General features: G+C 49.2%; 1 long non-coding RNA gene across 1 annotated transcript; it reads right to left on the bottom strand.

The window, feature by feature from the left end:
- Positions 1-18,730: 18,730 nt before the first annotated feature.
- LOC140386052 (uncharacterized) lies at positions 18,731-59,093 on the bottom strand. The gene is made up of 3 exons (XR_011933563.1): positions 58,893-59,093; positions 47,933-48,039; positions 18,731-18,835 (listed from the first exon to the last, which is right to left on the bottom strand). It is a non-coding gene; the product is annotated as an uncharacterized lncRNA (long non-coding RNA).
- Between the last annotated feature and the right edge of the window lie 12,996 nt (positions 59,094-72,089).

Below are 72,089 nucleotides of genomic sequence, written 5' to 3'. Positions count from 1 at the left end.
GACTTGGCGGATGTTTCGGAGATGAGACATAAAAGTTGTTATCTGTTCTGAAATAACAACTGCAGAAGGCACAAAGTAGACAAGCCCATGTGGAATATGCAAACAACAAGATATTTCAAAGGAGCCCCCTGTCAAGCAGGAGCGGGGAAGAACTGAAGAGGACAATGCTGTACTGAGACAAGCGTTGGAGGGCGTGATTTTTTTTTGGGAGGATTTTCCTGCCCTGTTCGCTGCGGAAACAAATCCCGTTATGGCCGCTAACTCCCACGAGAGGCCATAACGGGAGATTTACAGTGGGGAGATCGCAGAGTGAGATTTTCCATCAACGATGTAATCAGAGTCCAGTGAAGGCGTGAACCTGATTACCTTCAATCGAAATAAACAGCCTAACACCTTACCTCCTGGGTTCGCCGTATGTTCCCCGGGAATCACTACTGCTCTGCAGCAGTCAAGATGACCATCCTGGGGAAGTGGAGGTCAGTGCAGCTCGCGAGTGGTCAGCGACATGGCGACACTGTCCCCCTGCAACCTGGCACTGCCAAGATGACACTGCCAAGATGTTGGGCCAAGTGGGCAGGACCACAATGGGGATCCTCAATGGGGGGGGGGGGGGGGGAGGGCATGATGGGGGAGGGACAATTGCCGGCAATGAGTAATGGGGGCAGGGAGGGGTAATTGCTGCTGTTGATGGATGGGTGGGAATTGGGACCCGATGTTCATTGCGGGGGAAGGGGGACCTGTCTCTTAACTTTGAGATCGGGGCACTCTATGGAACCAGGCTTGCTCGTGTCTTAAGGCCCCGCCACTCAATAATGGTGTTGCAAACACTGCTTTGTTTTGACAGTCAGAAGATCTGGAGGGAAAACCTGGTTGTTTCTCTGGGGAAGAACACACCAGAACCTGACACTGTGCCATTTTGGGAGGAATATTCCGCCCTCTGTCTCTATCTGGAAGTACTGCGCCCATTTTGTAAAGTAACCTGATGAGAAAATTGTCCCATTGGGCAGACGCAGCATGGGTTCATAAAGGGCAGGTCGGACCTGTGCCTAACTAATTTAGTGGAATGTTTTGAGGACATTACCAGTGCGGTAGATAACGGGGAGCCAATGGATGTGGTATATCTGGATTTCCAGAAAGCCTTTGACAAGGTGCCACACAAAAGGTTGCTCCATAAGATAAAGATGCATGGTATTAAGGGTAAAGTAGTAGCATGGATAGAGGATTGGTTAATTAATAGAAAACAAAGAGTGGGGATTAATGGGCGTTTCTCTGGTTGGCAATCAGTAGCTAGTGGTGTCCCTCAGGGATCAGTGTTGGGTCCACAATTGTTCACAATTTACATAGATGATTTGGAGTTGGGGACCAAGGGCAATGTGTCCAAGTTTGCAGACGACACTAAGATGAGTGGTAAAGCAAAAAGTGCAGAGGATACTGGAAGTCTGCAGAGGGATTTGGATAGGCTAAGTGAATGGGCTAGGGTCTGGCAGATGGAATACAATGTTGACAAATGTGAGGTTACCCATTTTGGTAGGAATAACAGCAAAAGGGATTATTATTTAAATGATAAAATACTAAAACATGCTGCTGTGCAGAGAGACCTGGGTGTGCTAGTGCATGAGTCGCAAAAGTTGGTTTACAGGTGCAACAGGTGATTAAGAAGGGAAATGGAATTTTGTCCTTCAGTGCTAGTGGGATGGAGTTTAAGACTAGGGAGGTTATGCTGCAATTGTATAAGGTGTTAGTGAGGCCACACCTGGAGTATTGTGTTCAGTTCTGGTCTCCTTTCTTGAGAAAGGACGTACTGGCACTGGAGGGTGTGCAGAGGAGATTCACGAGGCTAATCCCAGTGCTGAAGGGATTGGATTGCAAGGAGAGGTTGAGTAGACTGGGACGGTACTCATTGGAATTTAGAAGGATGAGGGGGGATCTTATAGAAACAAATAAAATTATGAAGGGAGTGGATAGGATAGATGTGGGCAGGTTGTTTCCACTGGCAGGTGAAAGCAGAACTAGGGGGCATAGCCTCAAAATAAGGGGAAGTAGATTTAGGACTGAGTTTAGGAGGAACTTCTTCACCCAAAGGGTTGTGAATCTATGGAATTCCTTGCCCAGTGAAGCAGTAGCGCCTCTTTCATTAAATGTTTTTAAGATAAAGATAGATAGTTTTTTGAAGAATAAAGGGATTAAGGGTTATGGTGTTCGGGCCGGAAAGTGGAGCTGAGTCCACAAAAGGTCAGCCATGATCTCATTGAATGGCGGAGCAGGCTCGAGGGGCCAGATGGCCTACTCCTGCTCCTAGTTCTTATGTTCTTCTGTGAACCGAGAACTTTTGAAACATGGAAATCTGTTCTGTGTGACTACAAACAGGAGAACAGCTAAGTAAAGGGCCAAAGATTGAATCACCACGTCAAGAACAATTAAAGAACTGCTCCATTTTGTTTTGTTTCATGGCCAGTAAAATCCTCTTATTCTGACATCTGTCCCTGTGTGTGTGTGTGTGTGTGTGTGTGTGTGTGTGTGTGTTGTGACCATATGAATGGTGTGCCATTTGTCTTAACATTTAGCTCGGAGATAGTTCCCGGGAACCAACATGCAAACACACCAAGGTTTGTTGGCTGTGCCTCTCTCATGAAGAGTATGCCGCTCACCACTGGGTTAAATCTCATCATGGATGTAATCAGGATGGTGGCTGGAAAGTGGCAGGGTCCCACTCTCCACCTCCTGTCTGATTAAATGCCCCCCATCACCAAACCCACAATGAGGAGGCACAAGATTCTGCCCATGCTTTCCCAAGGTTTCCCCCAGCTCATGCCAGCCTTTCTACACTAATTCTATCCATAGGATCAGCCCTTTGCTCCTTCAATCTCAATTCCTACAAAACAGATCAGCCAACTTCCCTTCCGGGCTCCCATTTTGGTTGATATTATAAATAATTCTCTCTCCATCGCTCCAGACATTCTTCCCAGACCTTTCAAAGCTAACACAGTCACAGGCTGCCATCTTCAAACAACACTCAGTGTTATAACCTCTGTCCTCATGAACTATCAGCCAACTTCAACCTCCTTTCTTTTCCCAAAATCCACAAATGTGTTTTGTATCTCAGATCTGTGGACCAGCTCTGCCACAACACCATTTTGAATTCTTCCAATCAGGTTTTTGCCTCTTCCATAGCAACAGCAAAAGCCCTCGCCAACAAAGCTACTGTGATCATGATACATCACTCCTTCATAAACTCTCTGCAGATTTGATATAGTTCATCACACAACCCTTCAATGTGCAACTTCATGGCTCCACCATTATTTGCTTTTACTCTTATCCATGTCAGAATCAGATTAAATACCGCAATGACTTCTCTTCCTTTCCTAGGACTGTCATCTTCAGAGGCCCAGGTATTCATTCTACTCCCCTTCCACATTGAGGTTGCCCCTTGGTGAAATACAACATTATCTTTAGCCTCACCACATTCCCTGTGTTCTCACTAGTTCCATTCTTTTTTAAAATAAATTTAGAATAGCCAATTATTTTTCTTTTCCAATTAAGGGGCAATTTAGAGTGGCCATTCCACCTACCCTGCACATCTTTGGGTTGTGGGGGTGAAACCCACGCAGACATGGGGAGAATGTGCAAACTCCACACAGACAGTGACCCAGGGTCGGGATTCGAACCCTGGTCCTCAGCGCCGCAGACCCAGTGCTAACCACTGCTCCACATGCCGCCCCCTCGCTAGATCCATTCTCACCCTAGCCACTGTTTTCACCTGAAGCAAATTGTTTAGTTCCTGAATTGAGTGCGAGCGGCTTATTTCCAACATTGCAAAGTTCCCCTAATTCTATTTACATTGGCAATTTGCTTAACCTATCTAACACTGAAACCCTCATTCATGCGTTTAAAAAAAATCTCTAGACTTGTTGATTCTAATGTTTTCCTGCTGAACATCTTATCCACCAACATTCACAAATCCAGCTCTATAAACTCTGCTCTCCATACATATTCAATACCAAGTGACCAACCGCATCACACCCACCATCACTGATCCAGTACCTCTGATTTTACATTCTCCCCTTGTGGTCCTCTGCATTTGAAACTTTCTTTTTTGCTATAATCTGCATCCCTGCTCCATATCCTCTGTTGGTCAGATTCCAGATGCTTGTGGATTCCACCTCCTTGTGTCCCCATTTGTAGCTGTACCTTCATCCACCTAGATTTCAATCCCTGGAACTTACGCCAAAAATACCTCCTGCTCTCCTCCTTTAAACTTAGTTGCTTTACTCATTCCTTTTCTTCATCTTTAGTTTAGGGTCCTTTTTTTCCCCTGACTTTATGATACACTTGTTTTTGCATGATTTTCCATAAAATGTAAATTGCTGTTGTTAATTGAATGGAAGAAATACGGATTAGGAGAAAGGAGAAAGTAAAGAATCATCCAAGAGAGACAGAGAGAGAGAAGTGTTGCCAATAATAATGTTGGTGAACCACAAGACTTCCCTTATGTCGATCAAATGACCACACAACCAGTTAGTTAGTTCAAAAGATGGTTTAATTACATACACAAGAGTTATCTCGACATGTAAACACAATATCTACTATGAGTTAAACTACACTTATCAGCTACAATAACCTACACTTAACTTCAGGGCGACCGGCACTGTGCAAATGGATAAGGCCTTTATCTGGATTTCACTTGGCTGGTTCGAAGAAAGTGGCTCTGTCTCTGCTGGGCTCATCCGTCAGGTAGCGATCATTGGTCTTGAACTTGGCTGGCTGTTCTTGCTACGATTGGGTTGGCACAGGCCAGATCCAAAAGAGACCAGGACACATAGCTGTGCTCTCTTATATCCCTCTGGGATTTAGCGCTCTTTGGGGCGGTCCTTAACCTTGGACCCAATAGTTCGACAGGGCTCTGATCACTGTCTACGATTTTGGCCAATAAAGTGCGGGTGCCTTGGTAGCTGGGCGGGTCCTTAGCGGTCATTGACCTTGGCAGTTGGGCTTTCTGAGTAAGGGGAGTGGCGCCGATTGCTTGATTGGAGTTCTATTGGCCTGGGATAATGGGCCATTAAAATGTAAACGAGCGTGGTTTTGATCCGGTCTCATTACTTGTGTTTCAGATACACATAGGCTCTATATCTGTCTGAGTCCTGGGTTGGCCATAATTCCCATGGTCTGTTGCAGGTGGCCACCTTAGATGGCTACAGAAGCAAAAGGGTGATTAATGCTACCTTTACCGTACATGTAGAGTTGGAGGTAGAGTTGCCAAACCTCCAAGATTGACATTCGAAACAAAAAAAAAACCACACATCCAATAACCTTCTTGGCTCCAGGCATTATTAAAGAGTTACTGCCGGCAAAGACATCAAATGACATATTGCCACCAAATGTGGGTGGATGTATTTAATGTCTGCCTTCGCTTCTGTTGGACAATGATAGATGTGACAGCAGATATTGGGGAGCCAGTCCATTTGCAGGAAAATATTGAGTTATGTACATCTGTGAATTAAGTGCAAACAGCAAAGTGGTTTAAGATACGGATTGGGATAGATTGCAGGTTAGATTCAAATCAGTCTGCGCTGCATTTCAGGCGGTGACAGTGTATTGGAGTCACGGTGATTGGAACTCTTGTCCACACTCACCTTTGGTAGCACAACCTACATCTAGAATCTACAGGAGTTATGGGTTTAGCAGATTAACTAGTATAATAGTTTGTTTGGAGGTTGGGAGGAATGTTAAATGTAATTCTAATGATTGAACAAAGCAATTCTCCTCCTGGGACAGCCTCTCCCAGAGAGTCATGTCTCCTTGAACTCTATCCCTGCATATAGACAATGTCAATTCAAAATTACAGGCAAAGACTTTAAAATATTTTTGTTTAAAAAAAACATTCTTATAGATATCACACATCTCCACGTATCGACGTTGTGTTATCTTGTCAATACTAATGAGTAACAGGTAACATAGTTCATGAAATTCTTTAACAGTGCTGCAATTAAATTATTATTTGGGTGGAGCTCAGGAAAATTGGATGGGAGGAATTGCACCTCTTTAACAGAGTCTGGCTAATTTATCTTTATGTGCTCTGTTCAAGACAATTGTTTGATAAGCAAATTGCAAAAAGGGAAAATATGCTCCAAATTATTTCCTGATGTTTTTCCCTGCGCACTAATTTCCCCAAATGTGCGAAAGTGTTTACCAATAAGAGAATCATTAAAACTAACACATGGAGGAGAAGATTGTGGTTTGTGATAATTATTTGGGGCAGCACGGTAGCCTTGTGGATAGCACAATTGCTTCATAGCTCCAGGGTCCCAGGTTCGATTCTGGCTTGGGTCACTGTCTGTGTGGAGTCTGCACATCCTCCCAGTGTGTGCGTGGGTTTCCTCCGGGTGCTCCGGTTTCCTCCCACAGTCCAAAGATGTGTGGGTTAGGTGGATTGGCCATGATAAATTGCCCTTAGTGTCCAAAATTGCCCTTAGTGTTGGGTGGGGTTACTGGGTTATGGGGATAGGGTGGAGGTGTTGACCTTGGGTAGGGTGCTCTTTCCAAGAGCCGGTGCAGACTCGATGGGCTGAATGGCCTCCTTCTGCACTGTAAATTCTATGATAATCTATGATTTCTCCATCAAATAGAGGTTACTTTGTGTGAAAAATAGTTGTTGTTGAACGGAGGTAAATTTAATATTAATCGGCAGAAGCATTCAGTAAGTGAGTGGCCAACCAATGGAGCAGGTTCCTTCAGGAACTGGTGGAAGAAAATAGACCTGATTAATTGAAATGCAAATTATTTAGGTTTTGTTAGAATCATAGAATCGCCACGTTCGGCCCATCGAGTCTGCACTGACCATCCAAAAGAGCACCCCAACCCCGGCCCAACCCCCAACCCCACTTAGGGACAATTTGGCATTTCCAATCCACCTAACCTGCACATCTTTGGACTGTGGGAGGAAACTGGAGCACCCGGAGGAAACCCATGCAGAGACAGGGAGAAAGGGCAAACTCCACACAGACAGTTGCCCTAGGACGGAATTGGACCTGGGACCCTGGAGCTGTGATGCAGCAGTGCTAACCACTGTGCCGCCCATTTAAGAATACAATATTAAGGCCTGCAATATATTAATAATTGAGACATGACTTATGATAAATGTAATAGACTTGGGAGGAGCAGGTGATCTTCGATCAATGGTTCCAAAAGCTTTCAGTGCCTTGGGATTTTGTCTGGTTCCGTTGTAGACTAACTGACACAGATTTATTGTTACGATTAGCCAATGACTCCAGTTTTTGTTGTATCATGTGATTACAAAGATGGTAAAAGGCAAACCAGATGGGCGTGAGTTTTTTTGTTTTGTCTATGGTTTCTACCTTGCTCTGTTGTTGAACCACATTCTGGGGGAATAGGTTAGGTTATGGTAAATCTGTTCATTGCCCCATTGCTTTGCCACGGAATATGAGACCTCAAAGATATTGAGATATTCGGCTCAATCTTTAACTGGAGGCTGATTTCCCACCGCCATGAGTGCTGAAAACAGGAGCAGACTTGGCTGTGGTGGGAAATGGGACCCTGGGACAACATTTTGTGAGTGGCAGTAAATTGAGGATAGTGACCCCCCCCCCCCACCTTCCCCCAACCAACCTTCCTCCCACATCCGTCAGAGTTGCCGGCCCAATCAGATAGAGAGCAGCTCAGGGGCAGCGGCAGCTATAGGTGGTCACGGCTGAGGATGAGGCACCCTTGAAAACTATTAAATGTGCTTGGGGAAGTTGGGGTCAGACAAACACACCCCAGAAATTGGGGAAGAGGGGGTTATGGAGTGGGGTGGTGGAGTTCATGTGCATCTGCGACTGGAGAGTAGTGAGTTGCTGTGCTGTCCATTTCCACGAGGGATTCCCCCATAGGCCATCAAGGAGGGACCCCCCTCACTCACCCCCCTCACTCACCCCCTCCCCCCTCCCCCCTCCCCCCTCCCTCCCCTCCCCTCCCTGTGCCCCGGGGAGCCTGGTAGGAGACCATAAGTGGTTCCTACGGTTTATTACTCAATTAGCTGCTCAGCGGGTGGCCCTGACACTGACAATATACCATGGCAGCAATAAGGAATCAGGCTTCCCTCCGAAAGTGCTCCCTCTTCCATGTTTCCAAAGCCCTCACCCACTCCCCCTCTCACCTCTCAGTCTGTCTCTAATGGACTGGGAAAACTTAGTCCATTTTCTCAAAAGCAACAGGGGCTTGTTTTAGTGACCCTGTTTCATTTAATATACTGAGCACTATCAACTGAAGCCATCTGTTCACATACTCTGAATGCAATCATCTATTGTCGAATGAAAGGCTTCCATTCAGCAAAAGTATAAGTGGGATTTCATTCCAGCAACATCAGCAGGAAGGTGTTTAGTAATTACTCTGGCTCCAACCTGAAGCCGTTTATTCTTGTAAATCCTAGTTCAGACACCCTAAATGCCAGATATGTAGTGAGCTTCAAACTTTCTGTGTTCTTTGTGTCCTGTTGACTTTGTGCTTTCTTTTTACCAGGTGACAGTGGCTATAACCTGAAGCATAAACAAGAAAATTAAAATGTTAAGGAAGTATCACTGGTATGTTAATAAAGGGCACAACAAAGATCCTGAAATGAGATTTGGTTCTTCAGATGTTTCAGTAGTTTGGCTGTAACAGTGTTAATGAGATTTCAGAATTCTTTATTGCCTCTGTTGGTTTCGAGGTTCTACTATATCCTTGTGATAAGAAAGAAAGACTTGCATTTATATGGTGCCCTTCATGACCAAGAGTTTCCAAAGTGTTCAGCAATAAAGTACTTTTGAAAACTTTTAGATTTGGAATAAAAAGGTGGGGGAATGTTCATTTGGAGGTAAGAAAAACAATTATGATACCATTATGCATAACCCTCCTGTCATGTGAGAGTGCCTTTAAGACATGGATGTTTAAGCAATGTACCTTTAAGAAAATAGTGATGTCAGAGAGTGGGTGGAGCGGAAGTCAGATCAGCCATTTTGCAGTTTAGTTTTGCAGTTTGAAAAGAGCTTGGCAGCATCTGTGTTTGCAGTGAGCTGGATCTCTGCCATGAAAGACTATCTCTGGATCATTTGGGTGATTTAAACTCATAATAGTAAAGCCTTTAACCTGATGTGATTCTGTTTAAAGGTGTTAAGTCTCTTGAAAGTTTGAAGGAACATTTTGAGGAATTATTTACTGTTGCAATATTTTCGGCGTTATCTTTGAAGTAAGGGGTGTTAAGAGATCCAATGTTTATTTAAGATGTTAAGTTGAGTTCATGGAATGAACAGTGTTTTGTGTTTAAAAACTCACGTGTCCATAATTGTAATCCCACTCCTAGGTAACAAGCCGTATGCTAGGAAAAGCAACAGATACATTAAAGGGAGAGGTTGGTTGAACTCCATGATACATTTTGGGGTTCTGAAATCGCCTCGCCCATAACACCTCCTCTTAAACGTTACCTCTCTGCAGGACCAGAGAATGTTAGGATAAATGATTAAACATGGTTAATTAACCATATGGAAAGCAGACAATAACCTTCCATGATGTGGGAATGGGCTGAGCCAGGAAAGGGTCCATAGAATACAAGAGAACACGGAACATGGAAATAGGAACAGGACTAGATATTTCTGTTCTTTGAGCCTGCTCTTGAATACTGTTATGGGAGAGGTGTTTTCAGAACCCCAAAATGTATCATGGAGTTCACCCAACTCCCACCTTTAATGGATTGTTGCTTTTGAAGTACACGGCTTGTTCCCCAGATGTGGTATTAGAATTATGGACACATGGGTTTTTAAACAAAACAACGTTTATTCCATGAACTCAACTTAACCTTTTAAATACACATTGGATCTCTTAACACCCCTTACTTCAAAGATAACCCCAAAAATACTACAACACTAACTAATCTTTAAAACTGTTCTTTTAAACATCCAAAAGACTTCACCTTCAAAACAGACATGAGGTTACATTCAATATCTTTATAGTCTTTGGATTTGCAGACTTCAATAGACCAGTTCTGTGTTTTTCTTTTTGCAACTCTCAGCAAAACACACAGACACTTCCAGCTTTCTCCTCAAATTGAAACTAAAAGCAGAAGTGAGCTCAGCTCAGCCCACCCTCTGACATCACTTCAGTAATTTGATCAGCTCCATTTCTTAAAGGTACATTGTTTAAACATCCATTTCTTAAAGGTACTCTCACATGACAATACGATACAATCAGGGTTGATCTTCAATCTCGATCCCATCTTCATACTATTCGTATACTGGGCGTCATTCTCCGACCCCCCAGAGGGTCGGAGAATGGCCGTTGGCCGCCGTGAATCCCGCCCCCGCCGAAGTCTCCGAAGGGAGAAAAGTCGGCGGGGCGTTAATGGCGCCGCTGCCGCGGAGAATGTCACGGGTCTGCGCAAGGCAGCCGATTTTCGGCCTGCCGATATTCTCCCTTCCGGATGGGCCGAAGTCCCGTCGACGTGATGACCGTTCACGTCAACGTGAATCAAACCTCCTTTTCATCGGCGTGACCCGGTGCTCCAGGCTCACGCCGACCAGCGTGGAGGTGAGTGACGGCCTGGGGGGCTGGCTCTGGGCAGGAAATGGCGTGGCCGCAGACGGATTGCGTGAGGAGAGGTGTGTCTCGGCTTGTGTGTGTGTGTGTGTGCGGCGGTGGGGGGGGGGGGTGGTTAGAGTAGGCTGGGCTCCGGGGGAGTGCCGGGAGGGGGTCCGTGCAGGGGTGGAGGTTGGGGGGGGGGTCCGTGCCGGGGTGGAGGTTGGGGGTTGGGGGCGGGGTCCGTGCTGGGGTGGAGGTTGGGGAGGGGGTCCGTGCCGGGGTGGAGGTTGTGGGGGGAGGGGGTCCGTGCCGGGGTGGAGGTTGTGGGGGGAGGGGGTCCGTGCCGGGGTGGAGGTTGGGGGGGGGGGGGAGGTCCGTGCTGGGGTGGAGGTTGGGGGGGGCCGTGCCGGGGTGGAGGTTGGGGGGGGGCCGTGCCGGGGTGGAGGTTTGGGGTTGGGGGGGTCCGTGCCGGGGTGGAGGTTGGGGGGGGGGGGCTCCGTGCTGGGGTGGCGGTTGGGGAGGGGGTCCGTGCCGGGGTGGAGGTTGGGGGGGGGTCCGTGCCGGGGTAGAGGTTGGGGGGGGGGCTCCGTGCTGGGGTGGAGGTTGGGGAGGGGGTCCGTGCCGGGGTGGAGGTTGGGGGGGGGGGGTCCGTGCCGGGGTGGAGGTTGGGGGGGGTCCGTGCCGGGGTGGAGGTCGGGGGGGGGGGGGCTCCGTGCCGGGGTGGAGGTTGGGGGTGGGTCCGTGCCGGGGTGGAGGTTGGGGGGGGGGCTCCGTGCTGGTGTGGAGGTTGGGGAGGGGGTCCGTGCCGGGGTGGAGGTTGGGGAGGGGGTCCGTGCCGGGGTGGAGGTTGGGGGGGGGCGTTCCGTGCCGGGGCGGAGGTTGGGGGTTGGGGGGGGTCCGTGCTGGGGTGGAGGTTGGGGGGGGGCTCCGTGCCTGGGTGGAGGTTGGGGGTTGGGGGGGGTCCGTGCTGGGGTGGAGGTTGGGGGAAGGGGTCCGTGCCGGGGTGGAGGTTGGGGGCGGTCCGTGCTAGGGTGGAGGTTGGGGGGGGGGGGTCCGTGCCGGGGTGGAGGTTGGGGGGGGTCCGTGCTGGGGTGGAGGTTGGGGAGGGGGTCCGTGCTGGGGTGGAGGTTGGGGGGGGGGTCCGTGCCGAGGAGGGTGATGGGAGGGCAAGTGAGTTGGTCCACCTGGCCAGGTGCCAGCCTCCAACAGTTGGACCCATGCGGTCCATGCCACCTGGCTGGGGGGAGGAGGGGATATGGGCAATGATGACATGTCGTCGTTCCCCTCCCCCCCACCAGGCCGTCATGTTTTCAGATCATCCAGCGATGTTGGCCGCCGTGGTGGCAGCCGCTCATGTCTATGTTGCCCTGGATGAGGAGGAGGAGGAGGAGGAGGAGGAGCGTGCCAGAGAGGCGGCGCAGGCTGCCGCAGAGGGGCAGGCGGCAGCCGCCCAGGCTGGAGGAACACCTAACCGACAGGACGAGGAGGGGAGGAGGACGTCGCGGCCCCATGGCAACGGAGGCACCCGAGGGCGCCCAGTGTGTACCGGCCCCGGCAGTCATACCAGGACCTCACGGACCGGGAATGCAGGAGGAGACTCCGGATGAGCCGGGAAACCGTGGCACACATCTGCCACCTGCTGGCACACCTGTCACCGCGTGGCACTGGCGGGGGACACCCTCTCCCCGTGTCCGTCAAGGTTACGGTGGCCCTGAACTTTTATGCAACGGGGTCATTCCAGGCACCGAGTGGGGACCTGTCCGGCATATCGCAGACATCGGTGCACCGGTGCATCCGGGCAGTGACCGATGCCCTTTATGCCATGGCGCACCGCTACATCCGCTTCCCCGTGGACCGGGCCAGCCAAGATGCCCGGGCCGTGGGCTTCTCTGCCGTGGCTGGGTTCCCCATGGTCCAGGGCGCGATCGATGGGATGCACGTCGCCGTGCGGCCACCTGCAGATAACAGGGCCGTGTTCACTAATAGGAAGGGGACCTATTCGATGAACGTACAGGTGGTCTGCGACCACCGCATGATGATCCTGCACGTCTGCGCCCGTCACCCAGGCAGTGTACACGACTCATTTGTGTTGTCGCGGTCATCCATCCCCGGCATGTACGAGGGACGCCATCCCCGGCTGAGGGGCTGGTTGCTGGGCGACAGGGGCTACCCATTGCGATCGTGGCTGATGACGCCTATACGGAGGCCACGCAATGAGGCGGAGAACCGCTACAATGATGCCCATGTAGCGACAAGGGGAGTGATCGAGAGGTGCTTTGGCGTGCTGAAGATGCGTTTCAGGTGTCTGGACCTCTCTGGGGGCGCCCTCCAGTATCGGTCAGATAGGGTCGGCCGCATCATTGTGGTGTGCTGCGTCCTGCACAACATAGCCCAGCAGAGGGGCGATGTGCCGCAGGCAGAGGAGGGCGGAGTGGAGAAGCAGCAGGAAGAGGCACAGTCCTCCCCAGATGAGGGTGATGGGGGCAATGGTCAGGGCAGACGGGGTAGACACAGGCGGGTGGCTGTCCACCGTTACCGGCTGGCCCAGCGGGCACGGGACAGACTGATAGACGCCCGCTTCACTGACTAGATGGGCGTGGGAATCGGGTAGTATGGCCACAGACCGCACACCATGGCAACAGCCGACCACCCACACCCCCCACCCATCCACCCACCCAGCACCCTCACCCCCCTCCCCAACCCCACACACCCCACCCGCATGCACACCACCCCCCCCCATTGCCGATCCACCGGCGGCACAATGGGCCGGGCTCACCCAGTTGCGGGTGGATGCGTGTCTATCGCAGGCCATGGAGGATGATGACAACCCGCCCTGCGATGAGCTCCTGGCTCTACATCGTTGGACTATGTCTGACCCATGGCCACAGTACCACCATCCACCCGGACCATCTCTGCATGCAGCTGTGACACTGCAGCGCACGGTCCCGTCCTCTGCCCGGGGGATGTTGATGGCGGCCCAGGGGGAAGGGGGCAGACTCACCTGGGGCTGAGGTAAGACCACCCCTCACACACACACTTGCGCTCAACGTACATGACACGCCCGCACACTTTGGACAGAGCGCAAAGGCAGCTTCGGTAGGTGTAACATTGACTTTAATAACCAAAGGAGTTCATGCACGTGCCCTAGCCCCTAAAACTCATCTGTGCCCTGCACCCGTGCCAACTTACTCAGTGTCTAATTGTTTGGCCTTATGGGCCCTTTGACTACGTCTACGTGGTTCCCCAGACGGTACAGCAGAACTGGAGGTGGACTCCTGTGATTCCTGCCCTCTGACACTGGATCCCTTTGGCCGCCGTTTCCTGGGGCGTCCTGGCCTAGATGGGCCAGGCTGCGGCCCGGGCGACTGGGATGGCGAGCTGCCAGCCTGTCCTGCCCGTTGCCCACCCGATGCACCTGGGACGGAAGGGGGGAGTCCGAGGTGTCGCGGTGTACCGGGACCTCCCCTACAGAGGGAGCCGGGACGGACCACACCACCTCCTCCTCCCTCGGGGTGCCCGATGGCCCCCAGGCCTCTACATGGGTGGGGGATGCGAACGGACTGGCCATCCGACGCCCCCCCGACATCTGGCGCTGCCAGTCCTGGAGGCCCGTGCTGGTATCGACAGGGGTCTGCAGGTTTGCAGCCATGGAGCCCAGGGTGTTGGCAAACCCTGTCTGTGACAGTGCGACGCCGGCTCGCACATGGCCACTGGGGCCGATGCCCTCAGCGATGGCCTGCTGAGACTGGGCCATGGCCTGCAGAGACTGGGCCATGGCCTGCTGAGACTGGGCCATGGCCTGCTGAGACTGGGCCATGGCGTTGAGCGCCTCTGCCATCTGGCGCTGGCACTGGCTCATGGCCTCCTGTGAGAGGGCAGCCATTTCCTGGGCCACAGACGCCGCCTGCACGGAAGGCCCCAGGCCTCGCAAACCGTTCCCCATGTCTGACACCGTCGCAACCATTGCCTCCACCGCGGACGCCACCCGTGCGGTGTCAGCCTGGGTGGCACGCATGACCGGGACTACTCCCAGCTCCTGGACGCGGGTGGACTCCTCCACCTGCGACCGCAGCCGCCGCAAGCCGCCCGTCACCCTCTTCGCTCGTCTCCGGGTCGGTGGTTGCATCGGATCTATGTGTGGGTGTGGTAACTGCAGGAACCCGGGATCCATCTGGGCGGCAGATGTTCGCTTGGCCTAGGCTGCCCTCCGACCGCCCGGTCCCTCTGCTGCTCCTACCTCCACCTGCTGTACCGGGACGGCTGTGTTGTGCGCACATGTGAGTGTACCAGACGCCTCATCACTAAAGTGCCCAACCGTGGTGAGTGTTTCTGCGATGGTGGAGGGTGTTGGTGACAGCAGTGGCGTTGTGTCGTGCTCTTCGTCCCACTCTGAGTCCATGGCACTTTGGGGTGGGGGTTGGTCTCCACCCATCCACTCTGAGTCACTGTCCGGTATTTCGTCTTCCTGGGCAGTGCTGTCCCGGGTAGTGCTGTCCCGGGTAGTGGTGTCCTGGGTAGTGGTGTCCTGGCTCGGATGTGACGGGGGCCTGTGGCTGCCCCCCTCATCGCTGGGTGGTCGCTCCTGCATGTGACGGGGGTGTCGTCTCCCTGTTGCTCCAGGTCTCTCCGTCTCCCGTGGTGTGCGAGGGGCATCCTGCGGGCGTCGCATGCTGGAGGGTCCGGGTCTCTCCGTCTCCCGTGGTCTCCGAGGGGCATCCTGCGGGCGTCGCATGCTGGAGGGTCCGGGTCTCTCCGTCTCCCATGGTCTCCGAGGGGCATCCTGCGGGCGTCGCATGCTGGAGGGTGCGGTCTCTCCGTCTCCTGTGGTCTCCGAGGGGCATCCTGCGGGCGGTGTGCATCTGCGGGGATGGGTGCCTGGACGTTTCGTCCTGCGATACACAATGAAGCATGCATGGTTAGACATCAGGCAGTGATCAGGTGATACGGGGGAGGGGGATATAGGGGAGGGGGGATATGGGGACGGGCTGTCGGTGGCTCACTTGCTGGTGGGCCCCCGACCTCTGCATCAGCAACCTCCCGGTCCTCAGGTCCGCCAGCCAGTTCCAGGGCCCTTTCCTCATGTACGGTCAGTGGCCTCTCATCAGCGGGCCCTCCTCCAGTCCTCACATGCTCCCTATTGTTGTGTGCGCGCTTCTCCTGTGGGGGTAGGGGGGGGGGGGTGGTGGCAGGGGTAAAAGGCAACAGTGTTAGGCAGGTATATGAATGCACGCCATCGGTTGCGCGTGCATTGCAGAGGTTACGGTTAGGGCTGGATTCACTTGGGGATATGGGGGAGGGGGGGATATGGGGGAGGGGGGATATGGGGGAAGGGGGGGATATGGGGGATATGGGGGAAGGGGGGGATATGGGGGAAGGGGGGGATATGGGGGAAGGGGGGGATATGGGGGAAGGGGGGGATCTGGGGGAAGGGGGGGATCATGGGGGAAGGGGGGGATCATGGGGGAAGGGGGGATCATGGGGGAAGGGGGGATCATGGGGGAAGGGGGGGACATGGGGGAAGGGGGGGACATGGGGGAGGGGGGGACATGGGACATGGGGAGGGGGGACATGAGACATGGGGGAGGGGGGACATGGGGGAGGGGGGACATGGGACATGGGGAGGGGGGACATGGGGAGGGGGGACATGGGGAGGTGGGACATGGGGGAGGTGGGACATGGGGGAGGTGGGACATGGGGGAGGTGGGACATGGGGGAGGGGGGACATGGGGGAGGGGGGACATGGGGGAGGGGGGACATGGGGGAGGGGGGACATGGGGGAGGGGGGACATGGGGGAGGGGGGACATGGGGAGGGGGTACATGGGGGAGGGGGGACATGGGGGAGCGGGGACATGGGGGAGCGGGGACATGGGGGAGCGGGGACATGGGGGAGCGGGGACATGGGGGAGCGGGGATATGGGGGAGGGGGGGATATGGGGGAGAGGGGGATATGGGGGAGGGGGGATATGGGGGGGATAGGATATGGGGGAGGGGGGATATGGGGGAGGGGGGATATGGGGGAGGGGAGGATATGGGGGAGGGGGGATATGGGGAGGGGAGGATATGGGGGAGGGGAGGATATGGGGGAGGGGGGATATGGGGGAGGGGGGATATGGGGGAGGGGGGGATATGGGGGAGGGGGGATATGGGGGAGGGGGGGATATGGGGGAGGGGGAGATATGGGGAGGGGGGGATATGGGGGAGGCTCACCCTGCCTGCTCTGACGAGGTCGTTCACCTTCTTGTGGCATTGGGTGCCTGTCTGTGGTGTCAGGGCCACAGCGGTGACGGCCTCTGCCACTTCCCTCCACAGACGCCGGCTGTGGCGTGGGGCAACTCTGCGGCCGTGCCCGGGATACAGGGCGTCCCTCCTATGCTCCACCGCGTCCAGGAGCGCCTCCACATCGCGTGACTCGAACCTCGGGGCTGAGCGACGGCCAGCCATCCAGTCGGGTGTTGCGGTCGGGTGTTCCGGTCGGGTGGGGGGGAGCAGCGCGGCCTTATGAGCCGTCACGCCGTGCAACGCGTATGACGCTGCACGGCGTGAACCACTGCGCAAGCGCGGATCCCGTTACGTCGCTGCTAGCCCATTTCGGGCCGGAGACTATCGACCCATTTTTCTGACGTGACGCAAGTGGGATTTGCGCCTTTTTTGCGCCGATCGGCGGACTTTCCGCCGATAACGGAGAATTTCGCCCACTATCTCTGAATTGCTAAAGTATACAAAAATCTATTGATCTCGGTCTTGAATATACAAAGTTCGCAGCTCCCCGGGATAGGGATTTCACAACTCCTTGAGTGAAAAAATTCCTCCCCATCTTAGACCTGGACAAGATTCAGGCTTGGAATGAAAAGTGGCAAATAACATTCCTGCCACAAACGTGCCAGTCAATGGCCATCTCCAACAAGAGATAATCTAACCATCGTCCCTTGATATTCAATGACATTGCATCTCTGAATCCCCACTATCAACATCCTGGGCTTACCACTAACCCGAAACTGAACTGGCTACCAAAGCAGGTCAATGCCTTGGAATCTCTGTAATGAGTAACTCACCTCCTGGGGGATGGGGGTGGGGGGTGGAGACCCCCTATTAGGATAGCTACATGGAACATGAGGGGCTTGGGAGGCCCAGTGAAGAGGTCGACGGTGTTTGCGCACCTGAAATGTTTGAAGGCTGATGCAGTGATACTGCAGGAGACTCACTTGAGGGTGAAGGATCAGGTGAGGCTTAGGAAGGGCTGGGTTACTCAGGTGTTTCATTCGTGTTTTGATGGCAAGGCACTGGGGGTTACAGTCCTGGTTAGTAAAAGAGTACGGTTCCAGATGGAGAAAGTGGTGACGAATCAGGGAGGTAGGTATGCAATAGTGACAGGGGCATTGGTGGCATTTTTGATTTGATTTGATTTATTATTGTCACATGTATTAGTATACATTGAAAAGTATTGTTTCTTGCATGCTGTACAAACAATGCATAGCGTACATAGGGAAGGAAGGAGAGACTGCAGAATATAATGTTACAGTTATAGCAAGGTGTAGCGAAAAGATCAACTTAATACACGGTAGGTCCATTCAAAAGTCTGATGGCAGTAGGGAAGAAGCTGTTCTTGAGTCGGTTGGTACGTGACCTCAAACTTTGGTATCTTTTTCCTGACGGAAGAAGGTGGAAGAGAGTATGTCCGGGGTGCGTGGGGTCCTTAATGATGCTGGCTGCCTTTCCGAGGCAGCGGGAATTGTAGACAGAGTCAATGGATGGGAGGCTGGTTTGTGTGATGGATTGAGCTACATTCACGACCTTTTGTAGTTTCCGGTGGTCTTGCGCAGAGCAGGATCCATACCAAACTGTGATACAACCAGAAAGAATGCTTTCAATGGTGCATCTGTAGAAGTTGGTGAAAGTCGTAGCTGACATTCCAAATTTCCTTAGTCTTCTGAGAAAGTAGAGTCATTGGTGGGCTTTCTTAACTATAGTGTCGGCATTGGGGACCAGGACAGGTTGTTGGTGATCTGCACACCTAAAAACTTGAAGCTCTCACCCTTTCTACTTCGTTCCCATTGATGTAGAGAGGAGCATGTTCTCCACTATGCTTCCTGAAGTCGATGACAATCTCTTTTGTTTTGTTGACATTGAAGGAAGGTTATTGTCATCGCACCAGTTCACCAGATTCTCTATCTCATTCCTGTACTCTGCCTCGTCATTGTTTGAGATCCGACCCACTATGGTGGTGTCATTTGACCTTTGGTTCCCCACTGTTCTGGAAAGTTTTTTGTGTCTTCCATCATTTCATGCGCCCTGTAGTGGTGGAAAACAGGTGGCTGGGCCTAGGTTATCTTGGGAGAGGCTGCGCATCAGTTTCCCAGTGACGGAAAACATCTTTTCATTAAGAAGGACAGAAATGGCTCATGCATGATTCCTGGCCATCAGAAGCAGGATTTTAATTCAACTCATTGATAAGTCAATTGACATTTATTACCCCTAAATCCATTATCTTTGCCAGGGGCCTCCCATGGATAGGCTGGGTGGGAGCACCGTATCTATTTATACGATAGGCTAAAAGTGATTTGAGATGGTATAGTTTTGCTAAAATGATTTATTGATGCTATTTAAAAGGGATCATGATGAGTACATGGTTTTCAGAAAACAGACTGTTCTGTGTCTAGCTATCTTGGAGCCTCTCGGTCATCTGACCCCTAGTGTCATCATTAACATCATTGTGATCTCATTAACACAACCATTAGCCATTGCTCTCCAGTGTCCCTCGGACTCAGGCACTCTCTGCTTGATTGAAGATCACGAAGGACAGGTCTGCCCTTGCCTCAAACGCCCCTGCCCTCCACCCCCATTCCATGATCCATGATCCCCATTCTGCTTTCACTCACTTTCCTCTGGGGACCCAGGTTAGACCTGGACCCCTGGTGGGTGAATAGCCACCAGTTGTCACCACTCCCACTGTGTTGAAATCAATAAGGAGCCACCAGGTAGCATAACCATCAGGAAGGTGCTATTTCCTATTCCATAAGACCCGAAGACCAGAAGACACAGGAGCAGAATTAGGCCACTCGGCCTATCGAGTCTGCTCCGCCATTCAATCATGGCTGATATTTTCTCATCCCCATTCTCCTGTCTTCTGCCCATAACCCCTGATCCCCTTATTGATCAAAAACCTATCTATCTCTGTCTTAAAGACACTCAGTGATTTGGCCTCCACAGCCTTCTGCGGCACAGAGTTCCACAGATTCACCACCCTCTGGCTGCAGAAATTCCTCCTCATCTCTGTTTTAAAGGAGCGTTCTTTTGTCCGAAATGCTGTCCTCTGCTTCTAGTTTTTCCTACAAGTGGAAACATCCTCTCCACATCCACTCTATCCAAGTCTCGAAGTACCCTATAAGTTTCAATAAGATCCCCCCGCATCCTTCTAAACTCCAATGGGTACAGACCCAGAGTCCTTAACCGCTCCTCATATGACAAGCTCGTCATTCCAGGGATCATTCTTGTGAACCTCCTCTGGACCCTTTCCAAGGCCAGCACATCCTTCCTTAGATACGGGGCCCAAAACTGCTCATAATACTCCAAATGGGGTCTGACCAGAGCCTTCTACAGCCCGAGAAGTACATTCCTGGTCTTGTATTCCAGCCCTTTTGACATGAATGCCAACATTGCATTTGCCTTCCTAACTGCCGACTGAACCTGCACGTTAACCTTAAGAGACTCGTGAACAAGGACTCCCAATTCCCTTTGTGCTTCTGATTTCCTAAACATCTCCCCATTTAGAAAATAGTGTATGCTTTTCCACATTGTATTCCATCTGCCATTTCTTTGCCCACTCTCCTACCCTGTCCAAGTCTTCTGCAGCCCGCCTGCTTCTTCAATACCTGCCCCTCTACAGATCTTTGTATCATCTGCAAACTTAGCAACAGTGCCTTCAGTTCCTTCTTCCAGATCATGAATGTATATTGTGAAAAGTTGCGGTCCCAGCACAGACCCCTGAGGCACACCACTAGTCACCGGCTGCCATCCTGAAAAAGACCCCTTTATCGCCACCCTCTACTTTCCCCATCATAATTTCTCCTCTCTCCACATCTAAGGGATCCTCATTCAGTTTCTGGCTTTGATAATCTGTTTCTGTTCCTTGTGAGCTTATCCTTATATTGTCTTATCTCTTTCTTCATCAATGTCTTGGTTCTACCTCCCACTATTTTGATAACTTCATAAGCCTCTTCCTTTAATACTATCTATAACTGCTCTTGTTAGCCATTGTTGGACTGCTTTTGGACTGCTTTTCTTTAAGAGATAGTGCATCTTTTGTAAATTATGAATTAATTATTGAAGTAATTGCCACTGCTTATCTACAGGCATGTCATCAAATATAGTTCCCTATCTGTTTTAGCCAACTCATCTCATACCAAAGATTTTGTTTTGTTCAGATTTAAGACCCAACATTGGACTTACATAACTCATTCTCAAACTCAGTGTACGATCTTGTTATTGTGAGGAACTTATTAAATCCTTGCCTGTTCCTTGTTCCTCTTTTTAAATTCTTGTCCTGCAACATTACGTGGGCAGCACGGTAGAACAGTGGTTAGCACAGTTGCTCCACAGCTCCAGGGTCCCAGGTTCGATTCCCGGCTTGGATCACTGTTGTGCAGGTTCTGCATGTTCTCCCTGTGTCTGCGGGGGTTTCCTCCGGGTGCTCCAGTTTTCTCCCACAGTCCAAAGATGTGCAGGTTAGGTGGATTGGCTATGCTAAATTGCCCTTAGTGTCCAAAAACATTAGTTGGGGTTACGGGAATAGGGTGATGGTGTGGGCTTGGGTAGGGTGCTCTTGCCAAGGGCCGGTGCAGACTCGATGGGCCGAATGGCTTCTTCTGCACTGTAAATTCTATGATTCTACGACAGACTTTTGGTTTTGAGATTGTGTTTTCTCCTCAGCTGAGCTGGTGGGCATTCTCTGTGAGACTGTTTTTCCAAATTAGTTTTGATAGAAACTGCAGAGCTGAGCAGAATTCTTTCGGATCTCGCTCCCAGAAGGGGTGGAATTCTCGCTCAAATCTTAGCTGGAACTCCCTTCAGCTAAACAGAGCAGTTAATGAGCATTCAAAGCCTGAAGATAGAGCTGGGGAGGGGGAACCTTCCTGTTTCTGTAATCCTCTCCCATTAAAGTTACCAGACCACCTGAAGGCCTTGCTAAAACTGATGCGCTGATATTCTGTTGGTGAGTCTGCTGAAGCTGACCACATACCAGAAACTGAGCAGACCTGACGTGCATCTTCTGTGGGTAAGGCTCATCTCAACACAAGCGTGTCCCTAGAAGGGATCACACAGGCTGAGAATCTGGCCCGAGTGGCCCAGCTTGAGGATCCCAAACCAACCGATGGTTTCCAACACCTCACATTCTGAAGAGATCACCGCCTACAAAGACCTCAACCTCAGCAGTGAAGATCCTCAAATCTCACATATCTTTTAATCTCTGTTATTTTTGAATATTTTCGACCCCTCCACCAGGTGCCTGTCTTGTGTGTGTCGGGGTGGAGGGTGGGATGGGGTTTGGGGGACAATTAGATTAGTACACCATTGTTCCATTCTTACCATTACATGTTCATCTTTTAATCTTGTTATAAATAATCAGTTTTGTTAATATTTCAGTTACTAATCTGGGGCGAGATTCTCCGACCCCCCGCCGGGTCGGAGAATCGCCGGGGGCTGGCGTGAATCCCGCCCCGCCGGTTGCCAAATTCTCTTGCACCAGAGATTTGGTGGGGGCGGGAATCGCATCGCGCCGGTTGGCGGGCCTCCCCCCCGCGATTCTCCAGCCCGAATGGGCCGAAGTCCCGCTGCTAGAATGCCTCTCCTGCCGGCGTGGATTAAACCACCTCTCTTACCGGCGGGACAAGGTGGCGCGGGCGGGCTCCGGCGCGGGGTGATCTGGCCCCCACGGTGGCCTGGCCCGCGATCGAGGCCCACCGATCAGCGGGCGGGCCTGTGCCGTGGGGGCACTCTTTTCCTTCCGCCTTCGCCATGGTCTCCACCATGGCGGAGGCGGAAGAGACTCCCTCCACAGCGCATGCGCGGGTATGCCGTGAGCGGCCGCTAACGCTCCCGCGCATGCGCCGCCCAGCAATGTCATTTCCGCGCCAGCTGGCGGGGCACCAAAGGCCTTTTCCGCCAGCTGGCGGGGCGGAAATCAGTCCGGCGCGGACCTAGCCCCTCAAGGTTAGGGCTCGGCCCCCCCAAGGTACGGAGGATTCTGCACCTTTGGGGCGGCGCGATGCCGGACTGATTTGCGCCGTTATTGGCGCCGGTCGGCGGACATCGCGCCGATACCGGAAAATTTCGTGCCTGAGACTCATTGGAGCTGGCAAAGGTCAAAGATCTCAGGAAAATACACAAATTATTGATTAATTCACTTATCTTGGGACTCTGGGGTCTGTGAAACTGGAATTGACCACACACTTGCCCAGGGTATTGTAACATTATGATTACTATTCCCTTGAAGTTCCCTAACTTCAAAGCTATTCATTAATCCTTTCTCATTGCACAATATGATGTCAAAAATATACAGTACCCTTGTTAGTTCCTCAACACACTGATTTAAAACTATATTATATATGTCCCATGAATTCATCCTCTACAAAACATTTGATTTTCCCAGTCTATATGAAAATTAAAGCCCTCGATGATTACCATGTTAAACTTGTTACCTCCAATTTACCCCCTGTCTGACAACTAGTATCAATTGCTCCCACCAGTATTTTCTGTCCTTGTTTCTTAGTTTGACAAACCTATTCTACATAGGGCAGCACGGCAGCACAAGGGCAGCATGGTAGCACAAGTGGTTAGCACTGTGGCTTCACAGCGCCAGGGTCCCAGGTTCGATTCCCCGTTGGGTCACTGTCTGTGCGGAGTCTGCACGTCCTCCCAGTGTCTGCGTGGGTTTCCTCCAGGTGCTCCGGTTTCCTCCCACATTCCAAAGACGTGCAGGTTAGATGGATTGGCCGTGATAAATTGCCCTCAGTGACCAAAAAGGTTAGGAGGGGTTATTGGGTTATGGGGATAGGGTGGAACTGAGGGTTTAAGTGGGTCGGTGCAGACTCGATGGGCTGAATGGCCTCCTTCTGCACTGTATGTTCTATATTTTGATTTTCCGAGCCAATATCCTTTCTCTCACCTGTCTTTATGCTTTATTTTCAGGGCCACTCTCCCCCATTCTTACCCCAACTTCTTTTTCCATGTTGCCTACCTCTTCTAAACGTTCAGGATCCTGACATATTTAACTTCCTACACTGCTACCACATGTCTTTAATGGCTCTAAGGCGAAACTCATTAGTTTCTATATGTGTTATTATTTCATCTATTTGGTCGTAAATGCTTCATGTATTCAGATGTAGCACTGTCAGCTTGGGTCTTTGTCAATTTTTCCCTGATGTCACTTTGTAGCCCTTTGAAGATAATGGACCAACATAATTGTGGAAAGAATGGATTTCAAAACAGGATATGTATATCCAGAATCATCCCAGCTGGCATGAAACCTTGTAACTTGTGAATTTAATGCCAAAATGTTTCACTAAGGCTCAGAGAAATCTGGTTTCACAGAAGGATTTTCACACAGCTCTAGATTGTTACATTCATTATTTATATAATACACAATGCTGATAAATTGTTGACCTTGCTAAGTGCAGGTTAATAAAACAGTTATTGCCTCTGCATCTTGGATAAGGGAAGGATTTGCTGCATCAGTCTAAAAAATTACATGCATCTTCTAACAAGTGCAGGCTCCACAAGTATGTGACCCAAGATTTGGTCATATTCTTCACTTGGTTGAATGCTTATAAATTATTTGGTATTCCAATTCCTTGGACAGATCTTCAATGTAATCTAAAGTGATCGTGAACGAAAGGGGCTTGAGAGATAATGTTGGGTTGTCTAGCAGAGGCCGGAATTTTCATCTGTACCTTTACCGTAGCTGCTGTGTGATTATTTATTTTAAACACACCCTCAGGCCCACATGTACTGATTAAAATCAGAGGCTTATGCCATGGACTGGTTTGGCAGAGTGTGATGGGCCTCAAGTCTTGGCTTTCCCACTTTGCTCCCTTTCGATGAGGTGGAAGCTGAACTTAGAATAGTCAGACTATATACGGGAACTGGCTGAGGAAGCAACAGTAACTTGCATTTACACTTTTTACATGCAACATCCCAAGTGTTTCCCAGAAGAGGAAGAAGAAAGGAAATTGATTTAAGGAGTATAAGAGCTGATATAAGGATGAACTGAGGGCCAGCATGTCTATGAGTGCTTGGTAACTGCAGGGTAGGAGATGGGTAATTGAGATTTGAACAAGCTGAAGATTGTAGGTTGGGAGCTAACAAATAGACATTTGAAAAATTCTTTCTGGAGGTGGCCAAGGCAAAGCTAAGGGTTTAAGTGGTGTGATCGGCAGGGTAGAGGTGAACTGTATTAAAAATGTGGAAGTTTACACAATCATGATTATGGCAAGCGTGTTGATTTGTTGTTTAATTGTGCTCAGGTCGAAAGCAATAATTGGGGACTCACCTATGCTCACAGGACCAGGCAGTGTTTTTGTTGTGTTGAAGGCGCAGAATATATAAAAAAGCTCCATAAGCAATAACTTGCAACTGCACAGAGATTTAGCACCAGCTTTCAAGCCTTCATCTCCTGGTGATCTGTCTTCCATCAGCTAGGATGAGGGGTATCAAGTTCAGGTAATTTCTCCTTATTTTGAGAAATGTTCACGTTTGTACCATGAATGACTTTCAGCATACTTAACAGAAAATTAATAAATATATATATTGATATGACAAACTAAAATGTAAGGCATCATCACAGTCTTTGCTGCCATCAAAGAATCAATACTGCAGAAAAGAGGTACCATTGATTTTACATTGTTTGTAGTTTTATGCTAGAGACACTGAAATTACCAGCCCTTCGACTAACAGCTTAAACTACCATTTGTCTCATTTATTATTGATCTACCAGCGCTACAGCAATGAAAATGTACCACACACAGCCTTGAGACATTGTACATTCCTCAGATTAACCAATTCGCACCAGATTTTGAATCATAGAACGATACACAAAACAAAGATGGCATTCAGCTGATCATATACATGTCTGTTTAACTTGGGACTGGATCGGTGCACAATGTAGGGGCGTGATGTGGTAAAGTACGTGACAATGTGATGCTCTAAGGTCTGGGGAGGTTTTAGCTCCCAAGTTTCATTTATATGCACAGCTTGGATTCCCAACCTGTTTAGTTCTGTTGGCTGGACAGCTGGTTCATAATACAGAGTGAGGCCAACAGCGCGGGTTCAATTCCTGTACAGGCTGAGGTTATTTATGAAGGCCCAGTTTTCTCAACCTTGCCCCTCGTCTGAGGTGTGGTGATCCTCAGGTTAAATCACCACCAGGCAGCTCTCTCCCTCAACGCGGAAAACAGCCTATGGTCATCTGGGACTATGATGACTTTACTTTCCTCACATTGTTATATTTTTGTGATTATGCTTTCTGTGTAGTTAAAGAAAACTGTATGTGCGTGTGACATTAAACCGGGAGAAAGTTACTAGACTCTTTGAGGTTCAAGCGATGAAAGCTTCAAGCTGTTAGGTGCGCATTTGTAATGAGAGGTTATAATGGGTTTGAATTACAACTAAATAGGTTGGATCTGAAAGTTGCATTGTGAGATAAGTGGGAAACTTGGTTTTTCAATGGTTGAATTTCAAAAGGGGAATATTTTAATCTTACAAAGATTCCACGAGTAAACAGGAATAGGTATATTAAATCTTACTGATCTGAAAGTAGAGGCAACATAGAAAACATGGAGGGTTTTTATATTTGAGTTCAAAATGGTGCTCAAGGACAATGGAACCTGTGATGAAAGGGGAAAGAAAGTTTTAGGAAAGGGATGTTTAAATGAGTTGCTGTGGGGAAAGGCCTGAAAACCAACACTTTTGTGTGGGATGTTGAGAAGCTGAGGAAGTTTTGAATTGGAGGCAGCCACCAGTGTAAAGACAGGAGAGCCTCCGATTAAAGGAAGCAGTTTGTTCTGAACATCCTTTTGGAATTCCACAACAGAGTGGTAGTATCTGAGAAGTCGTGAAGTGTCCTATTATTAAAGTGACAACCGTTCTTTGACTTGGGTAATATTTACTGGATTTTATGGTTAAGAATCCATCAGGTCATTACCACATTGTTGTTTGTGCCAGTTCATTGTGCACAAACTGATTGCTGGTTTTCCCGCATTATAACAGTGACTACACTTCAAAAAGAATTTAATTGATGTAAAACACTTGAGTGTTCTGAGGTAATCAATGGAAAATTTTTAATTTATTTTTCAAACACATTCCCTTTTGAGATTCACCTCTGTTTTGTGAAAAAAACCTTTGCTGTAGAAGTCTGTATTGGGCAGGCGGGCAAAATAAACAATAGTGGATTGGCAGCTAGTTTTCGCTATTTCAAAATAAACTGTAATATCTCAGAAGTGTCTTTCTTTTATTTATTTTTTTATAAATATTTTTATTCTCCTCCTTTTTCACATTTTCTCCCAAATTTACACCCACCAACAATAAGTAGTAACGAATAGAATGTCAATCCCTATATCAACAACAATCCCATCCTGCTACCAAACCCCCAAACAGCAGCCCGCATGTTAACATAAATAAATACCAAAAGGAATCAGGAATCACCCATAGTCACCATTAACACATACAGTCCCCCTCCCCCAACCCTCTCAACACCCCCTTAATGTTCGATGTAATCCAATTCTTGAAAGTGCATAATGAATAATGCCCATGAATTGTGGAACCCCTCCATCCTTCCCCTCAGTTCAAACTTAACCTTCTCAAGAGTCAAGAATTCCAGCAGGTTCCCCCGCCACGCCAGGGCGCAGTGTGGAGAGGTTGCTCTCCATCCTAACAGGATCCGCCTTCGGCCGATCAACGAGGTGAAGGCTACAACTACTGCCTCCGCACCCGCTACCAACCCCGGCTGGTCCAACACCCCGAATATGGCCTCTGAGTGCCTGGGTCCAGTTTCACGTGCACCACTTTAGAGATTATCCTAAAAACCTCCTCCCAGTAATCCTCCAGCATTGGACAGGCCCAAAACATGTCAAAGTGGTTTGCGGTGGTTTGCGGGGGCCCCCCCACAGCGTTCACACACATTTTCTACCTCCTCAAAGAGCTGGCTCATCCTCGGTGTCCTCCTTTTATAAGGGACCAAATTAAGTTAAGCATTTCTTGTGGGACTTAGACCGAGTTCAACATTTTAACGTGGAGTAATACCACTCAGAAATGTGAAGGGAAGGGTCGAGCTAATGCTTTGAACGGAAGTAAGTTCTGATAAAGAATTTCCATCATAAATGATTAAAATAACAACTTTTTCCAGAGGTTGTTGCTATTTAAATTGTGCTGGAAGAATAGATAATTTGCAGTAGTGAAAAATGCCGATGTACTTGGAAGAAAATTCAATTGGTTAGTTGGTACTTTTAAAAATGCTTTACAAACACTTTCCATTAGGCTGCATCGATAGCAATGCAATTACAAATCATAATGATGTAACAATTACCATGTAATAGTCAGGTCTCTATTACAGCAGTATACTGTTGCACTTCTGGAGTTAACAATGCATTACAAATGAAAACCTTATTGGCTGCAATGTAAGCAGAGATGTCTTTATGACACGAGTTTATTGACAGCAGTTTATTAATGAGGTATGAAAATATGATCTAGTTGAAGACAAGTTAATCAAATTTGATTTGGAGGTTGCCAATGGAAAGGTAACTGGATGGGTGGGAGTACAAGGCTGATTTTCCTCTGTCTTTCTGTGTTGGCCCCCCATGAGATTGGTAAGAGCAATATGATCAGAGGCTTGTACCGTTGTTACCCCTTGCATCTGATGGCCATATTCTCTGCACCTCCTGTGCTCGTGGTAAAACTTAACCTGAAACACATTTTTGTTTCACAGTGGCCAGGATTGAAGATTAATTTTAGGCAATAGAGAGTACAATATTGACAAATTCTTCTTGTGGCTTTATCTTCCAGAATTTTATTTGATTTCTTTAATTGCCTGGTCACATTGTCTGAGAGTTACATGTTTTGAGTCTGCTCTCAATCTCAGTTCCCTTTCTAAGTCTCCTCTGTCAATTCAGTTCCTTCTGTTACATATTTTTGAAACACAATTTTCAACCAAATTACAAGTGTTATATTTGCTGTCAGCAATCATGACAAATATTCAGGTAGTTTGTAACAGAAACATAAGGGCAGGAGTAGGCCATTCATCCCATCAATCTGGATCCGCCATTCAATATGATCAAGGCATCCACCTCAAAGCCTTTTTCCCCATGCTATCCCCACACCCCATTATCTCACTGACATTTAGGAATATGTCAATCTCTACTTTAAACAGACACAATGACTGACCTTCCACAGCCTTCTTGGGTAGAGAATTTCAAAGATTCACAATCCTCTAAGTAAAAGGATTGCTCCTCATTTGGGTCCTAAGTAGCTTCCCCCTTACTTTAAAATGGTGTCCCCTGGTTCTAGACTCCCAAACTAGGGGAAACATCTTTGTCTGTCCCTTTAAGTATTTTATGGGTTTCAATGTGATCACCTCTCATTCTTCGAAATTGTAGAAAAAAACAGTCCTAGATTCCCTGGTCTCTCTTTATAGGACAGTCTTGCCATCCTCGGAAGAGGTCTGGTGAACCTTTGTTACATTCCCTCAATGACAATAATACCCTTCCTCAGGTAAGAACAAAGAACAATACAGCACAGGAACAGGCCCTTCAGCCCTCCAAGCCTGTACGGTCATGATACCAAACTTTGCCAAAACCCTCTGCACTTCCTCTATCTCTCTATATCCCTCTATACACATCCTATCCATGTGTCTGTCAAGATGCTTTTTGAAGACTTCCGGTTGCGGTGATGCCTTGCTAGCCGCACGTTTCGGCGGCTCCAGCTCCGACGGACCTTCGGGCTCTTTTAAGAGCCCCAACGGGGAATTTTTTGACGACGCAACCCGGTGTGGGGTGTGAGAGAAGGGAGTCCCCCCCCCCAATGAAGGAGAAAAAAACCAGCGGCGGCGGCTGCAGCGCGAGGAATCGTCGACCAAAGGGTCAGAAAGAGAGAAGCACAAGATGGCGGCGGAGAAAGCGCAGGCGAAATGGGGGCCTGAGCAGGATGAAATTGTGAGAAGGTGCGTGGAGCTGCTGAAGAGGGAGGTGCTGACCCCGATGATACAGGCAATTGGGCTCAAGGAGGCACTAAAGACCCAGGAGACAGAGCTCCGCGTGGTGGAGCAGAAGGTGATAGATATTGAGGACGAGATCCTGGGCCTGGCGGTTAAGACACAGACGCACGAGGCACTTCATAAAAAGTGTACTGAAAGGATCGAGGCCCTAGAAAACGGAGCGCGAAGGAAGAACCTTCGGATACTGGGTCTCCCTGAGGGTGTGGAAGGAGTGGACTGTGGAGCTTATGCAAGTACGATGCTGAGCTCACTGATGGGTGCGGAGGCCCCTACGGGCCCCTTGGAGGTGGAGTGGGCACATCGGATCCCAGCGAGAAGACCAAAAGCGGTAGAACCACCCAGGGCGATAATCGTGCGATTTTACCGCCTAAAGGATAGAGAAGAGGTCCTGAGATGGGCTAAAAAGGTGCGGAGTAGCAGATGGGAGAATGCAGTGGTACGGGTGTACCAGGATTGGAGTGCGGAGGTGGCGAGAAGGAGGGCGAGCTTTAACCGAGCCAAAGAGGTGTTGCATAAAAGGAAGGTGAAGTTCGGGATGCTGCAGCCGGCAAGACTATGGGTCACGTATCAGGAGAGACACCATTATTTCGAGACGGCGGAGGAAGCATGGACCTTTATCAAAGAGGAGAAATTGGATCGGAACTGAGGGACTGATGCTGCAGGAAATGTTATTGTTAATGTCATGGTTGAAGTTAATTGAGAAGTAAATTGGGAAGGGGGGGAGACATTGGGAAATGTGGGCGCCGGTGAGGGGGGAAAGACGGGACATAGTTGGAGAATGGGGAAAGGGAGGGGGAGGGGAAAGGGAGCTGCGCCATAAGAGGCGGGTCAGGTAAAGGGATGTTCCCGCGCCAGAAAGAATAAGGCGGGAAGACAGGCGCAAGGCGGATAGGAGTTCCCCACACGGGGGGGGGGGTCGAGGAGTGAGCAGGAGTAGCCGGGGTCAGTTGAAGTCAGCTGACTTACGGAAGTAATATGGGGGGAGCAATCACGCTAGAAAGAGATCTAGCGGGGGGGGGAGGGGGGGGGGGGAACAACTGGGCTGCTGCTGCGGAAATCCAAAAGGAAATGGCTAAAGAGTGGGTGGACGGGGATGGTGTGCGACACTGGGGGAGCGAGCGGGAGCACGGAGGCGGGATATGGGACTGGCCTAGAGAAGGTAATGGCTAGTCGACACGGGAGGGGGGCAGGTATCCCCCTAGTGAGGCTGATCACGTGGAACGTGAGAGACCTGAACGGACCGATAAAAAGGGCCCGAGTGCTCGCGCATTTGAAAGGACTAAGGGCAGACGTGGTTATGCTCCAAGAGTCGCACCTAAAGGTGGCGGACCAAGTTAGGTTAAGGAAAGGATGGGTGGGACAGGTGTTCCACTCAGGACTAGACGCAAAGAACAGAGGGGTGGCCATTTTGGTGGGGAAACGGGTAGCATTTGAAGCAAAGTACATCGTAGCAGATAGCGGAGGTAGATATGTAATGGTGAGTGGCAGGCTGGAGGGAATGGAGGTCGTGTTGGTTAATGTGTATGCCCCAAACTGGGACGATGCGGGATTTATGAGACGGATGCTGGGGCGTATACCGGACCTGGAGGTAGGAAACTTGATTTTAGGAGGGGACTTTAATACGGTGCTGGACCCGGGGCTAGATAGATCCAGCTCAAGGACCGGAAGAAGGCCGGCAGCGGCCAAGGTACTTAAGGGATTTATGGACCAAATGGGGGGAGTGGATCCATGGCGATTTCTTAGACCTAGGGCTAGGGAGTTCTCCTTCTTCTCCTAAGTCCATAAAGTGTACTCCCGGATAGATTTTTTTGTTTTGGGAAGGTCGTTGATCTCTAGGGTGGAAGAAGCTGAGTACTCAGCCATAGCGGTTTCGGACCATGCCCCACATTGGCTGGACCAGGAATTAGGAGAGGAAAGGGAGCAGAGAATACTCTGGCAATTAGATGTGGGACTGATGGCGGATGAGGGAGTGTGTGCAAGAGTGCGGGGGTGTATTGAGAGATACCTGGAGGTCAATGACGACGGCGAGGTCCCTGTGGGAGTGGTATGGGAAGCACTAAAAGCGGTGGTCAGAGGAGAGCGGATCTCCATTGGGGCCCACAAAAGGAAAACAGAGGCCAAGGAAAGGGAAAGATTACTGGGGGAGATTTCAAGGATGGATAGGGAATTTGCAGAGACCCCGGAGGAGGAACTGTACAGGGAGAGGAGACGACTCCAGACGGAGTTTGATCTTCTGACCACCAGAAAGGCGGAGGTACTGTGGAGGAAGGCACAGGGGAGGAGGTATGAATATGGGGAAAAGGCTGGGGATCGCCTGTTGGCTCATCAATTGCGAAAGAGGGCAGCAGCGAGGAATTAGAGATGAAAGGGGAGACACGGTGCGAAGGGCAGGAAAGATAAATGAGGTGTTCAAGACCTTCTATGAGGGACTGTATAGGTCTCAACCCCCAGAGGGAGAGGAGGGGATGCGGCATTTCCTGGACCAATTGAGGTTCCCGAAAGTGGAGGAGCAGGAGGTGGTAGGCCTGGGTGCACCGATTGGGGTTATTAAGGGACTGGGAAGCATGCAAGCAGGGAAGGCCCCGGGACCAGACGGGTTCCCGGTGGAATATTACAGAAAATATGTGGACTTGTTGGCCCCGTTGATGGTGAGGACGTTCAATGAGGCCAGGGAAGGGGGGACTCTACCCCCGACGATGTCGGAGGCGACGATATCGCTAATTTTGAAGAGGGATAAAGATTTATTGCAGTGCGGGTCCTATAGACCTATTTCATTATTGAACGTGGACACCAAATTGTTGGCAAAGTTACTGGCATCGAGGATAGAGGACTGTGTCCCGGGGGTGGTGCACGAAGACCAGACAGGGTTCGTAAAAGGGAGACAACTGAATGTTAATGTGCGACGACTATTAGGGGTGATAATGATGCCCCCAGTGGAGGGGGAGGCAGAGATAGTGGCGGCAATGGATGCAGAGAAGGCATTTGATAGGGTGGAGTGGGAGTATTTATGGGAAGTGTTAAGGAGGTTTGGGTTCGGGAACGGGTTTATTAGCTGGGTTAGACTTCTTTATGGGGCTCCAACGGCAAGTGTAGTTACAGGTCGACAAAGATCGGAGTATTTCCGACTATATAGGGGAACAAGACAGGGATGCCCGCTGTCTCCATTGTTGTTCGCGTTGGCAATTGAACCTCTGGCCATGGCGTTGAGAGACTCCAGGAAATGGAGAGGGGTGATTAGAGGGGGAGAAGAACACCGAGTCTCGTTATACGCAGATGACCTATTGTTATACGTGTCGGACCCAGCGGGGGGGATGATAGAGGTTATGCGAATTTTGAGGGGGTTCGGGGATTTCTCGGGGTATAGGCTAAACATGGGGAAGAGTGAATTATTTGTGATACACCCAGGGGACCAGAGTAGAGAGATAGAAGGCTTGCCTCTAAGGAAAGTGGAAAGAAACTTCCGATACCTGGGGATCCAGATCGTTAGGAGCTGGGGAACCTTGCACAGACTTAATCTGACACGGCTGGTAGAACAAATGGAGGAGGACTTCAAGAGGTGGGACATGCAGCCTCTGTCGCTGGCGGGCAGGGTGCAAGCAATCAAGATGATGGTCCTCCCGAGGTTCTTATTTGTATTTCAATGTCTCCCTATACTAATCACTAAGACCTTTTTTAATAAAATAGACAGGAGCATAACGAGCTTTGTGTGGGCAGGGAAAGTTCCGAGAGTAAGGAGGGGGTTCCTTCAGCGTAGTAGGGACAGAGGAGGATTGGCACTACTGAACTTGGGCGATTACTATTGGGCCGCCAATGTGGCAATGATACGTAAATGGATGATGGAGGGTGAGGGAGCGGCGTGGAAAAGACTGGAGAGAAAGTCCTGTAAAGGGACGAGTTTAGAGGCGTTGGTGACGGCGCCGCTACCCTTCTCACGTAAAAAGTTTACCACGAATCCGGTGGTGGCGGCAACACTGAATATCTGGGGACAGTGGAGGCGACAGAGAGGGGTGCGGGGAGCCCTGGTGGGGTCCCCAATCAGGAACAACCATAGGTTCGCCCCAGGAAGAATGGATGGAGGATTTCAGAGCTGACACCAGTTGGGAATTAGGAGGGTGGGAGATTTGTTTATAGATGGGACTTTTGCTAGCTTGGGAGCATTGGAGGAAAAGTATGTGTTGCCCCGGGGAAATTTCTTGAGATATGCAGGTGAGGGCGTTTACTAGACAACAGGTGAGGGAATTTCCGTTGCTCCCGACACAGGGGATTCAGGACAGAGTGCTTTCAGGGGTGTGGGTCGGAGAGGGCAAGGTGTCAGAGATATACCGAGAGATGAGGGAAGAGGGGGAGGAGTCGGTGGGCGAACTAAAAGGAAAGTGGGAAGAAGAACTAGGGGAGGGGATAGAGGAGGGTATGTGGGCTGATGCCCTAAGCAGGGTAAATTCCTCTTCATGCGCCAGGCTTAGCCTGATTCAATTTAAGGTGCTACATAGAGCACACATAACGGGAGCAAGATTGAGCAGGTTCTTTGGAGTGGAGGACAGATGTGGGAGGTGTGGTAGGAGCCCGGCAAACCACGCACATATGTTTTGGGCGTGCCCGGCACTGGAAGGGTATTGGAAGGGAGTGACGGGAGTGATTTCGAAGGTGGTGAAGGCCCGGGTCAAACCAGGCTGGGGGTTAGCTCTATTTGGAGTTGCGGATGAGCCGGGAGTGCAGGGGGCGAAAGAGGCCGACGTTGTGGCCTTTGCGTCCCTAGTAGCCCGGCGCAGGATCCTACTCATGTGGAAGGAGGCGAAACCCCCCGGACTGGAGGCTTGGGTAAATGATATGGCGGGGTTCATTAAACTGGAGCAGATAAAGTTTGTCCTGAGAGGGTCGGCTCAAAGGTTCACCAGGCGGTGGCTGCCATTTCTCGACTACCTAGGGGAACATTAGAGGGAAGACAGATGACCAGCAGCAGCAACCCACGGGGGAGGGGGGAGGAGGGGGGGGGGGGTTTAGTTTAGTTTATGTCAAAAGATAATGGGGTTTTGTTATTTGTGTATTGTTAAAAATTTCTTCATTGTTACGTTTGCTTTGTAAGAGGGGGAAAATTGTTGATTGGAAAAAATTTTCAATAAAATATATATTTTTTAAAAAAGATGCTTTTTGAATGCCGTTAATGTATCTGCTTCCACAACCTCCCTAGGCAATGCGTTTCAGGCACTCACAACCTCTGCGTAAAAAAACCTGCCTCCTACATCTCCTCTAATCTTTGCCCCACAGACCTTAAACTATGCCCCCTGGTGACTGACCCCTCCGCCCTGGGAAAGAGTGCCTGCCCATCCACTCTATCCATGCCCCTCATAATCTTGTAGACCTCAACAGGTCGCCCCTCAACCTCCGTTGTTCTAATGAAAACAGTCCAAGTCTATTCAGCCTTATAGCTAACACCCTCCAGACCAGGCAACATCTTGGTAAACTTCCTCTGCACCCTCTCCAAAGCCTCCACATCCTTCTGGTAGTGTGGCGACCAGAATTGTGCTCAATAATCCAAGTGCGGCCTTACCCCGGTTCTATACAACTGTAGAATGACTTGCCAGTTTTTATACTCGATGCCCCGTCCATTGAAGCAAGCATTCCATATGCTTTCTGGACTACCTTGTCCACTTGTGTTGCCACCTTCAAAGATCCAGGGACCTGCACGCCCAGATCTCTCGGACTTTCTATATTCCTCAGAGTTTTACCATTCCGGTATATTTCCCCTCTATGTTAGACCTACCAAAATGCATTACCTCACATTTGTAAATTTGTAAGGGGACCAAAACTGCACACAATGTCCCAGTGCAGTTGAACCAAGTTTCTATACAATTGAAGCAAGACTTTGTTTCCTTTGTATTCAAATCTTCTCGCAATAAAGACTAAAATACCATTCGCCTTTCTAATTGCCTGCTGTACCTGCTGGTTAGCCTTTAGTGCTTATTGACTAGGACACCCAGGTTCTCTTTGTACTTCTGCGCTTTCTCATTTCTTACCATTTAGGAAGTACTCTGCACCCTCCACCAAAGTGGATTATCTCACATTTTTCCATATTATATTCCATCTGCTGTGTTCTTGCCCACTCACTAAGTCTGTCCAAATTCTCTTGAAACCGCTTTGCATTTTCCTTGCAACACACATTCCCACCTCGCTTTGTATCATCCGCAAACTTGGAAATATTACATTTGGTCTCCACATCCAAATCATTGATATATATTTTGAACAGCTGGGGCCCCGAGTACTAACCACTATTCACAACCTGTCAATGTGAGAATAACCCTTTTATTCCGACTGTTTTCTGCCTGCTAACCAATCCTCAATCCATGACAATATATTGCCTCCTATCCCATGTGCTTTAATTTTGTTAACCAAACTCCTGTGGGGGACTTCATCAAATGTCTTCTGAAAATCCAAGTATACTACTTCCTTTGACTTCCCTTTATTAATTCTGTTTGTAACACCCTCAAAAAACTCCACCAGGTTTGTCAAATGCGATTTTCTATTCATAAATCCAGTTTGAATATGTTGAATCAGATCATTACTATTCAAGTATCCATTTATCATATCCTTTATAATAGATTCTAGCATTTTCCCTATTACTGATTGATGTGCCGTCAATTACCACGAGACGAGAATGGTGAAACAATCAAGGGTTTATTGCACAAGATGTTGTGCCTCCTGCAGCTGGAACCAGAATGGGAGCAGCGCAGGAGAGCAGACACTTTTATACGCCGCCTGCTGGGCGGAGCCAGCAAGCTGGGATTTACTGTGGTACCTGTAATACAGTGGCAGTACCGTAATACATGCAATGTGTTACTAGTGGTGTTTACCACACTGATGCAAGGCTAACAGTTCCCTGTTTTCACTCTCCCTTCCTTCTTAAATAGTGGGGAGACATTTGCCACCTTACAATTTGCAGAAACCATTCAGAATCTGCACCTCACTCCTGCTGGAACCTTGTAGCTATCAGTGTGTCATGAGGAAGGCTTTCTGCGCCAATGCGACAGGAATGGTATCCCCATGTGGAAGCTGAACATCAAGATCCACCTCAAGGTATTGCCCTTCCAAGTCTTCCTCATTTGAGGAAATTCCTGCCTCCTCTATGTCTCCGTGTGACAAGTGATCTTTCCTTTGAGGTGCCAGGTTGTGTATGGTGAAATGGATCATAATGGTGTAGAGACCCCCTCTGTGAGAGTACTGCAAAGTCCCACCGAAATGGTCCAAATGTTGGAAGAACATTTTCAGGATTCCTATTGTTTATTTCATGATGGACCACGTCACAGAGTGCGTCATGTTGTACTTCTCCTCGAAGGAACTCGGAGGATGATGCATGGAGTAATGAGCTATCTCTTCAGTGGATATTCTTTATCACCCAGCAGTCAACAATAGCTGCTCTGATTCTTTGAGTATCTGTGGCACCTGTGAGTGACTCAGGAAGTAGGAGTCCTGAGAATTCCCAGGGTACCTGGCAAAAATGTGCACGTCCATAAGGGACCAAGGGAGCAATCGGTGTGTGGAGCCAGAAGGCATTGTGGTGTGTTAAACGAACATTTCACATCGGTCTTCAATTTGCAGAAGGAGGTGGTAGGTACCGAATTTGGCGAGACGGACTGTGAGGTTCTTGAGCAGTTTGACAAAGGGAGTGAGGAAGTACTGGAGCTTTTGACGAACTTAAAAATGTACAAAGCCCATGAGCTGTATCCCAGGCTGCTGTGGGAGATGAGGGAGGAAATTACAGGGGCTGTGACCCCAAATTTTAATTCCTCTCTGGCCACAGGAGAGGTACCAGAGGACTGGAGGACAGCTAATGTGGTTCCACTTTTCAAGAAGGATGGTAGAGATAACCCTGGGAATTACAGACCAGTGAGTCACACATCAGTGGTAGGGAAACTATTGGAGCAAATTCTGAAGGACAGAATTATTCTCTGCTTGGTGAGGCAAGGTTTGATCAGGATAGTCAGCGTGGCTTTGTCAGAGGGAGGTCATGCCAAACAAATTTGATTGAATTTTTTGAGGCGGTGACCAGGTGTGCAGATGAGGATAGTGCAGTTGATATAGTTTATATCGATTTCAGCAAAGCTTTTGACAAGATCCCACATGGGTGACTGTGAAAGAAGATAAACGCACATGGGATAGTGACAGGAGACAGACGGTGGTTATAGAATCCCTACAGTGCAGAAGGAGGCCATTCGGCCCATCGAGTCTGCACTGGCCCCTGCAAAGATAGAGCACCCTACCTAGGCCCAATGCCCCGCCCTATACCTCAAGCACCCCATAAAGGCTGTTTGTGGAACTGGAGGCTGATAGCATACCACAGGGATCACATAATCATCGAATCCTACAGTGCACAAGGAGGCTAGTCAGCCCTTCAAACCTGCATTGACCCTCCGAAAGAGCACCCTACCTCGGCCCACTCCCCACATCACCCTGTAACCCCACCTAACCATTGGGTATTAAGGGGCAATTTATCATGGCCAATCCACCTAACCTGCACATCTTTGGACTGTGGGAGGAAACCGGAGCACCCGGAGGCAACACACGCAGACACGGGGAGAATGTGCAAATTCCATCCAGTCACGCAAGGCCGGAATTGAACCCGGGCCGCTGGTGCTGTGAGGCAGCAGTGCTAACCACTGTGCAGCCCTGGGTCAGTGCTGGTCCCTTATTGATTGTGATATCTACAAACAATACAGAGCAAAATTTGGGGGAGATGATAACTAAGTTTGCAGATGACACCAAGATTGGCCGAATGGTTGACAGTGAAGGTGAAGGTCTTGGGTTACAGGAGGACATAGTTGGATTGGCCAGATGGGCAAGTCAGTGGCAGATGGAATTTAACCCTGAAAAGCGTGAGGTGATGCACTTTGGAGAGAGTAACACGACAAGGGAGCACTCAAAGGATGGCAGGACACTAGGAAACTCAGGAACAGAAGGATCTTGGGATGCTTGTCCACAGATTCCTGAAGGTGGCAGCCAGGTTAATAGGGTAGGTAAGAAGACATTTTAGACACTTTTTCAGCCGTGGCATAGATTCAAAGAGCAGGGAGGATATGTTGGAGCTGTACAGGACTTTGGTTAGGCCATAGTTTGAATACTCTGTTCAGTGGGCTAGGTAGCTGGTTTGTAAAGCAGAACAAGGCCAGCAGTGCGGGTTCAATTCCCGTACCGGCTCATTACCCGAACAGGCGCTGGAATGTGGCGACTAGGGTATTCTCACAGTACCTTCATGGCAGTGTTAATGTAAACCTACGTGTTACAAGAAAAGATTATTATTATTATTAGTTCTGGTCACCTCACTCAAGGAAGGATATGATTGCACTGGAGAGGAGAGATTCACCAGGATGTTGCCTGGCATGGAACATGAGGTACCCTCAATAATGACGCTTAGAGATTAAACTGTAAAGAAGGCTTTATTAGTCTAATAACTATACTACAGCTAGAGACGAGAGCTGACTGTTACACAGACCATGAGGCAGCCCTTTATGTATGGCTCCCAGATGGGCGGAGCCAGAGGCGGAGTCCCCAGGGTTTCAAGCCCGGTCTTAAAGGGGACATCACCTTACATGATGATAAGGCAGTAACCATTCATCACATTCACCCCCTGTTTAAAAAGGAGTCCGGCGGGGGTGAAGTGCCATCATAGGTCCATCCATCTCGGTGGCCGGATCGTCCTCCTCGACCTCCTCAATTCAGGCGGTGGTGCGGCGGGCACGGACGTCCCGGTTGAGGGCACATCCGGGAGCACAGCGGTCGGAGCTTCGGTCCGGGTCGGGGCAGAGGAACTAGGCAGGGCCGGGGGTAGCGGAGCCGGCGCCGGCGGGGTGTGTAAAGGGGGGCGCACGGTAGGAGCTCACCAATGGGTGGTAGGGCCGGAAGGGGGTGTGTTGTAGGGGGTGACGGGTCCTGCAGGGGCACGGCGCGGGAAGGGGCGTCTGTGGTGGAGGATCCAGCGGGTGCCAGATCCCGGAGGGAAACCGTATCGTGCCTGCCGTCGGAGTACTCCACGTAGGCGTAACTGGGGTTGGCGTGGAGCAGTTGGACCTTTTCAACTAGGGGATCCGTTTTATGGCTCCTCGCGTGCCTCCGGAGAAGAACAGGTCCCGGAGCCATCAGCCAAGGTGGAAGCGAGACCCCGGAGGTAGACTTCCTGGGGAAGAGAAACAATCGGTCGTGAGGGGTTTCATTCGTGGCCGTGCAGAGGAGTGACCTAATGGAGTGTAGGGCATCGGGTAGGACCTCCTGCCAGCGGGTGGTTGGGAGATTTCTCGACCGCAGGGCCAGAAGGACAGCCTTCCACACGGTCGCGTTCTCCCTCTCCATCTGCCCGTTTCCCCGTGGGTTATAACTGGTCGTTCTGCTCGAGGCGATGCCTTTGCTGAGCAGATACTGACGCAGTTCATCGCTCATGAACGATGTACCCCGGTCGCTGTGGATATAAGCAGGGAAACCGAACAGGGTGAAGATGCTGTGCAGTGCCTTAATCACCGTGGCTGAGGTCATGTCGGTGCAGGGAATGGCGAATGGGAAACGGGAGAACTCATCGATCACGGTGAGGAAATAGGCATAACTGTTGGTGGATGGGAGAGGCCCCTTGAAGTCCACGCTCAGTCGCTCAAAGGGGCCCGAGGCCTTCACGAGCCGAACCTTGTCTGGCCGATAGAAGTGCGGTTTGCACTCCGCCCAGACTTGGCAGGTCCTGACCATGGCCTTGACCTCCTTGGTTGAGTAAGGTAGGTTGCGGGACTTGATGAAATGGACGAGCCGGGTAACCCCCGGGTGGCAGAGGTCATTGTGGATGGCTTGGAGGCGGTCCTCCTACGCGTTGGCGCATGTGCCGCGGGACAGGGCATCTGGGGGCTCGTTGAGCTCCCCTGGACGATACTTGATATCGTATGAGTAGGTGGAGAGTTCGATCCTCCACCTCAATTTTATCGTTTTTTATTTTGCCCCGTTGCGTGTTATCGAACATATAGGCGACCAACCGTCGGTCGGTGACGAGGGTAAACCTCCTACTGGCGAGGTAGTGTCTCCAGCACCGCACAGCCTCCACAATGGCTTGTGCCTCCTTTTCGACTGCAGAGTGTCGAACCTCGGAGGCGGTGAGGGTTCGGGAGAAGAACGCTACTGGTCTGCCTCCTTGATTGAGGGTAGCAGCCAGGGCGATGTCTGATGCATCGCTCTCTACCTGGAAAGGGATGGTTTCGTCCACCGCGTGCATGGCGGCCTTGATGATGTCAGCCTTGATGTGGTTGAAGGCCAATTGAGCCTCAGCCGAGAGGGGAAAAGTGGTGGTCTTTAGGAGTGGGCGGGCTTTGTCCGCATACTTGGGGACCCACTGGGCGTAATAGGAGAAAAGCCCCAAGCACCGTTTGAGGGCCTTGAGGCTGCGGGGGAGAGGGAGTTCCTTAAGGGGGCGCATGCGGTCGGGGTCGGGACCTAGGACCCAGTATTCCACGACATAGCCGAGGATGGCCTGCCGGGTGGTGTGGAAAACGCATTTGCCCTCGTTATAGGTCAGGTTAAGGGCTCGGGCGGTCTGGAGGAACTTTGAGGTTAGCGTCATGGTCCTGCTGATCATGGCCGCAGATGGTGACATTGTCCAAGTACGGGTATGTAGCCCGCAAACTGTACTGGTCCACCATTTGGTCCATCGCCCTTTGAAAGACGGAGACCCCATTTGTGACACCAAAGGGGACCCTGAGGAAGTGGAAGAGCCGGCCGGCTGCTTCGAAGGCAGTATAGGGGCGGTCTTTTGGTCGGATGGGGAGCAGATTTGAGGTCGACCGTGGAAAAGACTCGGTATTGGGCGATCCGATTTACCATTTCCGCGATGCGAGGAAGGGGGTACGCATCAAGCTGCGTGAATCGGTTTATGGTCTGGCTATAATCCACGACCATCCGTTTCTTCTCCCCGGACCGGACTACCACCACTTGCGCTCTCCAAGGGCTGTTGCTAGCCTCGATGACCCCCTCTCCCAGTAAACGCTGGACCTCTGACTTGATAAAAGCCATATCTTGGGCACTGTAGTGCCGGCTCCTGGTGGCGACGGGCTTACAGTCAGGAGTGAGGTTAGCGAATAGCGAGGGGGGTGCGACTTTCAGTGTCGCAAGGCAGCACACCGTGAGGGGGGGCAAAGGTCCACCGAACTTCAGTGTCAGGCTTCGGTGGCTGCACTGGAAATCCAGTCCGAGCAGCAGGGTGGCACAGAGGTGAGGGAGGATATAAAATTTGAAACGGGTGTATTTGGCACCCTGGATCGAGAGATCCGCAATACAGTACCCCGTGATTTGTACCGAGTGGGACCCAGATGCAAGGGCTATGGTTTGGGATGCGGGATGGGTGCATAGGGAGCAGCGCCTTACCGTTTCAGGGAGGATAAAGCTCTCCGTGCTCCCGGAGTCGAAGAGGCATGCAGTGTCGTGCCCGTTGACCTGGACCTGCATCATGGAGTTCTGCAGGTGTTTTGGCCGAGTTTGATCGAGGGTGATCGCACCCAGTCGGAGGCGTCAGCCGAATCGGACTCGTAAAAAATGGCCGCCGCCGCTGGCTGCGAATGTCGGGTCGAGAAGATGGCCGCCGACAAGATGGCCGCTCCCATGATTCGCACGAGGCTGATGACGCGTCAGAAGAGGGCGTGTCGGGTCGGTGCGCAGCAGCATTGCGAGGCCTACGGGCCGGAGAGCCTGATTTTCGGGCCGGCTGTTCTTTGTTTTTCTGGCCCCTAGGTCTGGCCAGGCAGACCCTCACAAAGTGCCCTTTCTTCCCGCAGTCGCTGCAGATCGCGGAGCGGGCTGGGCAGAGTGGGCGTGGGTGCTGGCCCTGCCTGCAGAAGTAGCATGGTGTGCCCCCATGGTGAGCGGGTCGCCGCGTGGCGCAGGCCTGTAATACGGTTGAGTCTGAGGAAGTCTGGGGGGGGGGGCTGGCAGAGTCCATGGGGTACGTACCCAAGTTATGTTGGGCCACCTCCAGCGAGGAGGCGAGCGTTAGCGTCTCCTGGAGGTCTTTTGCCCCGTTTTCGAGCAGCCGCTGCCAGATGTAGGTCGAGCGGATGCCGGACACGAAAGCATCTCTGATATGCAGGTTCATATGGACTTCCCCTGTCACATCCTGATGGTCACAGTCCCTGGCAAGCGCGTTGAGTTTTTCAACAAACTCGTCGAGCGATTCCCCTGAGCGCTGCCGGCAGGTAGAGAGCAGATGCCGGGCGTGCACCTCATTGACGGGTTTGACAAACCGCTTGTGGAGCATCTCAATCGCTTCCTCATAAGACGTCGCCTTTTCGAGCGTGGCAGAGATTCTGTGACTCACCCGGGCGTGGAGTAGACGCAGTTTGTGTGGCCCTAGGATGGGAATCTCTGCGGAGTCCAGGTAGGCCTCGAAGCACCGCAGCCAGTATTTAAAAATTTCCTTTGCCTCCGGCGTTTGTGCTTCCAGATCGAGCTGCTCTGGTTTTAGGCCTGCGTCCATCCTGAATCTAGCTTTGTCTAATAAATGGAGGTACCCTCAGTAATGACGCTTAGAGATTAAACTGTAAAGAAGGCTTTATTAGACTAATAACTATACTACAGCTAGAGACGAGAGCTGACTGTTACACAGACCATGAGGCAGCCCTTTATGTATGGCTCCCAGATGGGCGGAGCCAGAGGCGGAGCCCCCAGGGTTCCAAGCCCGGTCTTAAAGGGGACATCACCTTACATGATGATAAGGCAGTAACCATTCATCACAGAACATTTTAGCTATGAAGAGAAACTGGACAAGCTTCGGTTCTCTTCTGTGGAGCAGAGAAGGCTGGGGAGGGGGGTCTGATAAAGGTTATAAGTTTCTGAGGAATATGGACAAGCTGGATAGGAAGCAGTTGTTCCCCTTAGTTGAAGAGTCAATAACGAGGGGCATAATTTTAAGGTGAAAGGCAGGAGATTTAAATGGGATTTGAGGAAACATTTTTCCACCCAGAGGGTAGTGGGAGTGTGGAATACTCTCTGGGAGGGTGGTAGAAGCAGGTAACCTCACACTATTTTAAAAGTACTTGGCTGAGCACTTGAAATGTGATAACATATTGGCTATGGGCCAAGTGCTGAGAAGTGGAATCAGTGCAGATATTTTTTTCAATAGATTTTGAGTAGCCAATTCATTTTTTCCCCCCAACTAATGTGCAATTTAGCTTAGCCAATCCAGCTACCCTGCACGTCTTTGGGTTGTGGGAGTGAGACCCTCGCAGACATGAGGAGAATGTGCAAACTCCACCTGGACAGTGACCCGGGGCCGGGATCGAACCAGGCTCTTCAGCGCCATGAGGCAGCAGTGCTAACCACTGCACCACCGTGCTGCCCTTGAATTAGTGCGGCTTTAGAGTAGTTTTTTGTTGGTGCAGCTTGGTGGGCCGAAGGGCCTCTTCTGTATTGTATAATCTCCGATTCTATGATCTGCACCTGGAGATCACAGACCAGATGAATATGGATGTGTAATGGAATCGTTTCCTGTCAATAAAGATCAGGGGCTGCTGCTACGACATTTCGTGGGGTGTAACAGCCGTCGGGAATCCTGGAAGAAGCCTCCCACAAGATTTTCCAGCCATGTCCCACTCCGATTCCGGCGGGATGCGGCCGGTAAATCACACCTGATTGTGTGTGTAGTGCCAAATGTTAGCACACTGGGCTAAACAGTTGGCTTGTAATGCAGAACAATGCCAGTCGCGGGTTCAATTCCCATACCAGCCTCCCCGAACAGGTGCCGGAATGTGGCGACTAGGGGCTTTTCACAGTAACTTCATTGAAGCCTACTTGTGACAATAAGCAATTATTATTATTAATTGGTAGCACCCTACACTGTGGGAAGCCGAAGATCGTTGCCAATCCCAGAAAACTAGCAAACTGGCTAGCTTCATCCATTGGGAACTTTATATAATGGTGAACCTGAATGTATCGGGCATCTGTCACCTATTTTATACATTTTTGCGTTGAGGACTAAGAGGTGCGCATTAGGTGCCTAATGGATCGCTGTAAAGAGCCGATTTCAAAAGAATAGAGTACAACGGTGCTGTCAGGGAATGGTCTTCCAGTTGATGGGACACCAGATTCTCCGCAGCATTGATCTCCTGATAAACATAGACGTGTGTGGTACTATCTCCAAGTAGAAGAGGCGTCTTTGGTATACCCTTGTTCACACAATTTGCCTTTGTGGGATGTTTCTGACCCGCTCAGTTTTCCGGTGCACCCCTCGACAATGCTAGTTTCAGTTTTAAACCTAGTCACTGATTTGGGATCTAAGTATGGTGTTGCTGCATTTCTACTTTCAGACCAATTTCGACCCTCTCCTGTCACTCTTCACGTCCCTCTGATCATCCTGGAACACCACAATATGCAGGTACACCTCCTTCCGGTCACTCTCCAACCCCCGCATTAATCCTGAAGTCCAGTGTGATTGCTGTGGACATTCCTGTCCTGCCGATCGAAGCCATCACTGCAGATATCCCCATGCCCCATGTGGAACTCACCCCTCCTCATCTTTAGGTTGTCTGCCTGCATGGTCACTACAGAGGCCCCATCACCAATCCCCCAATCCACCACAGCTTTGGGTACCCTCTACCCAAAACATTTTCTTCATTTACAGGCTCCGGAAGCCTCCCCTAACCATGACTATTCCACCTGCAGCCCAGTCACCGCTCGGGCCACTCATATGAGGCACTGACCACACCTTGCACACCATGATGTGCATGACCCTGAGTGAACCGAGGGGCCTTCCTGGACTGGATTCATGATGTGTGTACCAGGAGTAGCCCTGGAGCACAGCCTGCAAAGCCCTGGGTCAGCTTTAATTTCTCACACTGACAATGTACTCCTCAGAACACCAGGATGATCTTTAATCTGTAACCACAACTATTTAATTGACACTCATCCCACCACTTTTCAGAACTCACCTCCCTCCACCCCCCTGCCCAATCATGAGTCCTGGTATAACTCTTTTACATATCTTTTGTACATCTTTTGTGCAACAGTAATCCTCCCTTCCCCCAGTCATGTGTCTGTGAGCAGACCGTTCCATTCGGGTCATATTAACCCCACCCATCCTCTCCCCCTATCCATATTGGGCTCCTGTGTCCACACCCCCAGTCTCATCTCTGCCTGCTGTAGCTATCTGGGATGGCCACTTCCAGATTACAAAACGGACACTTTGCAAAGATTCCAAGGAAAATGGACAATGCTGAGAAAACAAGCAGGTTCAGAGCTTGTCTGTATATTGGAGCCGCAGCTCCCAGGGAAGACCAAAACTGTAGGCCCATTAGCATACTAATGGCCCATCTCCGGGAACAAAAGAGTAACATTTGAGTAACCGATACGAAGGCAGACACCCCGGCGTCAGAGGAGACCAGAATAAAGCAGGCCAACGGCCACCTAGGACACGCCCAGCCATCAGGGCACCCACCCCTTTATTGGGTGAAATCAATATGAAAGATCAAGAAACGGCCCAATTGATTGGGGCCAAGTTCAAGGCCCACCCAAAAGAGTGCGAAGCCCCTTCAGGTATAAGAAGGAGCCCCCAAGAGACATTCGCTCTCTTGGACTTGGCTCTCACAGCGGAGAGACCCGTCCACCAGCTGCACCAGAAGCAAATACGTCCAAGGTCAACGCTCGCTACTGGACGGACGACCTTACCTGTTCCCCTTCACCACTTTGACCCCAGCAGCCTCAGAACCGAACAATGTCCAATGTTCCTCTGACTGAGTGGGCGCCCGAAGCTAAGTATAGGCTTTAGCAGTAGAGATAGTTTACTCTGTAGAGTTTTCATGCATGAATAGGTTTAACTGTGTGTGTAAATAAATAAGCATTGACTTTGAACTAACTAACTGGTGTACCGAGTCTTTGATCAGTATTCGGGTTTGAACCTTGCGGCGGTATTGAGAGATACCTGGCGACTCTGGAGCAAACGTAATTAGAATTAAGGAAGGCGACCATATTGACCACCATATTCAGAGCCAATCAAAGAGAGCAACACTGCCATCCCACTCACTCCATTCTTTCTGTCACCCTTATGTCTCTGCTTATTCAACAGGCATGTCCCTCCGATCATCCTGGGACACCAACGATATGCAGGTACACCGTTTATTGGCACAGATGATGTGGAATCTGTCTGGGTCGAGTTATGAAACATCAAGGGGCAAGAAACATGTGTAGGGGTGGTATACAGAGCACCAAACTGGAGTGGTAATGTTGGGAATAGCATTAGACAGAAAATCACAGACACATGTGGGAAAGGAATATCTGTGATTCTGGGTGACTTTAATCTGTATATGGATTGGGTGAGTCAAATTAGTCACAGTCCAGTAGAGGAGGAATGTCTGGAGTGTGTACGGGATGGTTTTCTGGACCAATACGTTCAGGAACCAACAAGTGAATGTACCATCTTGGACCGGGTATTGTGCAATGAGAAAGGATTACTTGGCAATCTAATTAGTTGGTTGTGGGAGGTGTGGCACACCATAACAATGTACAAAACACCCTTGCGGTGGGGGGTGGTGGAGCTGAGCTCAAACTCACGTGTCCAGGCACCCAAACGCATCTGAAGGATGCCGGTTGTCTGTTCCACCGAAGTGCAAGTTGAAGCTTGAGCCTCATTGTAACGGGTCTTTGCTGCACTCTCTGACCTATGCACAGGTGTCATCAGACATGGCCTGAGGGGGTACCCCTTGTCGACGAGAAGTCAACTCTGTATCCAGTGAGCTCCCTCAAATATCCCCGGTATCTGACAGTGGCTAAAGATGTAGTTGTCATGGATACTCCCCAGTGATCGATCGCAAGCCGATGGGTAGCATGGTAGCACAAGTGGCTAGCACTGTGGCTTCCCTGAAAGGAGCTAAAGATTTAGGGCGGCTATGACCTTCAGGGTGACAAGCAGTGGGTGGCCTTCGAGACCATGTGGTGCCTCTTTGTGCAGGAGCTGACAAAGATGAGTGAGTGTCCCTGGACATGCGGACTTTCCCCCTCACTGGTTCACACTCAGCTCCAAGAACATCAGCCACCATCAGTAAACTCTGGCCTGATGATGTCACCTCTGAGCTACCACTCTGTGATCCCGCTTCCAGCAGCTGAACAGGCCCTGCCACCCCTCCTACCTCAGGGTTCTGCTCCTGCCTCTGTGACGCTGAGTGTTGGTGCTGGAGGCATCTCTCCCACCTCACGGTCATAAGGATTGCCAACTCCACCGACTCCATGTTTGTGTCTGTGAAATAACCGAAAAAGATGAAAGAGAATGAGTGCCCATGAAGGAGTCCTGTCCATGCCCTGATCCATTGGCTATTCAACCCCTAGAGCATTCTGAAGATTGTCAGTGGTTGCTGTGCTCACCTTCTCATTGGGTTCCACTCCCTTACAACCTCTCACATTGGCCAGGACCCCACACAGGCCTCTCCCTACTCAGCGTGGCAGATGGTGTCAACACAGATACCCTCTTTAGTCCTCAGCTCTGTTGAAAGGTGAAATCATGAGGCCCATGGGTTAACTGAACGACTCGGTGCGCAGACCTTTTCTGAGGTTGGGGGGGGGGGGGGGGGGGTGGGGGAGGGGCATGGATTGGTGGGAGGTGGGAGTGGGGTCTGTGGTCAAAACGGCCTGTGAAAACGCTGCTGCAACAACACATATTGGAGCTGGGCAGCCTGGTGATCTCTGAAACCTCTGGCCCTTGACCCGGATGCAGTACATCTGCTCGGCCCCTCAGTGACTGCTGAAGGCAAATTTTGGAATTCACAGAATGGGAAGCTCAGGGTTAACTTGCGAATACCAAATAGTGTCACAAGCAGACATCACAACTAAGTAACTAGGCATAATTGGCTCATCCACTAAAGCTAAGGAATGTTAATAGACAAGTTGGATGACTGAGCTCATTGCTGTCAAGCCTCCATATTAAACTTAACAGGATCAAATAACACCACTGGCAGCAGCGAAATGGGCACAATTCTAATCTAAGTCACTTCGGCTCCTGAGACAGTTCAGAAAGGGGTTGGGGCGTTTGAAGGTGGGTTAGAGGGGATAGAGCAGCAGAATAGAAATATTGTACTTTGAGAGAATTCAGCAATCATGCAGTCACGATTGAGAGTCCAAGAGAGTGGGTTTCCTAACCAATGCAAGGGTATCACAAAGTTACTGGAAAAGAACTTGGAAATGGAAAGAGAAGAACCAATGGTTGTGATCCAACCAAATGGGAAAAAACAGGGAGGAGGTCCTGCTGATGAGCAAAAGCTAATAATCTCCGGGTTACAATCCAAACCATGTGCAAATTGGCATTGGGATAAACAGATCAGGAAAGTGAATGCATGACTGAATCATTACTGTGGAAAGAAATGGTTCCATTTCATGGGAAACTGGCTCTAGTACTGGAACAGGAAGAGAATCTACAGCCAGGAAGGATTGACTCGGAATTAGGTTGAAATGAAGGTCTTTACCAAAGGGGTGAAAAAGACTTCAACCAATAAAAAGGGGGGGGGGTCAGATTAAAATACTAATTGCCTAAAAATAATAAATGAGGAGCTATGATTAAAGACTAGTGTATAAAAAGAGATAAAGGTAATATTTTAACAATTGGAACAGAAAGGTTATAGATAGGATTAATAAAATATTTTCAAACTAAATAATATCTTCAAACTGCGGCGTGGCATGGTAGCACAGTGGTTAGCATAGTTGCTTCACAGCTCCAGGGTCCCAGGTTCAATTCCAGCTTGGGTCACTGTCTGTGTGGAGTCTGCACGTTCTTCCCATGTCTGTGTGGGTTTCCTCCAGGTGCTCCGGTTTCCTCCCACAGTCCACAGATGTGCAGGGTAGGTGGATTGGCCATGATAAATTGCTCAGTGTCCAAAAAGGTTAGGTGGGGTTACTGGGTTACAGGGATAAGGTGGAGTCGTGGGCTTAGGTAAGGTGCTCGTTCCAAGGGCCGCTGCAGACTCGATGGGCCGAATGGCCTCCTTCTGCAATGTAAATTCTTTCTATGTCTAAAGCAGGGTAATTGGAAAATAAAAGCTGACTTGTCATCGGCTGTCCCTCGAGGAGGTCATCTCAGGGTCGCACGTTACCCCATGGGTCTTCACGTGACTGAAGAAGGCGATTTTCCACCCACAGATCTTTGAGCACATGGGGCAGGATGTGCCCGGAGGTACTGGGATCCTGAGTGGAGAGCTTACTTCCTCTCCTTTTCTCCCACCACTCTGCCACATGATTGAAAGCACGATACAACTTGATAGACAAATTGACGCCTTTTTATATGCATTCGCTGTATGTGGGCAGCGCTGGCTACGCCAGCATTTGTTGTCCATCCCTAAATTCCCTTGATAAGGTGGTAATGGGCTGCCTTCTTGAATCATGTGGTGTAGGTACACCCACCGTATGGTTAGGAAAGGAATTCCAGGATGTTGACCCAGTGTAAGTAAAGGAACGGCGATATAGCTCCATTCAGGAAGGTGCGTGCTTTGATGGGGTACTTGGTGTTCACATGTATCTGTTGCCTTTGTCCTTCGAGATGGTAGCGGTGCTGGGTTTAGAAGGTGCTGCATAAGGAGCCTTGGTGAGTTTTTGCAGTCCATCTTTTAGACCGTAAACAGAGAGTGTGTCAGTATGCATCAGTGGTGGAGGGGTGAATGTTTGTGGATGGGGTGCCAATCGTGCAGGCTACTTTGTCCTGGATGCTGTCAAACTTCTTGATGTTGTTGATCTGCACTCATCCAGGCAAGTGGGGAGTATTTCCATTACACTCCTGACTTGTGCCTTGTAGGTGATGGACAGACTTCGGGGAGTTGAGAGAGGAGTTACTCACTGCAGAATTCCTAGCCTCTGGTCTGCTCTTATAGCCACAGTATTTATATGGCGAGGCCAGTTCAGTTTCTGGCCAATGGTGTGGCCCCAAGATGTTGATAGTGGGAAACTAAGTAATGCAAAGATGGAAATGAGGAGGAATTTCTTCTCTTGAGAGGATCATTAATCTTTGGAATGCTCTTTCCAGAGAATAGTGCAAGCTGCGTCATTGAATATATTCAAGATTAAGTTAGACAGACTTTTAAAATCTACCTGGGAGTCAAGGGTTTTGGGGGCTGACAAGAACGTGGAGTTAAGGGCACAATCAAATCAGCCGTGTTAATATTGAATGATGGAGCTGGCCGGATGGTTTACTCTGGCTCCTACTTATTTTGTTGTCATATTCTTGTGGGAGTCAGTAATGGCAGCTGAGTACCTCTCAGCAAGATGTAGCCAATGCTCCTGACAAGATATCCACTGATTGGGCCCATTGCCACAGACTGGGTGATTGCCACAGACTGGGTGAACTATCGATTCCCAGACTCTATTTACATGGCATCAAACTTTTGATTTGCCTCCGAGGTCTGCTCTCCCACTTCTGGTTACTGCAGCTGCCTCTTTCACTCACAATACTTTGTCTGTGTCTCCCTCGAGTTCTCCTGAACAACACCTTGGTCTCTGTCCTCTTTACTTCAGTCTTCTGTGAGGTTATCCATTTTGGTAGGAATAACAGCAAAAGGGATTATTATTTAAATGATAAAATATTAAACCATGCTGCTGTGCAGAGAGACCTGGGTGTGCTAGTGCATGAGTCGCAAAATGTTGGTTTACAGGTGCAACAGGTGATTAAGAAGGCAAATGGAATTTTGTCCTTCATTGCCAGAGGGATGGAGTTTAAGACTAGAGAGGATATGCTGCAATTGTATAAGGTGTTAGTGAGGCCACACCTGGAGTATTGTGTTCAGTTTTGGTCTCCTTACTTGAGAAAGGACGTACTGGCACTGGAGGGTGTGCAGAGGAGATTCACTAGGTTAATCCCAGAGCTGAAGGGGTTGGATTACAAGGAGAGGTTGAGTAGACTGGGACTGTACTCATTGGAATTTAGAAGGATGAGGGGGGGATCTTATAGAAACATATAAAATTATGAAGGGAATAGTTAGGATAGATGCGGGCAGGTTGTTTCCACTCGCGGGTGAAAGCAGAACTAGGGGGCAGAGCCTCAAAATAAGGGGAAGTAGATTTAGGACTGAGTTTAGGAGGAACTTCTTCACCCAAAGGGTTGTGAACCTATGGAATTCCTTGCCCAGTGAAGCAGTTGAGGTTCCTTCATAAAATGTTTTTAAGATAATGATAGATAGTTTTTTGAAGAATAAAGGGATTAAGGGTTATGGTGTTCGGGCCGGAAAGTGGAGCGGAGTCCACAAAAGATCAGCCATGATCTCATTGAATGGTGGAGCAGGCTCGAGGGTCCAGGTGGTCTACTCCTGCTCCTACTTCTTGTGTTCTTATGTTCTTATGTATAGCCATTTTAGTACTTCCCAATTTAAAACTAAGCATCTATTTGTGAAGCAAGTGATTGATGCACGATCAATGACCACTGAAGCGAGGTTGTAGTCCAACTGAAGGCTTTAATATGCTAGATGTTTCCCCCAGCAGCTCAGGTACAGGCTCTTATACCCCACCTAACAGGGCGGAGCTACCATACAGGTTGACCAATAGGAAGCATACAATTTCTACCAATGGTGTTCCAGCATTACCAGGTACCGTAATACCTCTACTACCACATTCACCCCCTGTTAAAAGAGAGTCCGGCGGGGGTGGTGGCCTGATACTACAAACATGGCAACGTGGTAGAATTAGTTATGGAGGTACCGTAATATCTCCGTACAACATTTTGTAACTATTTACAATTCTGGTAACTATTTACAATTTATAATTTAAATTTACAATTTAAAATGAAGCAATCAGTCAATCGAGGGCCCTGGTCGTCCTGTAATCGTCGGAGCTTTGGTGGTGTCTCCGGTGGAGGCTCAGGCGTCTGTGACTCCGGGAGCGTGGCTTCGATCTCTGTGGCAGCTTCGACACCCCTAGACGGTGCTGCTGAGGAAAACAGTTGACCTAGGAAGGGAGCGCCTGCGGGGTGCGTAGGTGGGTGGGGGGGCCTAGACGGGGCCGGCGGAAGGACCGATCCTCCTGTAAGGTGCCCTGGTGGAGGGGAGGGTGGGACTGGTGGCTGGTATGTGCGTGGGGCTCCGGCGGGCGCCAGGTCTCGTAGGGAGACCGTATCCTGTTGAACGTCAGGGTACGCCACGTAGGCGTACTGGGGGTTAGCGTGGAGAAGATGGACCCTCTCGACCAACGGGTCCGACTTGTACGCCCGCACCTGTTTTCGGAGCAGGATGGGTGCGGGAGCTGCCAGCCAGGTCGGGAGTGAGGTCCAGAGGAGGACTTCCTGGGGAAAACAAGGAGATGTTTGTGAGGTGTCAGGTTGGTTGTGGTACAAAGCAGTGACCGGATGGAGTGGAGGGCATCCGCGAGGTCTTCCTGCCAACGGGAGACTGGGAGATTCCTGGACCGTAGGGCCAGTAGGACAGTCTTCCTGACCGTTCCGTTCTCCCTCTCTACCTGTCCGTTACCCCGGGGGTTGTAACTGGTTGTCCTGCTCGAGGCGATGCCCTTGCTGAGCAGGAATTGACGCAGTTCGTCGCTCATAAAGGAGGACCCCCTATCACTATGTATGTAGGCGGGGAACCTGAACAGTGCAAAGATGCTATAGAGGGCCTTCATGACAGTGGTTGCAGTCATGTCGGGGCAGGGCATGGCGAATGGGAACCGGGAGTACTCGTAAATCACGTTCAGGAAGTAAGTGTTGCAGTCCGTGGAGGGGAGGAGGCCTTTGAAGTCCATGCTGAGGCGTTCAAAGGGACGGGAAGCCTTTATCAGGTGCGCTTTCTCTGGCCGGTAGAAGTGCAGTTTGCACTCCGCACAGATTTTGCAGTCCCTGGTGGCTGTCCTGACCTCCTCGATGGAGTAGGGCAGGTTGCGGATCTTGATAAAGTGGAAAAAGCGAGTGACCCCCGGGTGGCAGAGGTCCTCGTGGAGGGCTTGGAGGCGGTCCACTTGTGCGTTGGCACATGTGCCGCGGGACAGGACATCAGGAGGCTCGTTTAGCTTCCCGGGACGATACGAGATCTCATAGTTGTAGGTGAGAGTTCGATCCTCCACCGCAAGATCTTATCATTTTTTATCTTGCCCCGCTGTGCATTATCAAACATGAAAGCAACCGACCGTTGGTCAGTGAGGAGAGTGAATCTCCTGCCGGCCAGGTAATGCCTCCAATGTCACACAGCTTCCACTATGGCCTGGGCCTCCTTTTCGACTGAGGAGTGGCATACTTTGGACGCATGGAGGGTACGTGAGAAGAAGGCCACAGGCCTGCCCGCTTGGTTGAGGGTGGCCACCAGAGCTACATCAGACGCATCACTCTCGACCTGAAAGGGGAGGGACTCGTCGCTGGCGTGCATCGTGGCCTTTGCAATGTCCGTTTTGATGCGGCTGAAGGCCTGGTGGGCCTCTATCAACAGAGGAAAAACTGGATTGGATAAGGGGACGGCCTTGTCCGCATAGTTGGGCGTAGTAACTAAAAAACCCTAGGCAGCGCTTCAGGGCCTTGGAGCAGTGAGGAAGGGGGAACTCCGTAAGGGGCGCATGCGCTCAGGGTCGGGGCCTAGAACTCCATTTCGCACTACGTAGCCGAGGATGGCTAGGCGGTCGGTGCTAAACACGCATTTATCCTTGTTATATGTAAGGTTAAGGATCTTTGCGGTCTAGAGTAATTTTCAGAGGTTGGTGTCGTGGTCCTGCTGGTAGTGGCCGCAGATGGTGACATTATCGAGATCCGGGAATGTTGCGCGTAAACCGTACCGGTCAACCATTCGGTCCAAACCGCGCTGGAAGACCGAGACCCCGTTGGTGACACCGAAGGGAAACCTTAAGAAATGATAGAGCTGCCCATCTGCCTCGAAGGCAGTGTATTTGCGGTCACTAGTGCGGATGGGGAGCTGGTGGTAGGCGGACTTAAGATCCACCGTGGAGAAGACCTTATAATGCGCGATCCTGTTTACCAGGTCGGATATGCGAGGGAGAGGGTCTGCGTCCAGCTGCGTAAACCTGTTGATGGTCTGGATGTAGTCGATGACCATCCTATGCTTCTCCCTGGTCTTTACCACCACTACTTGAGCTCTCCAGGGACTGTTGCTAGCTTCAATGACTCCTTCCCTCAGTAGCCTTTGGACCTCTGACCTAATAAAGATCCGGTCCTGGGCACTGTAGCGTCTGCTCCAGGTGGCGACGGGTTTGCAATCCGGGGTGACGTTCGCAAACAGGGAAGGCAGGTCGACCTTAAGGTTCAAGAGGCCGCAGGCAGTGAGGGGTGTGTATAGGGCCGCCGAATTTGAAAGTTAGACTTTGGAGATTACACTGGAAATCTAAACCTAGGAATGTGGCCGCGCAGAGGTGGGGAAGGACGTAGAGCCGGTAATTTTTAAACTTCCTTCCCTGGACTGTGAGGTTTGCTACACAAAACCCCTTTATATCTACTGAGTGGGAACCGGAGGCCAGGGAGATTCTTTGATTAACGGGGTGGACGAGGAGAGAACAGCGCCTTACCGTGTCGGGGTGTATGAAGCTCTCCGTGCTCCCAGAGTCGATTAGGCAGGACGTCACGTGCCCATTGATAAATACAGTCGTAGCAGTTGAGAGTGTTCGAGGCCGGAACTGATCCAGAGTCACCGAGGCTAATCTCAGCAGTTGATTGTTCTCTTCGGGCAGTGTGGTCAGCTGAGCTAGGATCCTGGAGGTCCATCCAAGATGGCGGCTCCCATTGGTCGCACCTGGCTGGGGGTGCACAAAATGGCGGCACCCATCCATCTAACGTGGCGTCCGCGGGACAAGATCGTGGCGCCCGGGGGGCTGCACTTGGCCCTGGAGTAGGAAGATGGCGGCGCCCGGTGGCCGCACGGGGACCGTGGAGAGGTTTGTGGTGGTGGTCCGCATTCGCCACCGGAGACCGCGGCAACCGCACGGGCCTGGCATGCCACCACGAAATGGGCCCTTTTTACCGCATCCCTTGCAGGTGGATGCGCGCGCCGGGCAGCACTGGCGGGGGTGCTTGGCCTGCCCGCAAAAGTAGCAGCGGGGCCCCCGGGTTGCCAGGCTGCCTTGCAGCACAAGCTTGTGGGGAGATGGGGGATGTCTCGGGGTTGGCTGCGGAGGGGTTCCACGCTGCCCAGGGGGCTGCCGCGCGTTCGGGAACGTAAGCGCGGGTGTTTCTGGAGGCCCCATCCAGGGAGCCTGCGAGGGCCTGTGCCTCCTTGAGACCTAGAGTGTCTTTTTCCAGCAATTGCTGGCGGATTTAGGAGGACAGTATACCTGCCACGAAAGCGTCCCGGACCAAGAGTTCTGTGTGTTCGCTCGCCGAAACTTGCAGCCAGCTGCAGTTTCTCCCCAACACCAGGAGTGCACGGTAGAATTCTTCCAGCGATTCCTCACCTCGTTGCTAGCAGAGGTCAGGCATAGACCTGGTTTACCGGGCGAATATAATGTCCTTTTAGTAGCTCTATTGCTGCATCAAAGTCTTCAGCTTCCTCGATGAGGGTGTAAATCTCTGGGCTCACCCTTGAGTGCAGGACTTGCATTTTCTGTTCTCCCATGGGTGTGTTTTCGGCCATCCCGAGATATCCTTTAAAACACGCCAGCCAGTGCTTGAAGACTGCCGCTGAGTTCTTGAAGAGCCACGTGGGGCTGAGTTACAGACACTCCGGCTTGATTTGGAGCTCCATCCTTTTAAATCTAGCTTATTAAATTGATGCATGATCAATGACCACTAAAGTGAGGTTGTAGTCCAACTGAAGGCTTTAATGAGCTAGATGTTTCTCTAGCAGCTGAGGTACAGAATGAAGGCTGCTGGGGCGGCACGGGCCCTTATACCCCGCCTAGCAGGGTGTAGATACCATACAGCTTGACCAATAGGAAGCATACAATTTCTACCAATCGTGTTCCAGCATTACCAGGTACCGTAATACCTCTACTACCACAGTGATCTTATTATAAGCATAACATCTGAGAGATATTTTGGAGGTTACAATGTGTATATGGTGTTGATTTTAAGTACAAACTACTGGTGATGCAAGTAGGTGGTGCTGCTGTAAAGGGGTCGGTAATTTGAAACCCTGTTACCCAAATTGATGCTGCTGAATCCACCTCGGAGCTCTGTCTTCCTGTGATTCTGTCCTCTTGGGCATGCCCAATTCTTCTTTTTCAAGTATATTTATTGGAATTTTACACTTCATTAACAGACGCAATAAAGTATTGAAATAATACCATACATAAGGATAGCAGAACAAACATGGGACAAAATGGAACAGGAGAACGACATCACACCTGGCTCGGTACAATCACTGGGCAAAACAAATATTCCCACAATGCCACCAGAGACCAAGGAAAGAACAGGATAAAATCTTAAAAACATAACATGGCAGGATGGTGCGCACTCTCCCATGATGCGCTATTCGCAGCCAGATTGGGTGCACAACCTGAACACAACCTCCTCGGCTCCGGCAGCACCATTGGCATCAGCAGCCTAACCCAGCCATCTCTCTCAGATATCAGACGCAACTGTGCCCATGCAAAAGCCAAGAACAGATGCATCACACCCAGCACTGTGAAAAAAACAAAGAAAATTGACCAAATTCCCAGCTCTAAGGTGAAGTTACAAGTGCATCCAAAATGCAATCGAACCCCGCCCCCCCCCCATCCAGACCTGGGACAGAATCAATGTCAATCATATCATCAAAAAATAAGTGAGGTGTAGCAACAATAAGTCCAAGTAATACCCTGGCCCAGGATCTCCCCTAGAAGAAGAAGAGAGAAAACACCAGAGATACCAGGCCTGCCTCTTCCCTAAAGGGGAATGACCGCATACCCATGAAGCCCGTAACTTGAGAAAGGATAATCATTCCGGTGCCTGCTAACAAGTGAGGCCACGATCCGGGGAGAAGGGGAGCGGTCGTCAAGAGGGTGGTGTTCCTCTCTCAGTCTTCCTCCCACTTTGCCATGCAGCAGGGACTTGACAGAATGGCGATGGGTCTCCTTCAGGGAAAGTGCTCTCTCAAAGAACTCTTTGTACACCTCCATAAAAGTACTCTGCAATTCTTAGATGTGAGCCTTGATGACCTGTAACTCAGAGCCGAGACTGTCAGCCAGGACAACATCTCCGTTGGTAGCCATGGGCAGCACGGTAGTACAGTGGTTAGCACTGTTGCTTCAGAGCTCCAGGGTCCCAGGTTCGATTCCCAGCTTGGGTTACTGTCTGTGCGGAGTCTGCACGTTCTCCCTGTATCTGCGTGGGTTTCGTCTGCGTGTTCTGGTTTCCTCCCTCAAGTCCTGAAAGACGTGCTGTTAGGTAATTTGGACATTCTGAATTCTCCCTCCGTGTACCTGAACAGGCGCCAGAATGTGGCGACTAGGGTCTTTTCACAGTAACTTCATTGCAGTGTTAATGTAAGCCTACTTGTGACAATAACGATTATTATTTCCATTCGATGCACACAGCAGAGCCAGGCGGGAGCCCTCTGAATAGCAGCTGTGCCACTGAAAGAAGAGCCACACCTCAGCCCACTCCAGCCGCCACGGACAAACAAAGTTTTAGCATTTTGTCTCCGCTCTTTCTTGCAAGAACATCGACTTAACACTTTTCAAGACATAGCACTAGCCATGCACCCCAAGAAAAGATAAATATGAAATGGGCAACAGGATGAAAAGACAGATTAAGAAATGAGCAGAATTGGAGCCTCTCATGCTCACATCACTTGACCTCTCCTGGCATCCTCAATTCTAATCATTCCACCATTAACATTTGTTCCTTCAACTGTCTAGATGCTAGGCCATAGAATTCCTTCCCTAAACCTCTCCATTTCTCATCCCCTCTTTCCTCCTTTAAGCTGTTTCTGCCCTGATCGCTCCTCATTGTGACTCAGTGACAAATTTAATTGACAATGCTTCTGTGAAATGCTTTACAGTGTCTTACAATGTTCTGGGTGGTATATAAGTGCAAATTCTTGTTGTTGGTGCTGGACCACATTTAATATAAATGTTTTAGCCCCACAGTGACCACATGACCCCATTGTCATTTTAGGTATGAATTGGACGTAGCCATTGCAGTTCCAGAAGTAATGGAAGAGAAAAACCCCTCTGAGGAAATCTTGAAATATCTTTTAAGTCTCGTAAAAAACTTACCTGTGCAACTGCTGGTCTGCCCCTCCAGGCTCCACCACACCTCGGACTTTACCTTGCTTGTGGCAGCTCAAGTCCAATTTTCAGGCTTTAATATGGCTAGCTGCGTCAGGACTCCTGTTCGACGCTCGGTAGTTTGTCTCCCAGTTTAAATGAGGTGTGAGCCTCAAAGTAATGGAAGCCTTTTAGCCTCCTGAATATGCAGTCAACCACGGACTCCACTCATCAGTCAGAAAGAACAAACAAAATAACTTACATTTATAAACCACCTTTCATGACCTCGTGATGCCCGAAAGCGTTTTAAAGCCAATGGCGTTCTTTTGAAGTGCCGTTGCTGTTGCAAAGTAGAAAACTTGCCAGACACGTTTGTGTAAAATAAGTTCTCACAAGCAACATTGTGACAGTGAAGTTGATTGAGGAGTAAATATTGGTCAGATACGAGGGGGATAACTGAGGATAACTACCTGCTCTTCGAGATAGTGCAATGGTACCTTTGATCTGGGGCCTGAGAGTGCAGTCAACCTTGGTTTAACCCCTCATTCAACAGACTTCCACCTCCCAGGGTGCACCACTGCACCGGAGTGTCAGCAAGAGAGCTACCCACTGGGCCACATCTGAATTCCAGGAGGAAAACTGAACCTGATATTTCCTGAAGACAAATGACTCTAAAACGACGCAGCCTGAACATAAATTGTAACATTCTACCATGTGCAAGAAAGCAAACAAATGGATAAATAAGTAAAAATCAATAAAAACATAACAAACTTTGATTTGTTTTAGCGATCTCTGCCTTTTTTTATATTTCCGTCTCTTTACGTTCTTTCTGCGAGCAAATAATCATCATTCCCTCACAGCCAGGTGAGCTCCTTACAGGCTATTACAAATTGTGGCAGGAGATTTATTGGAATAACTCCAGGGTGACCTGCATTAAGAATATTGCCTGAATGTCGTCCCTCCACTAACATGATGGGAATTGCAACATCCACCATGACAGGAAAAGCAATGAGTGTATTTCTAATGGGACATCAGCATTTTAAAACTTAAAGTTAAGAATTGGGGAAAATGAAGATTAAAAAATTAAATTTGAATAAAATAAAAAAAGGGAGAATGATAAGGGCAGCTGTCTGAAGGGGTGTTTTGACCTGTAAATTAGCATATCAGTGAGAAAAGCAAGTTTTACCAACGTGACTAGAGGATATCAATAGGTTATAGAAAAGGTGACTTCAAAGTGGAGAAATAAGGGAATCACTTATGTGCTAAAAGCCGAGTCCACAGGCTGGATAACATCAAAGGGAAAGAATGATATATCACAGCACAATAACTAGAGAAGGTGGAGGCAGCTACCATCATAGCCACACCCACCTGCAGAAAACAGTCTTCCCTGGAAAACAAATTCCTAAAAGGGCAACTGATTAAAATCCAAAACTCAAACCGAGAAGATTACACCTTTGCTGAAACTGAAGACTGTTTTCCCAAATGTGGGCAAATAATCTGTGTGTGGTAATTATTGGTTTGATTTCGCTCATAGAGTTTATATAATATTGGAAGTTATTTGGGAACAGGCATCTCAGAGTTCAGGAAACGTAGGTAGTTGGGAAGAAAGAGGTAACTTCATGAGATACTATGTGTATAGCCAACAGCGTAGTTAAGCGTACTGTTGTCGTGTATTATAGTCCTTATTGTCATGTGTTTTGCTTTTAAGTTAATAAATATTCACAAAACGACTGGACTATTCTTCCCTGGTTTGTATATCTTTTTCACGGTGTACCTTATTGAAAATAAACACCACTAAGAACCGGTGTTCCAAGTTACCCTTCTGGGTTTTGGGACACTATTGTGTCCATAGAGGACTCCACACGAGAGGCTAAAAGGAACTGTTTGCTTATTGAATAAGAAACTATTTACACATTGTGCACATGTCCCAGTCGTGGCTTCTCTGCTCAGCACCCACTCAGGCTGAGTCTTTATACAGGGTGTCTGTGGCTCCGCTGAAGGGCCCCGCCCCTTAGCGGGGAAGCTTGTACTCATCGAGACTCACAGGGAGACTAATTGGTCCGACCCCAGAAGCCTTATACAGGTCATAACAGATAGCCTTGTATTTAATAGTAATCTTTTATTGGTGTCACAAGTCAGCTTACATTAACACTGCAATGAAGTTACTGTAAAAATCCCTTCATCAACACATTGCGGCGTCTGTTCGGGTACACGGAGGGAGAATTCAGAATGTCCAATTCACCTAACAAGCACATCTTTCGGGACTTGTGGGAGGAAACCGGAGCACCCGGAGGAAATCCACACAGACACGGGGAGAATGCGCAGACTCCGCAGACAGTGACCCAAGCAGGGAATCGAACCCGGGACCCTGGTACTGTGAAGTAACAGTGCTAACCACTGTGCTATCGTGCAACATCAGCCGGGTTCTTAATAAAAGGGGCATATCTAATTTATTGCCAATTGCATATTCTGTTACAAATTACAATCAAACAAAAGCAGTATGTATGCAGTAAGTTTCAGTCATAACTTCTCACCAACCAAGTTTTCTGAATTTTCTTTTGGAAATCAGATAATACTGGAAATTAAGGCTATCTGGAAACTTCTCAATATGGTTAGGCTTAGTCCCAATTATGTACCCCTCTCATTTTCCTGGCTAATCCAGGCAGTTTCCACAAACAGATTGAATCTCATATGACTTGAAACATACGCTTTCATTCTCGGTTTTAAAAATAGGACCGTGGCCACAATTGTTGCAGCTTCTCTCCTCACACATTGAGACACATGAGAGGATTTCATCCGTGAGACACGAGAGGATTTCATCCGAAATTGGCATTTTTCGTTTGGCCAGATCCTTCAACTGAACAATGTCAAATTTGCATGTGACTTCCAGTAAGCATTGGAATTTCCCGTCTAATAAAGGACAGGCGTAATCAAAGAAATGAAAAAGTATTTTCAGACACATGGGGGCGGGATTCTCCGTCCTGCTGCACCCGTTTTCTGGTGCAGCGCTCCCCTGCCGGCAGTGGAATCCTCTGTCCCCGGCAGCCGGCCAATGGGGTTTCTTTCCTGTAGCTCCATTTTGAACCTGTCCAATCAGGTTTCAGACACCTGCTACCAGCATGTTATGTTGTGTGGTTCCCAGGTCTCTCAGATCTCAGCATATACTCCACCATAATACATTATAGCTCAGTACACAGTACACAGACGGTGGCACTTGAGTGAATGATTTGGCATCCTGGGTACTTACGTTTTCATGTGCCCAACAATATAGTTACTAATTGTTTTTGATAATATAAGAACATAATAATGGCCTCCCCAACGCTACCCTCCCCATTGTCCTCCAAACCTCGAACCTCTGGGTTATCTGCATCTTCCTAAGATTATTCCTGAGAATCAATATGTTGTAATAGACATAAACAAACATTGACCCCAGAAATGAACAACAGAACATTTTAGCCCCCAGAAATGAACAAAAGAACATTTTAGACATGCAGGCAGACGTGAAGGAGTGCACCAAGTTTGAGAACTGAAGGTCCAAACTCAAGAGGAAGAGTAGGGACAAGATAACAGGATAAGATAACAAATTGCAGAGGAATGTTGTTCAGATGGCCAGTTGCTATAACTGTACTATCAATATTGGCCCCGACATGTAATCTCAGACTTGAGGATGATGCTGAAGGAACTTTTTCATGCTTCTGTGCTTTGTGGATGTCAGATATACGTAAATTAGTGAAAGCTACTCAATACTGCTTTTTAAATTGTGTATGCGTTGCCATGGATAGTTTCTAATCATAAGAAGCTGAAAGCTGCCATCTCATGTTATGGAAAGTAGATTCTGGCTGTAGCAAATAACTTCAGAGTAAATAATTCAGAACAGTTAATGAGTCATTTTGATTCATCAAATGGCCTTGCATTATACTGACTTGTAAATGGAAATGTTCTCATATAACATACATCAGTCTCTGTAAACTGTTGTTTAAGGTTAAAGGTACTTTCACCACAATCTGTGTTTTAGTGCAATGCCTCAACTTAGTTTTATCCATCAGTATATTTACAGATAAAACTAAGTTCAAATTATTACATAAGATCCCGCCTCCTTTCCCTTCATCTTTCCCTTTTTTTCTTATCCCCCTTATTTTCTTCTCCTGCCGCCCCCATTTCTCCAAAGCCTAAACTTGGAAACTTCAGATCTGTAAAACAATTGACCGAAAAGATTGAGAAAGGCTGTTCCCGGATAGGTCGATAAATGCAGAATACAATGGACGCTGGAAATCTGAAATAAAAACAAAGTGCTGGATCTCGGAGAAACAATGTTAACATTTTGAATCCAATATAACTTCTCTGGAATTTGACCCAGCTGAGGTCAATATTGATTAAACATGGGACAGCCTTTGTGTAATAATTCACTTTCCGTGTCCATCTGCTTCTCTACCCAAGGCCCCTCACCCTCGCCTCCATGTCAATGCTGACTCTGCCTCCATTCCTTTCTGGACTTGCTGGGCTTTTCAACAGTGTTTATTACAAACACTGACGTCCACGACTAATTGGATCAAATTCATCCCAATCCTTCATTTATTTTTACCATTCAATGTTCTTTCTGTTTTTATATAGATTTAAGATTCGCATTTTTTACATTTCATCTACACATTGGGTTGGAGTGGAACGACGGAAGTGGGGTGATTAGAGAATTGATATATTGTCTGACAAGTGACCCAAACGTTTGCTGTGAATGGTGGTTGTCATGGGGATTGTGACTTTATAATCAGAGGATATGCTGCTTATACATACACTTAGTGTAAATCCTCAGGCTAACAAGTTGGCTTTTTAAATGTAGACAACTGATAATCATGGAATCCCCGTTGTTCAAGAATACGAAACCTTATTTCATTTTAGATCGATGTACTGTTTTATACAGCTGCAAGGGATGAAACATGTCAATTGAACAGATAATCTGAGAAGCATGTAGTCTCAGACTGTGTTATTATATCAACAGGATCAAGAGAAAATGTAATGGACTATGCAGGGTGATTAGAGGGAAAAGGGCCTCCAATATTTCAACGTTATCTCTTATCTGCGGAAGAGTAAAATCAGAAACAGCCAAGGGAGATAAGAAGAGAATAAGCAGAGAATGAGAATCCTGGAATTGTTGCTGACACATCCATTGAGAGATAGCATCTAGTCTGAAGAGGCCAAAGAATTACATTAAAAAGTCTCTTCCTGAAGTTTTGAACAGAGTTTTCTTGACCTCTTGTATTAATGTATTAATAGTCTCTTGACCCTTTCCTGGTATCTAGATGTTGTGATCTTTGCAATGATATTTCGGCTGGTAATATTACCCACTGCAACAACAACACATCAGATAATAATAATAGCTTGTCACAAGTACGCTTCAATGAAGTTACTGTGAAAAGCCCCCAGTCACCATATTCCGGGGCCTGTTCGGGGAGGCCGGTACGGGAATTGAACCCGCGCTGCTGGCATTGTTCTGCATTACAAGCCAGCTATTTAGCCCACTGTGCTATGCTACTTTAAACTTTTATTTAAAAATCTTTTTCTGTGTTTGGTTTTATTTAAACTTAGCAGAGGCTAGAATACTTAATGAGTATTTTGTGTTGATGTTTACCAAGAAAGAGGAGGCTGACAAAATGGAGGTGGCGATGGCAGAGGTAATGTTTGGGATGAGAGATGACAGAAAAGACACCCTGGAATTGCTTAGAGTGGGTAAGTTGCCTGGTCTGAATGGCTTGCATTTCAGCTAGTTAAAAGGAAATGGGAATGGAAATAGTGGTCGGGCTTACCATAATCTTCAAATCTTCCCTAGATATGTGGAAGGTACCAGAGGATTGGTTAGTGGTAAATTCATGAAAGGTTGTAAGGATGTTAATAGTAATTGCTGTATTATGGGTTTGTCTTCTCAATAGAAAATTTTCTTCCTTTCCAATGGGTATAACTATTTGCAGCACAATCGTCACTTGCTATCCCTTCTTCCACACCTCAAGTCCCTGACTTTATTAATTCAGATGGTCTTGAGGCTTGAAGATTGTTCCACATCGTCGTCTGCCATGTTTAGAGGAATAGTAAGGGGCAGCAGTGGGTTGCATTGCTGCCTACGGTGCTGAGGATCTGGGTTCGAATCGCGGCCCTGGGTCACTGTCCGTGTGGAGCTTGCACGTTCTCCCTGTGTCTGCGTGGGTTTCACCCCCACAACCCGAAAAATGTGCAGGGAAGGGGTATTGGCCACATTAAATCGTCCCTTAATTGGAAAAATGAATTGGGTACTCTAAATTTATTTAAAAAAATTTTTTTTTTTAATGTTTAGAAGAATAGTAATAGTTGTGTTTCTGGTACTTGGTTATCACCATTTCATTCACCTTTTGCACTCCTTCAGGTTGTGTTTCTCTTTGTTATCGCACACTTTGGGCGGATTCGCTGGTCGTTTGCTGGTGGAAGGATTCTCTGGTACCCCCACCCACAGTATTCCCAGCAGCGTCGGGTGCTTTCAATGGGAATGTGCACTCTGTCTGCTTCTGGAGTGGACTCAAAGTTTCTTCTTCCATGGTGTCCGCCATGTTCTTGCTGCACTTCTACCTTTCATTTCCAGGTGTTTCACAATTTTAGCCAAACATTTATTTACTGTTTCATTTTCAGATCGTTTTGCAAGCTTATGAACCTTTTCATTCATCTCAGATTTGTTTTCTTCTATTTCCTTGTTCTTCCATGTTGGATTTTCATTTTCCAATCTTGTTTCGGTCTTTTCTTTCTCCTCCTGCAGCAGAATTTTGTCTTTGTCCTTCATTTTGTTTTCATTGTTGGCCTGCTCTGTCTCTGGCAAAGTCTAAACTCGTTTCAGTTCTGTAATTCTGCTACTCATGGCTCCATTATCTACTTGCAGCTTGGGAAGGTCTGTGGTTTTCCCGGTCAATGCCTCCTATTTGCCATCCAGCTGCTTCTTCAAGCGGTTTCTTGCAGCTTTCAGTTTCATCCTGGATCGTCATTGATGAGTCCTCTCTGCCAACTGCTTCTTCAGTGTGTCCAGAGAGATATTAAATTCATTTTGCTTCTTGGCATAATTTTCCAGAGGTACACACTTATTCCACAGGGATCCTTGCAGCATGTGAAGGTCTTACAACAAGTTTTCCTTCCTTTACAAATCTTGCTTCCTTCACCTTCAGTTTGCCTACAATTCAGCAGTCTCCCCAAGTATCTTCTGCTTTACTTCCATCTTGCTATTTCAGACAGACAATCTCCAGTTCTCCATTTGCTGAATGGTTACACATTCGATATTGAAGGACAATTAACTGATCTTTCAACTGTTTATTTTCTTGTTGACCTTTTGCCAATTCACTTTGGGCCTCAGTGCATCGCTTTGTTGTTGCTGCAACTTTTTCTGAAGTAATATCCAACATCCTTTTTAGCTCCTCATGTTTTTCATTGGCTACATATTGATTCTTCAAAGAAGCTTTTCAGGGTGGCAGCTTCTTTGTGTGGCATTTCTGCTGCTGGTTTCCCTGGCTGCAGATCTTCTTGACTTTCCCCAATTCCTGCTTTGATTTGTCTGCTGTGGAATTGATGTTCATTATTCCTTCCTGGTGTCTTTGTGGCGTCTCTGAAAATTGTTTGTTCAGATCTCGAACAGCTTAGTTCAGGGATTCCCAAACTGGGTGCCTTGCAGGCGTTACACGGCAGGCCAGACTGATTGATACAATTTGAGTTTTGTGCTGTTTCGGCTTGTTGAATCAGAGGCTGGCTTCTCCAATAATTCTATCGATCAGGGTGAGTGTGAACAGTGGAGCAAACTTGAGAGCAAGGCTGGTGAGAGGTGGGGGATAGGGTTGGCGGAGCAGAGACTGCAAGGAGGAGTTAGAACATTGCTTGTCAGGGAGAGCAAGAGAATGAATGTGCGTGCGTGAGAGAGAGAGCGTGTGCGTGAGAGAGAGAGCGTGTGCGTGAGAGAGAGAGCGTGTGCGTGAGAGAGAGAGCGTGTGCGTGAGAGAGAGAGCGTGTGCGTGAGAGAGAGAGCGTGTGCGTGAGAGAGGGAATGTGTGCGTGAGAGAGGGAATGTGTGCGTGAGAGGGAATGTGTGCGTATGAGAGTGAATGTGTGCGTATGAGAGTGAATGTGTGTGTATGAGAGTGAATGTGTGTGAGAGCGAATGTGTGTGAGAGTGAATGTGCGTGAGAGTGAATGTGCGTGAGAGTGAATGTGCGTGAGAGTGAATGTGCGTGAGAGTGAATGTGCGTGAGAGTGAATGTGCGTGAGAGTGAATGTGCGTGTATGAGAGTGAATGTGTGAGAGAATGAATGTGTGTGAGAGTGTGTGAGAGAATGTGTGAGAGTGAATGTGTGAGTGAGAGTGAGTATGTGTGCGAGAGTGAGTATGTGTGCGTGTGCGAGAGTGAATGTGCGTGAGAGTGAATGTGCGTGAGAGTGAATGTGCGTGAGAGTGAATGTGCGTGAGAGTGAATGTGCGTGAGAGTGAATGTGCGTGAGAGTGAATGTGCGTGGTTGAGAGTGAATGTGCGTGGTTGAGAGTGAATGTGTGTGAGAATGTGTGAGAGAATGTGTGTGAGTGAATGTGTGTGTGAGAGTGAATGTTTGTGCGAGAGTGAGTATGTGTGTGTGTGAGAGTGAGTATGTGTGCGAGAGTGAATGTGTGTGTGTGAGAGTGAGTATGTGTATGAGAGTGAGTAAGTGTGTGAGAGAGTGTGTGTGTGTGAGAGGGAATGTGTGTGTGAGAGTGAACATGTGTGTGAGAGTGAATGTGAGTGTGTGTGTGAGTGAGTGAGTGCATGCGAGAGTTAATGTGTGTATGAGAGTGAATGTGTGCGTGAGTGAATGTGTGTGTTTGAGTGAATGTGTATGCGAGAGAGTGAATGTGTGTGTGACAGTGAATGTGTGTAATTGTAAAAGTGAGTGAGTGTGCAAGAATGAGTGAGTGTGTGAAAATGAATGTGTGTGTGAGTGAGTGTTTGTAGGATGAGAGTGAGTGAGTGTGTGTGAGATAGAGGAGGGTGTATGTGTGTGGGAGATGAGAGTAAATGTGTGTGTGTGTGAGATGTGTGTGTATACATGTTTGTGGAGTGAGACTGTGTGTCTATGTGAGATGAGAGTGTGTCTGTGTGTGTGATGAAAATGAGTGTGAGATAAGAGTGAATGTGAGATAAGAGTGCATGTATGTGCGTGTGAGATGAGAGTGTGAGATGAGAGTGAGTGTGTATGTGTGTGTGTGAGATGAGAGTAAGTGTGTATTGTCATGTGAGAGTATCTTTAAGAAATGGATGTTTAAGCAATGTACCTTTAAGAAATGGAGCTGATCATATTACTGAAGTGATGTCAGAGGGTGGGGGCAGATGAGCTCACTTCTGCTTTTCTGAGTTTCAGTTTGAAAAGGCAGCTGGGAGTGTCTGTGTGTTTTGATGAGAGCTGCAGGAAGAAATACAGAGCTGGTCTGTTGATGTCTGGAAATCTAGCAGATGCTCACTGCTTTAACACTCACCTGGTCATACACCTGCTGTCTCAGACATTGGAAAGAGAAAGCAGTAACTGGTGTTTAAACCCCTCAAATTCTTGAGCTGCAAGCCATTCATTCATTTCTCTTAGTGGGCTGTAATTGACAGTTTCCACACACACAGTGTAAGACTTGCTTCATCATCTTCCTTCATTGTTCAGTAATTCTGAAGTGTTCTGACCACAATGTTTACAAACATCAACCACTTCAAAGAGAGTTAAGTGCATTCCAATCACCCCCTTCATGCTTAAGTGATTTTGAAGTGCTAAGCTGGAAACTTTGAATTCTCTTTGAAGTGGTTGGTATTTGTAAACATTAGTGTCAGAGAATTCCTTTCACTACCTCGGTCTGTTGCGCTCTCTAGCTTCCACACAGGGGTCTCTTTTCTGGGAGATCTCTGGAGGGGGTCCATTTATTTAGAGGGTATCTGGGGGTGGGTTCCCTTTTTGTCCGGGGACTTCTTTATGGCATCTCTGCGGGAGGGTCCCCCTAGTTAGGGGTTCTCTTTATTTAGGGGGTCTCTGGGTGGGCTGTGGAGGGGAGTCTTGAGTGGCTTGACTTAACATTCATCCTTCAACCAATACAGTCAGAAGTAGGCTAACCAGTTATTCACCTCATTGATATTTGTAGGAGCATTTTATTTGAGAAATGATTGCTGCATTTCTCTATCTAAAATAGTGAGAGTGAGTAATTGGTCTGTGAAGTGCCCCGGGATGTTTCGGAGAGACGCTCGCAGGTGCCTTATATCCTTTTGTTTCTGATTTGGAGTTTGCTCACTTCATCTTCTGAGCCGAATGAAAACTGCAGTGTCTTCCAGAATTCCAATTTTCAATAATAATTTTCATAAATTAGGCCCGAACTGATCGAGACAAATAACTGAACGTACAATAGTGCGGAATTTTCAGAGCAATGTAATTTAATCCTTGAAACACTTAAATAAAGTGATAATGGAGGCAGAACATTGTTCTAATGACACCTATTATTGGAATGTTAAAACCATCACTTTACAATATCCAGGATATCAGGTGCCTTGCTGAAGCATGAAATCAGAATCCTGTTGCAAAACATAATTAACTGCACTTTTTAAAACAACTAGTGGCAAATTTCATCTCTGTGGTGCCACAGGAGGGGAGGGTTCCACACCATACTGGCAGCCGCTTCTGTCCTGGCCCACATGTTAACCATCCCAAGAAGAGTGCCAGAACAGCTGTACCTGACATCACAAAGCCCACCTGGCTAATATGATGCCCTTCGCCCAAGTTTGGGCCATGCGCACCCATTGTACAAATGTGCATATCAGGCAACAAGGGTGAAGCATTTCGCCGCAAGGTGGGCCCCTCACCAGCGTTAAGAGCCAGGCTTGCAGGTAAGCTGATTGTCCTGAAGAACAACTATTGCAATGTGTTTGGAAGTATCGTGGAGTGTTGTGGTGGCTTTGGATATGGCAATGAGGTTTGCTGCATCCTCACTAGGAAGCAGAGGATTTGGTGAACTCCACACAAAGCACAGAATCTAAAGCTGCTTCGAGGAGTGGGAAACGAGGCAAATGGGGGACGTGATTTGTGCGAGAAGTCAAAAGGCAGCTTCCGGGTGTCAGGATTAAACGTGAGAATTAAGTTGAGGGCCTGATCTTCACCTGCCTAAAACTGTCATTAAGAAACTATTATAATTCCTCACTTTAGATGATCATCAATGGTTCACACTCCGAATTACATAGAATTCAGAAACAGGCTCCTTGTCCCAAATATCCACTGCCATTGTCTTTGCTCCACATGAGCTTCCTCCTACATTACTCCATCTAAACAATTCAGCATGTCCTTCTATCTCTTTCCCCCTTAATTAGCTCTCCTTTAAATAGATTATGGTAAACCGTTGTTCCACCTTTATTAGGTGATGTAAGGTAGGACCTGTACTACAGGTTCGCCGGTAGTCCTGCCTGCTGGCTTCGCCCAGTAGGCGGAGTATAAATATGCGTGTCCTCCATTCAGTAGCCATTTCGCCAGCTGCTGTGCGAGGCCACACATCTTAGAGCAATAAAGCCTCAGTTGTATCCACCTCCAGTCTTTGTTCAATTGATCGTGCATCAATTTATTGCTCTACGATTTTCGAAAAGATGGACTTCCGTATCAAGCCAGATCGCCTGCAGCAGGATCTGCAATCAAGCGACGCCAAAAAGGACTTTAATCACTGGCTAGCTTGCTTCGAGGCGTATATCAACTCAGCGACCACCCCTGTTCTGGAGGCTCAGAAGATACAGATCCTGTACTCAAGGTTGAGCTCCAACGTGTTTCCGCTGATCCAGGACGCCCGAAACTACACCATGGCGCTTCTCAAAGAAAACTACGCACAGAAGACGAACACGCTCTTCGCCAGGCACGTACTCGCCACTCACTCTCAACTCCCTGGTGAGTCCATAGAAGACTTCTGGTGGACCCTAACCCCACTCGCCCGGGACTGTGACTGTCAGGCCGTTACGGCCATTGAACATTCAAACCTCCTTATGCGGAACACGTTCGTTACGGGGATTGGGTTTGACCTCATACACCAAAGACTGTTAGAAGGGGCCACGCTCGATCCTGCTGAGACAAGGAAGCTAGTGCTCTCTATGACGGTCACTTCGCGCAACATTCAGGCTTACCACTCCCGCTGCGGGGCCCACCCCTCCTACGCCTCGTGGACCCCACAGACGTCCGCCCCAGTGGGGGCCTTACCCAGCCCGTATGCCTGCGCCACGCGCCAGCCCGCGCACCCCGGGGGTCACCGATGTTACTTCTGAGGCCAGCAGAAACACCCTCGCCAACGTTGCCCGGCCCGCGCGGTCCTTTGCAAGGCTTGCGGCAAAAAGGGGCACTTTGCTGCGGTTTGCCAGGCCCGCACAGTCGCCGCTTTCGCCCCCGCCCCCCTAGTCTACACACAATTGGCGCCGCGATCTTCATCTCCCCGGATCACGCGCGGCCAGTGGGCGCCGCCAGCTTCTCCCCTCAGTCCACGTACGGCCCATGGGCGCCGCCATCTTGTCCAACCCCTGCAACGTGCGGCCCATGGATGCCGCCATTTTGTCCCCTGCAGGATGTTCAGGCGCCGCCATCTTGCCTCCTCCATGGGGCATGGACACCGACAGCATTCCAGGGCCTGGGCCCCCCCGCCTTCCTATCATCCGACGCCACCGACGATCGACCACGTCTCGCCTCCGTGACGATCGACCAGTCTCGTCCGCACAACCTGGCCACCGCATCGACCAACGTGAAAATCAACGGCCACGTGACCTCTTGCCTGCTGGACTCCGGGAGCACCGAAAGCTTCATACACCCGGATACGGTAAGGCGCGCTGCTCCTCGTGGTACACCCTGCCAATCAAAGAATCTCCCTGGCCTCCGGATCCCATTCCATCGCGATCCAGGGGTACTGTACGGTCACACTCACGGTCCAGGGCGTAGGATTCAGCGGCGTCAGCCTCTACGTCCTCACTAACCCCTGCGCTGCTCTACTACTGGCCTGGACTTCCAGTGCAGTCTCCAGAGCCTAACCCTCAAATTCGGTGGGCCCCTACCACCCCTCACTGTGTACGGCCTCACGACCCTAAAAGGTTGATCCGCCTTCTCTCTTCGCAAATCTAAGCCCGGATTGCAAACCCGTCGCCACCAGGAGCAGACGGTACGGCACCCAGGACAGGACCTTCATCAGGTCCGAGGTCCAGCG

This window comes from Scyliorhinus torazame, chromosome 11 (assembly GCF_047496885.1).
Source record: "Scyliorhinus torazame isolate Kashiwa2021f chromosome 11, sScyTor2.1, whole genome shotgun sequence".
NCBI lineage: Eukaryota > Metazoa > Chordata > Chondrichthyes > Carcharhiniformes > Scyliorhinidae > Scyliorhinus > Scyliorhinus torazame.
The sequence above is the reverse complement of the archived record's forward strand: the minus strand, read 5'-3'. Positions and strand labels throughout refer to the sequence as shown.